Below are 72,089 nucleotides of genomic sequence, written 5' to 3'. Positions count from 1 at the left end.
TTCTTGCACTGAGTTATTTTCTGTTTCTAGTTATGTAAAACAAAATTGTGGTATTTTTTGTTATATCATTTGATAACTTACATTACTAATCCTTTGATAACTTAGTAATATTCTACTAAAAAAAGTTATACCCGAAGTATGTGAAAACCTTTTGTGTTGGTAACATGTGGTAAATTAAGTTTAACAACATGCGTAATCTAACAACTCCTCTTTTTTGTACCCATATTGCAGTCGTTCAAAAGATAAAATCGCTATGAAAAAGGTGCGATTCGCCAAGACCAGATCTTCTCCACGACTAAGGGCAGCATCATCGCAGACAACATAAGTTATCCATCTTGATGAATCGCCCACGACGACGTCTCCGTCTGCGGTCGAAGAACTTGATGCGACGGGTGGTTCGTTAGCTTCTGATGAAGCAGCAACAGCTAGCTTGGGCGCATCTGATGGCGTTGCGGCGACATCCACTGATGTTTCGATCAGCTTGCTGCAGCGGCTACTATTACTGATGTTGTTGAAGATATCGCCAGCGCGGCTGTTGATGTTGAAGATGAAGTCGTTGCCAATGCAGGGCATGATGAAGGTGAATATATAGGTTATTTCTGTCTCCCATCACATTTTGTTTCTTGTATGTAGTGATGATTTATGTTGACGATGTGTTCACTCTTTCCCGCTGCAGCCGTTCGTGTCATTGAAGATGTTGTGGGTGGTACCCGAGTCAATGTGCCTAGTGATACGGCAATAGCTGAAGGTCAAGAGCATGATGGCCAGGATCCTGCGGTGATAAAAGATGTCAATGAAGATAAATCAGTCCCAGGTTGGTAACTTGTATATTTTTTCGTTGATAACTTGCCTGTTTGAAGCCATGGTAACTTGTGTTCTTGTTCTGATGTTAACAAATACAATGTCCATTTCATGTTTTTCTGATGCCTTTTTTCCATTTCTTGTGTTACTCCTGTTGTTTACTGCAGGAGTTGATCCTGTCGTAGTGTCGAGCACCCCTGGAGCTGGAGAAGACACCGTTGTCTATATAGCCTATGGTGATTTTACGCCACGCAGCTGCTCTCTTGGGCTTGATGCCATTTTTGGTGCAACGCTAGAAGTACCACCATCGACTGAAGCATCTCCGACGGTTCAAGCTACACCAGCATCAGCTCCTATGGTTCAAGCTGCACCTCCATCACCAGAAGCATCAGCAGTGGCGGCATCGTATCAAGTACAACATGCAGCAGGAAAAGCATTAGCGGTGGTGGCAAAGGATCAAGTACCACCTGCAGTACCAGAAGCATCGGTGGCGGCGACATCTGATCAAGTACCCATCTGCATCAGGAGAAGCATCAGCAGCAGCGGCATCGGCATCGGCTCAAGTACCTCCTGCAGCACCAGAAGCATCAGTGATGGCGGCATCTGATCAAGTACTATCTGCATTAGGAGAAGCATTAGCGGCAGCGGCTCAAGTACCACCTACAGCGCCAGCTACTGGCCCTGTCGCGGTTCTAGGGCTTCCATCTCCTAGTGCCGCTGACTTCAAGGGCAAGAAAGGAGTGAAAGTTTCCGACGCGCAAGAGGTTGCTTGGGCTCCGCCACACAACTCTGGTAAGTGAAGACCTTGCGTCTTCGCTTTCTGCAGTGAGAGTGATGGATTGAAATATGTCAGTGTAGACCTTTTGTCTTTGGTTGGGTGTGCTTCTGTTATTTATGTGTTTGGAAATTTTTATGCTTTCGTGTCTATGGATGAATGTAAGACGACTTTTATGCTTTGTGTGATGAAAATGTACATCTGTGCTTTCAGTACCTAGAATACATTTTCTGTTGTGTTCCCTAAAATATCTTGTTCGACGCTAGCCTAGATGATAACATACAATATGTTCCTTTTTCTGGTAACCTCTATCCCTCCTGGTGATAACTCCAACATCCATCCCCCTGGTAACTCAGTCATTTTTGAAAGTTGTTGTTATCACACCAACCATGGGCATGGTAACTAAACCACTTTTATCTGCTACTAACTTTATTAAGCGCGTGATACATACATCTCCTGTGTAGTTATTTTCCTTAATTTTTGTCGTGCTTAACTAACATGACTGCACTAGTAGTAGCAGGTGTGTACTCCTTTTTATCTTAAACTTGTTATTATTTCCTTCATTTTTTAATTATCCTGATAAGTCTTTTAGCCACTATCTTCGTAACTCAAGTGTTAAAATCCTGATAATTTCTGTACCATGGACATGATAACTCCACCCAGATATGTTCATTAGCAATTCTGGGCTATAAAGTTCTTTTGGTCTTCTTTCTGAATACATGTTTTTGATGTTATCACACCTGCTCCTCATTATGCACCAATGTTATCTAATATGATTTTTTAAATCCCATACCAGTGTGCTGGTAATTCACATTCACATTACCTGGTATTTCTTGTAATGTTGCCTGATAACTTCATGTACATTGACTCATTTTTTATACTTATTTCTTTCAATATATTATTTTGCTTATCACTACTGTTCATGTTCTCATCCCTCTTTTTTTATTTATGTAACCCCGGAAGGTCGTCATATGCAAGTGTATGATGTCGAGATTGAAGATGATGAGGTTCTCATGTGGTGGGAAGAGTTTGAACATGACAATCCAGCAGTAAAAGGGAAATCCAATGTTCAAATAGGTGATTTTTTTCTGCTCCCTGAACATTGCATCCCCTGGATAAATCATTTTCTTCTGTTTTTTCAACCATGCAAAACACGTGACAGTTGATAAGTTATGACCCACCACTTGGTAAGTCCTTCACCCTTTGCTGATAACTTATGTTTCATTTCTTTTTTTGACTTTGCTTACTCATGTCCTTATTACATTATACATCTTTGTTACATTATACATCTTAGTTTTGTTTTTGTTTTTGTTTTTACCAGACCACCCTCAAAGTCCAACATTTGTTACACTAGAATTAACACCTCGCACAAAGCAATTAGTACGCAGTGCAACCCCTAAATCCTTTATTTGGAAAGTTAGGGTCACACACCCTTCCAAATAGCTGCTCCCGCCATTTGCCACCCTCACACCGACCGACGAGGAAGAGTTTGTTTACAATGAAGTTATCAAGCATACTACTTATTCCAACTCCAAGATTAAAGAGTTTGTTTCCCTCTTTTCCTCATTTTTTAACATAAATCTTTTTTTGTGTGCCATTTTTTGAAATGTATTTTTTAAATCTTTTTGTATTGTAGTGTTAGGGTTATTGACATTGATGGTAGGTGGGTCACCCTCGGTGAGCTTGCCAACTGTGTGAAGGGAATTGGGCAACTATCAACTAGCATTGCTGAGTTACATGTTCGCATTCTTCAGTATAAGGAAACCCCAAGAAGGCTCATATTCCCTTGGATGTTGTCTATGTATCTGTTGATAGAAGACTTCAAATGCAAGTGTGTATTGAAGTATTTTCGATGGGACCAGTTTTACATTCTTAGTCACCAGGATCAGGTATGTTATGTTTTGCTGGATTTTTTTCATATTCTGTTGCCTCTTTTCTGTTATTGTTAAACTGTTTTTTTTCGTGTGTTGTTTTGCTTCAATATATTGTAGCTCTAGTATAACTTCCTTGGTTACTTTGTAATTAGTTTCTTGGTATCTTCATGTCAATATTAGTACTCTTTTTTTACCTCTTTCATGATAACCTATTTTCGTGCACACTGGTAACTTTACGGTTAGTGTCTTGGTAACGTCCTGTTAATATCAGTACTCTTTTTTTACCCTGGTTTTTGTTTGTTTCTGTGATGATAACCTCTTTCATGCACACTGGCAACTTTGACCTTTATGCCCTGATAATTTTTTTAGTTGCCTCCCATGTGAATTTTCAGTACCATCTTTTATCTTGGTAATTTCATTTTTTCTGCCCTGCCAAGCTTACTGCCTTTTATTTTTTGCAGTTGCTATTCCCTACTTTGCAAAAGTTGGGTCTCGGTACAAATGACGGGCATTGGTATGTGTTGTCACTAAATCTCAGGGCGAAGCGGTTCGAAGTTCTAGATTTATCGCGTGAACAAGATAGTCCCTCTCCTCTCAAGCATGCAACAAGATACATGAACGCTGCAAAGAAGCCTTGGTTGATAAATTACAAGGACTCGCATAAGTAAATTCAGGACTATGAACTTGTGTACATTGATGTGATGAAACAGGATAATGGGTTAGTTGTGGATTATTCACTCTCTTTTAACAGCCCACTATATGTTCTGATCACCATTTTTTGACCCGTTCGCAAACTCTATAAACTGATTGTGGCTTTTTGTCCATGACAAATGTTTCAGCATTGATTGTGGATTTTTCGCCTGCACGTATCTTGAGGTGTGAGATGGGAAAAATATCCAGGCCTTAACTCAAGAACAAATTCCAGCTCTCCGGAAAATTATGACATTGAGGTGGTTAGATCATGATCAAAACGAATGCACGCAGTGGCGTTATCATCTGTTTGGCAGCGGATGATGAGGTGAGATTTTCGATACAAATGTGTTGTTATATTTTGTTTAGTTGCATCAGAGGCACATCATAACAGGCATATATTCATGTGAGGGTTGGTAACTGATGTTGTCAGAGTGTGATAACTTGTACCCAACTATCCTGAAAACTTTTTTACATGAATCTGTCATGACAATGTCATGGAGCAAAGTGTTGACATGTTGTTTTACTGTACTATACAATTTCCAAATTCACTGTCCAGATGATAAATTCATTGTTGTCACTACAATTTGGATCACATTTTATTTGATAAGTGGGAGCATTTTTGGTCGAAGACTGGGATTACTTGCTTCTAATTTATTAGGAAGTCCAAGCAGGCGTAATTTTTGGTTCATAAATAATACAATGCAGTGCCGGTAGCTTACAAAAAATGTAGATATAAATTTTTTGGATTTACAAATCCATGACAACTTCATCATACAGTGCTGGTAACTCGCATAGTAGGGTGTTGATAGCTTGCATAAAATATAGATATAATTTTTTTGCATTACAAATCCATGATAACTCCATCATACAATACTCGTAACTGGAATAGTATGTTGCTGATAGCTTGCACATTATGGTCCATAAAAAGAATGTAGCCACCATCTTCCCTTTTCATAGCACCTTCTTCATTTATCTTGCGAGGGGATATTTGCATTTGCGTTTGTCATGTTCCACACTCCCGCACACACCACACTTCCTTGTTGGCTTGGGCTTCACAATTTCAAAACCTGACTACTTCCTTTTTGACTTAGGTCGGCCCTTCGTTGTAGTCTTGGGAGGGTCTAGTATCATCTTTGGGTTTGAGGACGGAGCTGCATCACGATGTGGGGGGTGGATGACAAAAGCATGATTGTTTTTGCTAGCATGTATCATCGCACACACACTTTCTTGCTGTGTGGCGGGGTTCTCCTGTCGTTGCACATTAGTGGCACTTTTTTTCTGTGCGGGGTGGTTCTCCTGTTGTTTTGCATCGGGGGCGATTTGGTGCTGTGTGGCGGAGTTGTCTTCATTCACCCGCCCCACAGGTATCGAGCAGGGATCCGGATGTCCTTGAAACGATCCTTTTGCTTCTTCCTTTTCCTTTCTTGCTTTTTAAGTTGATTATTCTTCAGGGTTTCAAGCTCCTCCTTGAAATTATACAAGTGTTTTCTTGCTAATCTGGTTCCATCATCTGTTAGGCAAGCGTCTTTGGCTTATGCCTTAAATTCTTCTAGAATTGACATATATCGCATGACGCTTTTGCCCTCCTCTGGCATCGACTTCTTAACTGTTGGTTGTTAGAAATCAGGTTGAATAAGATCCTCCTCTTGATCCCAAGTCCACCTCTTTAGAATGTACTTTTCAGGTATCGCATAAACCCCAATCTGGTCCATCACTCGTAGTACGTGTGCGCATAGTAGTTCGTCACGATCAAACTTGCAGCAAGAACACGAGTATGTCTCTTCATCAATGTTTGCTTGCACATGGTAGTCCCTGTCTCCATATTTCGGTATTATCCCCCGTACCGAGCTGACCTTGAAGGTACCACCATCCAATGTGTCGCATCTGTAGGCTGATTTCACCTTCATCTCCACCTGGAATTTGCAAAACAGGTTATGTGTGTACAGCCCCCGCACCTGCATCTCCAACGGGTTCATCGAGTACATTTCGGTTTCTTTGTACATTGTTTCCAACTGCTCTTTTGACACGCTAGCCATCACCTTATCCTGTATCGCAGTGTATTGTTGTGCGAATTCGACCAGTGAGTTGTTTGGGTTGACATACTTCTTGAGCACAGAGTTAAAACCCTCGCTTCTTGCCGTGGTTTGCAAGAACGGGAAAAAATCATTCATATAGTATGTCGGGACCCAACACTTCCTATTTTCCCATAGCCAATGGAAATGCTTGTTGTCGGTTTGGCCATACGCTTCCATCAACTGCATTCATAACAGAAACATGGTAACATCAGGTATTGAAGGGTGGTAACCTTATTTAAGACAAATTGGTAACTAGAACACCATAGTTGTTGATAATCCTATCACACACACCTGATTATTTTTAGTTCAAGCATCATGGTAAGTACATTGCACATAGGACGATTTTTTGTCCACGGTGAATACCACTCGGTGTGTGTGTAGTACAAGCATCATTTTTAACTAGCAAAAAAACAAGATTCCTATCAATCCCCACTAGTTGGTGATTGAAAAGTTATTTTGTAACTAGTGGGGCATACAACCGAAACGCGTGCAACAAACATGATAGGTTTAGTACAGAAAATAATGAAATGGAGGTAATTTTGTTATAATCATCTGGTAACCTGTCACCTTCTTACATGGTAATTGTTAATCTCATGCATGGAAACCCATTTTCTTGTGTTTAAGGTAGTGAGGGTGGGAAGGAAGTAAAATACCAGTCATGCTGTTGTCAACACAATCCTTGAATGCCTTGTTTAGTGGCTCATTGTCAGCCATCAGCTTCCCAAGCTTCTCCTGTGCTTTTTTCATTGTATGCCAGCAGCAATTCCTGTGTACTATCCCGATGAACACCTCATCAATAGCACTCCTCATTGCAAAATCTTGATCTATTATTATGTTCTTTGGTGCAATTCCACCCATTGCATGCAAGAATGCATTAAACAACCACACAAAGTTACGAGATACTCCCTCCATTTTTATATACAAGGCCACAAACTCAAATTACAAGTACCAATGTAACATTTAATGTCTGTTTTGCAAGTCAGTTATTCTTTTCGTTTATTGGGATCATTAATACGCCGCATGCATGCAAGCAAACTGAGTGGAGAAAATAACTGAATGTCATTATGACTGTACGCATGCAAGTATTAAAAATATTGCTAGTATGAGAAAATATCATTAAGTTTGCCTTGATTACTGTTGGTGGCCTTGTATAAATGCAAAATGTATATTTCATAGTGGCCTTTTATAAGTAAATGGAGGGAGTAGTTCATTTCGAACAAATCCACAACCAAACTGGATTGACTGCCCATGGTTATTAATGCCAATGAAGGGTGCACGGGGCATCTTGTACATGTTTGTCATGTATGTTGTGTCGAAGGAGATGACATCATTGTACCTAGCGTACTGCGCGACACACCATCTATCCAGAACAAATTTTCCACTCTGTCCTCATCCTCAAGCTTTATTCTCCAATAGAAATCTGGATCTTGTGCATTCATATCTTGGAAGTATGAGACTGTGCTCCCCATATCAGCGTGACAGTACTCCATGCGGAATTTAGCTCGCTGGTTTGCGATGTCCTTTGTCGTGTATGGTACATCTTTAGGAGACACGTAGAACCATGACATTAGTTGCATCTGTCTTGCTGTCTCTATGTTGCATCCGTGCAATATCTTCAAGAAGTCCTGCTCATCCTTGGGAATGTTCCTATGTGATGATAGGAACTTTGTCAAGGACGGCTTTCTGATTAGAGGGTGGTTGTGGTCGTCGTTGAAGCGTTTGACTCTCCACCACGCATCCGTATGGGTAATGTAAAAGGTGGGCCGGACATCCCAACCTCACAACCTTCCCTATTTTCCCCTTCTTCACGATGCCTTTTGGGTTCTGCACATCCTGTGTTTCCTCCTTGTTTTTTTGGCTTTCCAGCTTTCCCATAAACCAAGAGGACTCTGCTTACAGTATCATCTTTAATTATTTTTCTGTATTCCAGCCTTATCCCAAACCCATGTCTGAGCGCATATTGCTTGTAGAGATCATAAGCTTCCTCATAAGTATCAAACTTCATCGTTTCATCAGGAGGCTTCGGTGTGGAGTATGCCTCGGTGTTTTTGTCTCCCTGATCAGCATTTTCTCCTCCTGTTTCTGGACTTGCTGGCTCGCTGACTGACTGATCAAAGAAGCTTACTCTCCCCCCTATGCTGCTAGTAGTCGGTTCTTTGCTTGTCTCTCGGACCATTGGGTTGCTTCTAGATGTAGCACATGTAATGTTTTTGAAGTTGTTAGTTTGTGTTATTTTTCTACACACCAAAACGTGTGGTAACTTGCACTCCACTTGCCTGGTAAAGTTGGCATGCAGTAAGTTGTTTTGTAGTTGTAAACTGAAAGCATGTAATTGTAATACAGATTGCACGATAATTCGTATGCAGTAAGTGTAGTAATTGTAACAAATTTCATGGTAACTCTTGTGCATTAAGCTTGATGATTGTCAACTGATGCATGGTGAATGTGGTAGTTGTAAACAACATAGTTGATAATTGCAATTCAAGTATGATGGTAACATGTCTGTGTATAAAAATGTGGTAGCATGGTAAATGTTTACCTTCATCTCTTTTGTTGACGTTGGTAGAACCAAAGCTTGCCGTGTGTGCATACTCACACTGTTGGTTTGTCCCCACACCACTCATCATGGTATGCACATTACCCCCGTTGTCCTGCGCCATTTTTTTGTGTTGCAGCACCTGCTAGCACATTTAATTGCTTCCATCAATTCCACACTTACAAGCAATTTCGATTATTTTTTCACAACAACTATATTTTTTTCTTTTTTGCACTGATTACTTCATTTTTTATAGCAGGTATCATTTTAGGAGTAACCAGCGTATGGGAGTATGACAACGGTAGTTCCTACAACCTCATTTCATCAACATCATTTCTTATCAAACAATTCTAGTTGCAACAATGTAAATCAACACATGGTATCCTTGTAGTGGTTTAGCACCTTTGGTTCCGAGTTTTTCTGGTAAATTATCTACGAATTAGCATGATAACTTGTTCTGTCATGCATTTATTCAATAAAAAAGGATCTCTTTTACGGTGAATAAGTGTTAAATGATGCTGATTACTCACTGCATACACTTTGGTAATCTATATTGATTCGAAATGGTAACTCAATTATTAATGATAAAATTCACACATGTAGTCCTAACATGCTTCAAAAAAGATAGCTTAATAGAATGATGATGATAACCTATATGGATCTATGATGGTAACTCAATGATGAGGGATGAAACAACTAATGTATAATCTGTAGGTAGGAAAATGGATCAATTTTACCAACTTTTTAGATTTACAAAGGAAAATTAATACAATCTTGTTGGTAACCTATCGGAATTTGAATGGTAACTCAATTACAATGGAGGAATTCCACACATGCATTAAAAGGGCTATCTTTTTCTGCATCTTTTTGGCTTTGTTCTTTAGTTCTCGTTGTTCTTATCCCATGTATTTTTTGCCTTGATTTTATTGGTATGAAATGAAAATGCAGCATGTGTATAGAGGTTGAATCACTTACCTCATTGATTTTTTGCCTGATTATGGCGAAATTCAGACGAACTGGGGTAATTGTCCCCGTAGCATGTGGTAACCCTTGTGATGATGATGTGGTAAATTAGGCCCTCTCTCAAATCCTTGTGTTTGGTAGTGTTTTTGGTGGGGTTTTTTGGTGGATCAGATCTGGGGCGCAGGTCGTCGGTGATGGAGGCGCGTCGGGGAGAGAGGAGAACAGATCGGGGGCAGGTGGTTGTTTCTTGCGATGGAGGTAAGAAACTAGGGTTTTGGGGTGGTATGTCACGTGCGGGGGAAGGTGGGCCAGCGGGGCTGTCTTTTGTCTCGGGCCTCATGTGCTGCACGTGCTGGGCCTTGCGAAAGAAGGCTGGGCCATCGTGGGTGGCTCTGGCGAAGCGGGTCGGGCGTGAGGGATGTGGGTTTACGATCGTGCCGATCTGATGCTTAGCGTCCAGTCGACTGGACATTAGTCCCGTCCTTTCAAAAAAATGATGTTTTTTAGAAAGTGTTTTCTCTGATTAGAAATACATGATGTTTCGAACAAGTTCAACAAATACTTGTTGGTTTCAGTACTTTTTTTAAAAGAGAATCTATATTTCACATGGATATGTAAATGCTTGAGAATTTTGAAAGTTGGTTAACATTTGCATGGTTTTTATAGACGTTTCAAAATGGTCATAGATTTCTAATACAAATTTCACATAGGTCTTGTTCATGTTTCTCAGGGTCATCCCAGTGAAACTCGAACCACTATGAAACTCCATTGTAACTCATGAAAGCATGATGAAACCATTAAACAATACATAGTTCCTTGTTTTATAAAACCTATTATAATATAGGAAAAACAATCGTGATCATTAAACATATTATAAAAAGATATAAAGCTAATTATGAAAGATATAAACAAGACTTCCATGAAACAACACATAGTTCATTGTTTTATAAAAACCATTAAACGACACATAATTAAGCCTATTATAAAACCTACATGAATAAAACATGGAAAAGGATATAAACCCAAAGACTGATCATGTGTAACATTCAGTGATCCGTGTAGTCGTTGGGTCAGACTTGATTCAAGGGTCCCCGGGCACGTTTGGGGGGGGGGGGCTTTAGTCCCCACCCTTTAGTGCCGGTTCCAGAACCGGCACTAAAGGGCCTTACGAACCGGGACAATAGCCCGATTCTGCACTAGTGTTTGCCACTTCCAGTGCTAACCAAGTGCCCCAACACCTTATCTCATAAAATTATGTTGTTAACTTCCCCATCCCTTCTCCTTCCTCTCCGAATTATGTCGATGCCTCTCTCCCTTCCATCAAAATTGCCTAACCCGCCGCGAACCCATTGGTGCACTGCTATGAGACCGGCGAGGCGGTGCTACATTCCACCCTCCTTCACCACTTTTAGATCTCGTTGGCGAGTGCTTCCCCCCTAACTTGTAGTGGGCTGCCATGGAAGCGCCTCCCCCAAGCAGTTGTTGTCCAATTGGCAACATGCATCTCCCGAGCAAACATCAGGAGAGAGGCCGGTGGTCACCGTGGGGAGACTTGCCGGTGATGCTTGGACCGCAGCTGCGAGCAGCACCACACCGCTTTTGAGACAGGGTTGCAACATTACTGCGAGCTATGATGCGATGACATTCGGCGATGCCGCAAGGGCTGCGGTGCTGCGAACATGCATCCATTTCTGCGAGCCCGTGTAGTGATGATATAACCATTGTTGCGAGCCCGTCATGTTCCAAATAGTATTGCGTTAGACATAGTCAGTGCTCCAAGGGCACGATACTGCTTCAAGGTACCGTTGGTGCCGCAAGCCACTGCTACGATGATGCCGGCGTGCTACAAGACGACCAATGGCCGTTGCTCGCCGGATTTGCTGGGACGATGAGGTCTATTGTGAGCGGGTCCATATATTTATGCAGCGAGAAGACATGGCTGCTGCAAAACTAGCATTTGTTGCAAGGAGTGTACAACTGACAATATTCCGAGGGCATGTTTCGTTGCCGGTGATGCGGCGAGGCAGCTAGGAGCGGGCATAGTCAACAATCTTAGGATGTTGTGATGACTCATGCGACTTGTTTCAACCGGAGTTGCGGGCGATGATGCCATGGTCGACACGATTGCTGCGAACAGCGTTGTTGGTAATGTTGAGACGACCGGCACGGCGTTGCGGTATAGAAAACATGGTGCTACGAGCGGTGTTGTTGTGTTGGTGCGAGGAGACTGCATAGGCATGAGGTGAGGGTGGACAACGAGACGAGGTGCTGCAATTGGGATCCAACGGCCATAGGAAGTAGATCTAACAGCTGACGACCCGGTTGATCATATGCAAGGATGAGTCGGCTGAAGCCTAGCGGGTTCCTGATTCTAGAAAGTTAAATAACTATTTGATTCAAGTTCCATAAATCCAAACATCCGCTGGGAATCGGCGCGACTTCCTCACTTGGTTCCCGAAGAAGAACAGGCTCTTTACTGTAAGAAATGCATATCGGCTGGGTGCGACCAAGCATGACAAGTCTTTCGCTGGTGGTGCCTCGAGCTGCCAGCCCGACGGTGAGCGTTCTATCTGGATCTGTATTTAGCGTGCACAAGTGCCACTGAAGAAAGTGACGGCCGGTGGGCTAGCTACGAACAAGTGCAAGGTATACAAACATTGAAACATATATCCAAACGACTTGCATGGTCAGTGTGTGCGCGTGGAGGTGGAAGGAAGCTTCCATGCACTAGTTTCATGCAGCCATGCACGGGCCCTTCTTCTGAGGCGATCTTCATCTTAACGAATGATAACTTGTTGCGCTCCGCTTATGTGCTCCTCGCTGCTGAGATTAAGGCCGCGTTCGGCAGTCCGCCAACTCTTTCAAATTTTAGAATCTGCGGAGCAGCTGTTTGCTGGCTCCAAGGATTTTAACACCGCTCCGGGAGCGGAGCCATGGAGCCGAGGGAAACCGAACGTGGCCTAAGTCTCAGTTGGAGGAGGGAGTTTATTCCTCATAAACTTACTAGGATCAGAATGGGGTAGGAGATCGTCCATTTTTTCCATGCAAAGAAAAATCAAGAAATGAAAAAGAAATAAATATTCAAAGCATGGTCAACATTGATTTGATGTCATCGAGACGAGTAGCATGGAAGACATGGATCCCGAATCAGGCACCCTGTTTAAAAAAAATATGTATCATCTTCTTAGTTTGGACAATGTTAAATGCTCGAATTAAATTATTGGAAAGAGGGCTGAAGTGCAAAATTAAGCAAACGTTTGAATCCGGGCTGGTAATCGAAAAAAAAAACCGACGGTTCACAGAACCTGTACCGCCCCTATCAACGTGCTGATGAGCACGACAGAGCACGGCCAGCTAGCTCGAGTACACCATCGAAGAAAAATGGGTCGAGTTTTTCCACAACCCTCGGAGTTTTCCGTGGAAGAAAGGCGGAAGGAGACGACGGGTTAGGCCGCACCGGAGAGTGACGTCCGTGTCATGCACGATACGTACATACGCCATGTCGCCATGCCGTGCACCTTCGGTTTTGCCGGAGTCAAAGTAGCTGCGCTGATTAAAGTAGGCAGGGCGCAACTCGACCACGTACGCAGGCGGGCTGAGAACCTCTATAAAAGGGGGTCGTGGTACAGCTGCATAGGCACACACATCGCCTACCGTAGCACTGAAGAGCAGCAGATACAGAGAGCTAGAAACAATGGCTAGGAAGGATGTTGCTTCCATGTTTGCTGTTGCTCTCTTCATTGGAGCGTTCGCTTCTGTTCCTACGAGTACGTGCATTCTCTCATGTTCTTATTTTCTATCTCCTTTGCATGCATGCACGGATGCACATACTGTAAAGTGTGTTTACGAGACAAAGCAAATTGAGGAGACACTAAATAATTCATCTTGTTTTTTCGAAGAGTTCATCTCGTCCGATGGTTTTTAAGAAATATGAGTGGACGCTAACGTTTTCGTTCAAAAGATTGTAGTGCAGAGAAATTCTTGTAAAATACTCCCTCCGTTTATTATTATAAGATGTTCTATTTTCTTAAAATTGGACGTATATAGATATATTTGTTCACACATTCCAATCTGTATGTGTAGTTCATACTAAAATATCCAAAACAAATCTTATAGTGAATGGAGAGAGTAATTCTTATGAGATTTCACAATACAAATCAAACATGTGATTAAATTAAGGCGACGCATGTACCACTTGGCTTTTCTTTTCTTTTTTTTCCTTTTTTTTTTTTGCGGAGGATGTACCACTTGGAGTTAACTGTAACATGCCTACTCCACCATTCACATGCATAGTCATTCACGTCAACGCCTACGACAGCTAAACGGCCAGATGCCACTCTTATCCGCATGCATGCAGGTGTGCAATCCATCGGCGTGTGCTACGGCGTGATCGGCAACAACCTCCCGTCCCGGAGCGACGTGGTGCAGCTATACAGGTCCAAGGGCATCAACGGCATGCGCATCTACTTCGCCGACGGGCAGGCCCTCTCGGCGCTCCGCAACTCCGGCATCGGCCTCATCCTGGACATCGGCAACGACCAGCTCGCCAATATCGCATCCAGCACCTCCAACGCGGCGTCCTGGGTCCAGAACAACGTGCGGCCCTACTACCCGGCTGTGAACATCAAGTACATCGCCGCCGGCAACGAGGTACAGGGCGGCGCCACGCAGAGCATCGTCCCGGCCATGCGGAACCTCAACGCGGCCCTCTCCGCCGCGGGCCTGGGCGCGATCAAGGTGTCCACCTCGATCCGGTTCGACGCGGTGGCCAACTCCTTCCCGCCCTCCGCCGGCGTGTTCGCGCAGTCGTACATGACGGACGTGGCCCGGCTCCTGGCGAGCACCGGCGCGCCGCTGCTGGCCAACGTGTACCCCTACTTCGCGTACCGCGACAACCCGCGGGACATCAGCCTCAACTACGCGACGTTCCAGCCGGGCACCAGCGTGCGTGACCAGAACAACGGGCTGACCTACACATCCCTGTTCGACGCGATGGTGGACGCCGTGTACGCGGCGCTGGAGAAGGCCGGCGCGCCGGGCGTGAAGGTGGTGATTTCCGAGAGCGGGTGGCCGTCGGCGGGCGGGTTCGCGGCGTCGGCGGACAACGCGCGGACGTACAACCAGGGGCTGATCAACCACGTCGGCGGCGGCACGCCCAAGAAGCGGGAGGCGCTGGAGACGTACATCTTCGCCATGTTCAACGAGAACCAGAAGACCGGGGATCCCACGGAGAGGAGCTTCGGGCTCTTCAACCCGGACAAGTCGCCGGCCTACAACATCCAGTTCTAACTAGCTATCTTATACTCCTACTACTATATACCTACATCTTCATCCTAAATAAGCTGCAAAATGCGGCATGCAAGTGTAACGACACGTACATGTACTCCATGGAAGAGTGCAACCATGCACGCTTTAACTTCCTGGCGATGATACATCATCATATGATAATAAAGAGATGGAAACAGTTATGAATTTGTGATCCATATGCCTCCAGCCATGCATCATCCATCTGCTCACGCGGCAACCTCGCGAGTAACGTGCGCCGGCGTCGACGACGATGAGTCCACTACGCCGGCGACTCGATCGCCAGATCTCCGGGTCGAGCCGTTACAATCCGGCGGGTCAAAGGGTTTGCGAGCATACGTCAATTGGTGCACCCATGCTTCTTCTTTTTTTTCTTTTTTTTTGAGCAACACCCATGCTTCTTCTGACTTACGTTGCGTGCCCGGCCACGCATGTACTCCTACGTGTCATGGGTAACCGACAGCAATCGCGACGAGACAGGAACGCCGCTTCTTAATTTGCCGTATGTGGCCACCCGGGCCGGGATCAAGTGCATCCTAGGTCCCCTATTTCAGAGCTGTCACGTATCAAGATGGCAACGGCCCTCGAAAACCGCGTCCCCATGGGTTTGAGGACCTATGTTATAGGATGAGGATGGGCGTCTTTCTAACCCCCACAGGGCTAATGATGGGTATATTATAAAACCCGGCACGTTTCGCGGGTTCAAACCCGTTTGAGTAGTACCCGAACCCGAAACCCGATAGACTCGCCTCAGAATACGTCCATCTATTGATCCAGCCTCGAGGCCCATCTTGTTGAACAATGCATGGCTGAAATAAGCTCATGTTTGTCGCTGAAATATGCTCATCTTTGTTACTGAAATGGGTTGTTATATGGTGCTGAAGTATGCTCCTTTTAGCTACTGTTATTGCTGAAATATTGATGAAACATACAATTGTATGGTGCTGAAATTTATACTATGTTTGCTGCTGAAAATGCTATTCTTTGTTGCTGCTATTTATCTTATGTTGTTGTTGCTGGAATATACTATGTTGCTTAATATGCTTATTTTTGCTGCTGCTATTGTTGTAGCTCATTTTTTCTATCAAAAGTTGTTGTTTTCACTGACTACTCGCGGGGACGGGTTCCCCGCAGGTTTAGGGGACGGGCAAAAAAATGTCCCCGTGCACGGGGATGGGGATGGGGACGGGCTTGCGGTTTTCTCATGGGGACGGGTTTGGGCAAGCAAAATCCGGTGGGTTTCGTCTCCGTTGCCATCTTGGGTCACGTAGGTCCTCGAACATGTCTCAAAAAAACGTAGGCCCTTGAATTATGAAAACATTCATATCGGTCCTCAATGTGCAATATGTGTGACATTCAGATGCTCAAACTATTTCAGAAGTGTCACATAGGTCCTCGAACTATTTCAGAGGTGTCACATAAGTACACACTTATTGCACTTGAAAGAATCTTCGAAGACCTAGATGACATTTTTCATAGTTCGAGGACCTACGCGACACCTCTGAAATAGTTGAAGGACCTAGGATGCACTTCACTCTAACGACACATGGTTGCCGGACAGGAACACGTCGTCTTAATTTGTGTCAGGGCTATTTGTCGCATGTACTGATTCTTAATTTGCGACGGTAGCAGTCCGGCCCATTTCTGCGCGCGTAGGTTCGCTCAGCTTGTAGGTGTCGTTGTAGGTCCGCTTTACTTTGGGTTTTTTTTTCTTTTCATTTTCTTTTGTTTTTTCCTTCGTTTTCTTTGTTTTTAACCAACTTTCTTTGGTTTTCCTTTTTTCCATTTTACTTTAGCTTTCTTTGTTTTCTCATTGGTTTTTCTTTATTTGTTATTATTTGTTTTCTTTTGTTTCTTTCCTGATTTTCATTGTTTTTCTTAGGTTTTTTTTGCTTTTTTGTTGTTTCTGTGTCGTTTTTATTGTTTTTCTTATCGGTTTTCCTTTTCCTTTTTCAACCGATGCCTACATTTTTCATACGTATTGGAACATTTTTTTGCAAACTTTTTTTTTCAAATACATCATTTACATTGTTCGGTTGACATTTTTCATATATATATATCTATAACACTTTTCTTATAATGTTTAACATTTTCCAAATAGATTATTACAAATAGATGCTTTTTTCAAATGCATGTTGAAAAAATACATATTGGAACATTTTTTTATCAGAAAAACATTTTCTGACTATAAAAAAAAATTACACTGTACCAACATTTTGTTTTTCAATGTCCCAAACACATTTTCTGAAATTTTTGAACATTTTTTTTAAATGTAACTTACATTATTTTGAATTACATGAACATTAATTTACAATTTATAAACAATTTGCGTACACATGATTAATATTTTATACCTTTTTATTCACATGTACATTTTCATATATATACAAAATATTTTCTATACATGTTTCATATTTTTCAAATGCAAGATTAATATGTTAAAAATTTATGTAAAATTATTTTTCTAATATGTAATGAGAATAAAAAATATGGACAGAAAACAAACAAAAAAAGTAACATCACCTCAGCAGGCGAGCCATGACTAATGGGCCGGCCTAATACGTGTTGCCCTCAGGCGAGCCGTGGTAGGGCTCGCTGCGGGCGGCACATTGCCGCGCCCCTTAATTTGCCATATGTGACCCGAAGAGGCATAATACATGGATCTTGCCACGGTCCAGTCCACTATTTTTAGAGCAACGGAGAAATAAAACTATTTCTATGACAATGCTACTACTAATATTGAGCTGGAGATTGGTGCAAGGATGGAAAGAAGATGGGATCTTGCTTCCATGTCTATCAGTGTCATCTTCTAAGAAATGACTATTTCTAACTTGAACAAGGTACAATTACTTCTCCAATAAAAAAAGAATGATTCATAGAATGTAAACCCTATCTTTTCATTTGTTGAATCAGTTAGCAATTTCTTAACCTGGGCCGACAACCGATCGACGTCTTCCTTGGAGAGACCGTGAGATACTTCTCTATTCTTCATTCACTCTGGCAACGGGAAGGGTGCAGGGATCCTACGGGTTTAGTCCAGTGGGGGTAGGGTAGAAAAAAATTAGATTTTGGCTTCGATCAACAGTCGTGTGGCGATGGCATTGCCATGAACATGGTATATGTTCTCTCCGCCCCGCCTCGTTCCGTTGATGATTATTCGTATCTTCGCGAGGCGCATGAAAGATGGTGTGTCTCCAGTTCTGGTTCTCCGGGTCTATCTTTTACTTTTGCATGTTTACCTCGGCGGTGCTATCTTGTTGCGGGTTATCGTGGTTGTGCGTCTTAATTCTCGGGCTCCAGTTATGGGTGAGGATGGTTGCCAACCTCTGCCTTGTCGGAGAGCGTGTGAGATTTCTATTCTTTGACTCCGTTTGGATAGACATGGGGCCTTATACATGTCCTCTCTTGTGTTATATTCTCCAGGATGGCGATTTCCTACGCGCATTAAAGCCATCAGGATCTTCTAATCTACATTGACAACTTCCTAAAAACTTCTTCTACATGCTCCTGGGTTTCAACAAGTTTGCTCTGCACAGATGGAGGCCAAGAGGGGGCAATGAGCTTTGCTCATGGCGCGCCGCCGGTGAATGCGGTAGGAAAAAGACCTCGGCACTCAAAGACTTGTATGTGGTTTTCAATTCCTGTAAGGATGTTTTTGTAAGGGTCTTCAGGATTTTCACAAAAAAAGAGAATCTATTGATTTTTTTTAATTATTAGTTTTAGATTAATATCAGGATGACAACACTAGCATTATTAATTACATACAAGAATCTAAACATGCGATTGAGGGAGTAAATTAATGATATATTTTTTTGTTGCATGAAAATTAAGAGAAAAAAGTCAACAACAAGGCGATCGGAACATAAGTGTTGGTCAGGATGACCGCATTGTCCAGTGCTGACATGCTGAGATTTATCAGCTTGATGATTAATAATATTGTAGCAACTATCAACAAAGGTTGAAGCTGAAAGTTTTTTCCTAAATTAGAAACACAACGTTATGTGTATGACAATCCAACCTGGACCTATCTTTTATTGAGCCAATTCCATATATTTCTATCTCTTTTTGTCCCACTTTCAAGATTCTTAGACTTAGTTGTTAATTGGCAGTTTAATGGTACATGAGATTTACTTAGTGACCTAAAGTGTCTTATATTACATAGGGGGTATTTCTTATCCTGGAAACTATAGGGAAACATCCCTGCAAGATTTTTTTAAAACTCGGGAACGAAGCTATGTGCATATATTTGCCAAAAGAAAGAGGGAAATATATTACAACAAGTAACAATCTATTTTTGACACATTTTTCTTTGACAGTACTTCACCGTCAACTGTTGGGGTCATTGATGCCATCCAAGAAGAATGGAATGCTAGGCCACTAGCGAGCAAATTTCACGGTGACATGTGTATGTTATGCCTTCAATTGTATAGGTGGAGTAGTGGGGAGTAGTTAGCTAAGGCTTGTGTTCCATATCCTAGCTCCTGGAATGTAATCTCATGGACGGGTATCTATACTCTTTTCTCCAATCAATATAAAATACACATGCCTATATGTATTCTAGAAAAAGATAGCCAACATGCTTATTCTTTACCCCTATGCATATGCATGGTGTGATCTCATGTATGAAGGCCCAATGACATGTCCTAAATGAGGCCCGAAACAAAGGTTGAACATCCAAAAAATAGCTTCATATATTCCTTTGCTTTCAAAATGCTAGCAGGCTAGTATCTTCACCTTGGTGAAAGAACCAATGAGTAGCTCAACTATGATTTACCTTTTGGCATTTTGAAAGGCAGGCAACTATTCTCTAATGAACGTTTGAAACTATTACCATGAAAGATTCGAACTTCCATCTATCTTGTGAACTCGATTAATTTGGTATAGCCATGTTAGGGCAAGACCAATCAAAGTTGGACCATGTGGAAAGTCAAATAAAAATAAATATAAATACGTAACTCCTATACGAATTTATAACTCACTGATTTCTCAAACCGTTATAATGGTTAATATGTTTTTGATAACTTAATTATGACAACTAGTTGTTAACCCGTGCACTTGAACGGGCTAGCACTATTTAATATGAATATTTTGGGGATTAATATACTTATTAAAAATAAAACATCATAATAGATAAGTACATTTAAGCAAAGGAATGGGCAAAATAAGCAATTTAGTTATTTCCTCTAAAAAGGTTTGTAGCTACACAGATGAATAGGCAATATAAGAAACTGAGCATCCAAAAGCTTATAGTGTAGTTCGGTAGAAACTTACTGATAGACTCCAAGGGGATCTAGGCTAAAGAAATTAGATTAAGAAATGCAATAATGGTCAGGTTTAAAGTCACATATGCTTTTACAATGGAATTTTTAAGATTCAAAATTCTAATGTGCATTTTTTCTTAATTTGATCTAGTTCTCAGCTTGACACGTGGCAATGTTTTACTGCTAAGAAGGTAAATTTCGGTCATGTACATTGACTTGGGAATTAAGGCCAGTTTGACATGAAAAAATAGAGTGTTGCAAGTTACATAGAAATATTGACCCATTCTTAAATTTCAATCATATGCTTGCATTTCTTTGGATGCGAGTAATTTTTTTGCAACATTTCACTAACATAGCAGGCATACAAAACAACCATGCATATATGAATATCCATTTCTGAGCCAAGGATCATCTACACCCGCGCTGAAGAAAGAAATCAAAACAAATACTAGAAAATTTCAAAAAATTCCAATTTTTTGTATGATAGATAATTTGGTGCGTGAGGTTCGCTCCAATTTTCAGATTATTTGGATATCTAAGTAGCTCTCGGTGAAAAAACAAATTTGGGGTTTGTAAAAAAGTTTACTATTCATGCACTATTCTGACCCAAAATTGTCTTTTTTGCTGAGAGCTACTCAGATGTCCGAATGATCTGCAAATTGGAGCGGACCTCAGGAAATAAATTATCTACCATGCAAAAAAAATGGAATTTTTTGAATTTTTGGTCAATTGTTTTATGACCGGGTGCAGATGAGCCTGGGTGCCGAATCGCTGCAGTCCATGCATCGTCCACTATTCAACGGGCCGCCCCATCAGTACAAATCAAAATTTGGAACTTGTTAATAATTTACTAACATAGTAGGCAATAAGTATCTCGATTGTCTATATTTAAATCATCTACTACCTGGAAAACGGAAGGACCGATATACTTCTTATCTTATAATTCATATGCAAAAAGTAATCAATGATGGCAGCATCCGATGCTGGTTTAAATAAATATGAGAATAAAACATGTCAAAGAATTAATCCAGCTATTTACTCCAATGGCCTTATGTTCTTATATATCTATATATTTAGTTATATATTAAGGAGATGTACCGAGTATTACATAGGTTGTTTTACGTGAGTGCATAAACCTCACAAAGCCAGAAAGAAAATAATCTAGCTAGTAAATAGTAATACACAAGACAAATACAATTGATCAGTTTGTCATTTCGAAAAAAAATTGGTGAACATGCTATTGAGCTATTGGAAAGGTAATAGCCAATGGAACATGCAGAAACTAATACATCTAGAAGAATGTATCATCCAATGGTATCATGTAAGGGAATTGAAGCTCAGACCAAGATAAGCATCATGGCCACACATAGTCTTTCACAATCAGCAGAGTCAATCTATGATGCTCATACCTATAGATTGTTCTAAAGGAAGACCGGGTATGGTAACATCGAGATGGATGGTGCACGAAGAGTGACAACATTTTTACATGCAAAAATTAGCAATTACACATAGAAAGTACTCTAAAGTGATTACTTATCAGAAGTAGTAACTCACAATATTTTACTCGATTTGCAGGGCATAAGTTGTACATACTTTTCAATTTTAGTTATTGTTTCGACTAGAAACATATTTGCAAAATTCTGATGAGAGAAGATGTCGCCGTCACACAAATGAACGAGTACAAAAATATGGTATGAAACAACTATATAGGAATATTCAGCATGGGAGATGAGAGATTATATGGAGATTAACAACATGGAGGAGTATATGTAGACAGTCCCACCAGATAAACGACTCCTAATTACTGATTAATGTGGGAATTTCTAGGAAGTATCTAATTAGTATGGAAAGGTATAGATTAATTAGATGATTATATTGCTAAACGTCCATAATAAATTGTTTTGATAGAATGAGCTACTCATAACCTTCTTCCTGATGTGACATCATTAGGACAAGTGGACTTCCGTCAATCTTCCTGCCTCCATTTGTGGAGACAAACGAGCGAGGGGATTTGTGTCACGCAGGTCCGAGGGCACGCATGACCTATGTCGTTGATTTGCGCCAAGATTCGCGAATTGGGTTGTGTATAGACAGAGTTTGATTTTCGTTTTTGTGTATAATGCATTCATATATCATGCTGATATACATGTTCTCAGCAGAGTAAAGAGATCCGCCAGTTGATCCTTAGGCTGAGGTGCCAGAGAATGGACCTTGGCTGAGAAGGACAACCACTTCTACATCAAACAGGAAGAGCCGAGAAACTAATCACCTGACTCCTCAGTTGTGTTCAGCCTCTAAAAATAAGGAGAAGATATGTAAGTGTACCATGTTTGGGGGGGGGGAGGGGGTTCACCCAGATTTTTCAGTGGAATATGCAAGCTTTGTTGTCGGAGTTTCGTCTACTTCCTCTACACCCGAGTCGGTGAGCTAAAAGTCCACCTCCCCCTTCTCTTCTCCTCGGACATGTGTATGATGATATTTGGACATGTGGCCTTTGTTTGCAGGGAACACCTCCGAGTGGCCTATGTTTTGCCGGAATGTTGATTAATTTCCGTTCCGACACATTTCAAGCGCTCGATATGTCCTGTTTTAGCAAAGGTCATGCCGAAATTTTCTGTAGATTTCAGCATGACTTGTGCTATAAAGTAGGAAATATCGAGTGCCCGCGATTTGCTAGAACAGGAATTAAATGACATTGGAAAGCAACGTGTGGAAGTAATGTAGCCAATCTGAGCAGCAAAATACCTACACGCTCAGCATCCTTTCATCCCTTGTAGATCCTGAGAAATTGGAAAACATAATCTTGTGATGATATAAATACTCAGAGAGGGCTGGAAAGAGGGATTGTGCACCTAACAGGGGAGAAGTCAGTTCCCAAACGTGGATGTGAGCACGCGTTCGTTGTCGATGAGTATGGCAGTACAGAGGGGGTATAAACACATCTTTGGCCGCATTTACAGGTTAATGAAGCAGAAGATAATGAGGGCCAGAAATTGAGTGTTGCGAGGCCGTTTCATGTGTATTTGTGGCATGAAGGTGGAAGAGATTGCGACATAAAAGCGGGTTATATGAATGAATTCTGTGGAGCAGCGGAAAGGTTGGCAGCGGTCACTGGTAGGGGCATTGGGTGTGGCAGCTTAAGTCACCTATGGTGGCTGGCCATGAGGAGCATAGACTGTGGCGACAGGGCTAGTAGAGCGGGGAAGTGGCGGCGGCTAGATCCTGCATCTGTGGTGAGGTTGCTCTCCAGGGGACCGCCAGCGGTCAGGGCGGCTGGCTGGACCCAGACAAGGGTGGTGGCGGTCGCTGGGAGAGCATGAGGGGTCGCAGGGGTTGACCGGGGAAGGGTAGGTGGTGGCACAGCCACCGGAAGGGGATTTTGCGGCGGCGGCTTGACGAAAGGTTTTGTTTTTGAGCAATGCTTGGCGTCTTGAACGATAGTTGCCTATGGGCTTTGAATGAGCTTCTTAGTGGCCAAATCTTATGCCCACCCCCAAAAGATGGTGTCGGGGGCTAGCAGCGAGCGGTAAGAACGAAACGGTATGTTCACTCGGCGGTGGCTACCTATCTGATGCTGCATCAACGACTAGAACAGTTCGGGTGACGAGGCTTCATGAGAAGGCAGGAAATCACCTAGTGGGTGCCTTTATTTAGATATAGAAGATTTGACCAACACTTAATCAGACGGCTGTAGACTCCCGATCTATGCTGCATCAACGGCTAAAACAATTCGGGTGACGTGGCTTCATGAGAAGGCAGAAAAATCACCTAGTGGGGTGCCCCTATTTAGATATAGAATATAGGTCGCCTTGCATGATTCAAAAGGTATTGCTGGCCAAGATAAATAATAATGGCCATTAGGACCTTTGAGAAGAACATGGTGAATGTTATTAAAGTAGAAAATTAATTTCTGCTAAAATAAGATACACCTACCGTCCTAAATATAAATCTTTTTAGAGATTACAATATAAACTACATACGGAGAAAAATGAGTGAATCTACACTCTAAAATGTGTCTATATACATCTTTATGTAGTCTATATTGAAATCTCTATAAAGAATTATATTTAGGAATGGTGGGAGTACATATTAAATTCCACCTCAATGAATGTAAAGATTTTTTTTGAGGGAATTAAATGTTTATTTTGTTGCTATGATTTGAAAAATTAATGAGCATATATATTTTTTATTTATCTAACATATATTACAATATTTTTAGTATATTTCCCATTAACTTTGGTGAGTACTGAATACACATTTATTGTACACCAAATATTTATAGATTTATCTCTATATATAGCTTGCATCTTTCGATGCTCTCACACAAATATATCTGCAAAGCTTTAGTTTGTCAGCCTGAGCTAGAGCACCAACAATGGCGAAGCATACTACCCTCCTCCTCGTGGCAATAGTAGCCGTCCTTCTCACTGCCACCGCCGCCACCCTGGCCAAGGCCCCCTCCCCCACAACCAACAAGCCGACAGCGTACGAAATGCTAGGGTGATATGGCTTCCCACCGGGGATCCTCCCGGAGGGAGTTCATGACTACGAGCTCCACCTAGACGGCTCCTTTGAGGTACACTTCTCCGATGAATGCAAACTTCGTGTTGACGGCCAGTACGACATCCACTACAGCACTCGGGTCGCCGGGAACATAAAAAATGAAACGATCAGCGGCCTCGAAGGCATTAAGGTGAAGGCCTTTATTGCGTGGATCAGCATACGGGAGGTCGGCCGCGATGGCGATGAGCTTAGGCTGCACGCCGGGATGATATCCAAGTCATTCCCCGTCGGCGATATCTCCTCTAGCCCTAAGTGTAACTGAGGCTCGACTCCAAGATAGACACATGTCTTCGATCACGTCGCTTGAGGTTTCCTTCTTTCTTCGTAGGATTGATGATGCACGTTGCCGATTGTTTTGCAATCCCGTGCCATCTTACCAATTCATGTACTCCCATTGTAGTATGGGCTGAGACTGAATGATATAAAAAGTGCCTTTTGTTCGTGATTGCAAAATTTATTTGTGAGATTTCAGTTATGAGGTTTTGGATGGTGAACGCTTTATCTGATTAGAGAAAGCATAATGGTATTGTGGCACAAAAATAAACTTTTACTTAATTAGCTCTCAACATCATCTTAGATATAACTTGATTTTTTGGATCTTGAATTCGATCTATTAATCATGTCATATCAGCATTGGAGTGAACCGAAGACACGCTGCCGTCATCGTCCCTCCCTCACCAGAGTCATGCTAAATTTGTTGTATTACATGGTCAAGAAGTCATCATGCTAAGACCCCACAGATACAACGCGCCAGAACAACAACTGTTGCCGGTGAAGAGAACTATATATCGAAAGGATCCCACCTGAAGACACGTAAACGAAGATGAACAAAGGCCGGGTCCAAACAGATCCACGAAACACTAGCACCAACTGAATCTCGCGAGATCTACCGGAGACACACCTCCACACGCCCTTCGATGACGGTAGATGCATCACCATAATGGGGGCTAGGCGGGGAGAACCTTATTCAATCTTTAGGGTGCCGTTGCCCCAACGTATTCCTCAGTAAGACACAAACCTAAACAAACTCACAAAGACACCTAAAAGCGGAACAAGATCCGTCCCACCGGCAAGGGCCAAGGTCGACATTGCCTTCATATAGATACTGATAGATACTTACATATAGATAATGATAAACGCATGTTGGTGTGTTACCTTGAAAAAATAAACATAACACAGTAATGTTCTACACACTCCCTCTATTTTAAATTAATTTAAAATTTAAATTCGGCCTAATTGAAAAAACTGACCAAAAAGTATATTGACATCTACAACATCAATTAGTTTCACTAGATTATTTCTAAACTATATGTCTGTACTGCATATATTGGGTAGTGTATATTTTAGCCCATGATTCTGTAGACTCTGTCAGAAGTTTAACATGGAATATATTGATAATCTCCAAGTCCAGGGAATCATCGTAGCAATTTCCAAAGGTGGAGGTGATAAGTATGGAGTGTCGAACCCACAAGGAGCTAAAGGTAAGATCAATATTCTCTCAAGCCCTATCTGCCACTGATACGACTCTACGTACACCGAACGTTTGCTTCCAACTAGAAACGAGAAATAAAACTACGTTGTGGGTATGAAGAGGATAACTTTGCATGGTATCGGAGAGCTAAAATATAAAAGTAGGTGCTGTTATCATAAAGTTAGAATATGTTACTAAATAATATAAATAGCGAGTGTGGAATAATGATGGACCGGTGTGCGGAATTGTCCTAGGCTAATGTTAACAAGACCTGTAGTCGTCATTGCAATTTCATATGAGGGAGAGGCATAAGCTAACATACTTTCTCTACTTGGATCATATGCACTTATGATTGGAACTCTAGCAAGCATCCGCAACTACTAAAGATCATTAAGGCAAAACCCAACCATAGCATTAAAGCATCAAGTCCTCTTTATTCCCATACGCAACAACCCCCTTACTCGGGTTTGTGTTTCAGTCACTCACCAACCCACTATAAGCGAATCATGAACTTATTGCAACACCCTACAGCGGGAATCCCTCATGCTTGCACGACACGGAGGGCACAATAGGACAGCACCAAAATAAAACATACAACTCATACCAATCTAGATCATCAATCAACCCAAAGACAAAGGATATCTACTCAAAACATCATAGGATGGAAACACATCATTGGATCATAATATGTGGCATAAAGCACCATGTTCAAGTAGGGATTACAATGGGGTGCGGGAGAGTGGACCGCGTAAAATAGATGAGGATGGTGATGATGATGGTGATGTTGATGAAGACGATCACCGCGGCGATGATTCCCCTCCTGATGGCACTCCGGCACCACCGAGAGAGAGGAGGAGAGGTTCTCCCCTTGTGCTTCCTCCCCCATGGCCTCCCCCCTAGATGGGGAGAGGTTCTCCCTCTGGTCCTTGGCCTTTATGGCAATGATGGCCTCTCCGGGATCCTCCTCCATGGCCACCGGTGACGATGGCCCCCTCCAGCACGGTGCCAGAGAGGGCCTAGATTGATTTCTCGTGGCTACAGAGGCTTGCGGCAGGGGAACTTCCGATCTAGGTTTCTTTCTGGAAGTTTGGGTATATATGAGAGGTGTTGGTGTCGTGAACAAGTCAGGGGGGTCTCCGGGCTGTCCACGAGGCAGGGAGGCGCGCCCAGGGGGGTGGGCGCGCCCCCCACCCTCGTGGGCAGCCCGGGACTCTTCTGGCCCAACTCTTTGACTCCTTGGCCTTCTTCTGGTCCAAAAATAAGCTCCGTCAAGTTTCAGGTCGACTGGACTCCGTTTGGTTTTCCTTTTTTGCGATACTCTAAAACAAGGAGAAAACAGAAACTGGCACTGGGCTCTAGGTTAATAGGTTAGTCCCAAAAATCATATAAAATAGCATATAAATGCATATAAAACGTCCAAGGTTGATAATATAATAGCATGAAGACTTCATAAAATACAGATACGTTGGAGACGTATCAGCATCCCCAAGCTTAATTCCTGCTCGTCCTCGAGTAGGTAAATGATAAAAGAAATAATTTATGAAGTGTGAATGCTAGCAAGTGCACAAGTTTCATCAATGATAATTTCAATCACTTTTTATAGCATCAATACATGTCATAACAGTAGCTCATCTCGTAAAACTTTTCATGATTAAGTAACAAGCTATTCACATGTTAAAGTATAGACCATAAACTTTCTTGAAAACTAACAGACAGTGCTCTTAGTCATCAAACAATTGCAATTCATCTTATTTTCAGGAATGGTCTATGCCAGAGCTTTGATTCAGCAAACTCCACATACTCAACTATCATTTAATCTTTCACAATTGCTAACACTCATGTGATATTTATGGCTTCAAAGTTTTAATCGGACACAGAGAAAGATAGGGCCTTATAGTTTCGCCTCCCAACCTTTTACCTCAAGGGTAATGTCAACAATAATAGTTCATGATAACTTATATCCAATTGGATATATATATCGGGATCTTTCCAACACAATGTTCTTGCCAAAGGATAAAATGTAAAAAGGAAAGGTGAAGAACACCATGACTCTTGCATAAGGTAGAAGATAAAAGTAAAAGATAGGCCCTTCGCAGAGGGAAGCAGAGGTTGTCATGCACTTTTAAGGTTGGATGCACAAAATCTTAATGCAAAAGAACGTCACTTTATATTGCCACTTGTCATATGGACCTTTATTATGCAGTCTGTCGCTTTTATTTCTTCCACATCACAAGATCGTATAAAGCTTATTTTCTCCACATTAATAGATCATACATATTTAGAGGGCAATTTTTATTGCATGCTGATACGTCTCCAACGTATCTATAAATTTTGCTTGTTCCATGCTATATTATATTCTGTTTTGGATGTTTAATGGGATTTATTATACACTTTTATATTATTTTTGGGACTAACCTATTAGCCGAAGGCCCAACCCGAATTTCTTTTTTTGCCTATTTGAGTGTTTCGCAGAAAAAGAATATCAAACGGAGTCCAAACGGAATGAAACCTTCGGGAACGTGATTTTCGAAACAAACGTGATCCAGAGGACTTGGAGTCTACGTAAAGAAATCAACGAGGAGAGCACGAGGCAGGGGGGCGCGCCTACCCCCCCTCCCCCCAAGCGCGCCCTCCACCCTCGTGGGGCCCATGTTGCTCCACCGACGTACTTCTTCTTCCTATATATATCCGTGTACCCTGGAAACATCATATACGGAGCCAAAACCCTATTTCCACCGCCGCAACCTTCTGTACCCGTGAGATCCCATCTTGGGGCCTTTTCCGGCGCTCCGCCGGAGGGGGCATTAATCACGGAGGGCTTCTACATCAACACCATGGCCTCTCCGATGATGTGTGAGTAGTTTACCTCAGACCTTCGGGTCCATAGTTATTAGCTAGATGGCTTCTTCTCTCTCTTTGGATCTCAATACAAAGTTCGCCTCGATTCTCTTGGAGATCTATTTGATGTAATCTTATTTTGCGGTGTGTTTGTCGAGGTCCGATGAACTATGGGTTTATGATCAAGTTTATCTATGAACAATATTTGAATCTCCTCTGAATTCTTTTATGTATGATTGGTTATCTTTGCAAGTCTCTTCGAATTATCAGTTTGGTTTGGCCTACTAGATTGATATTTCTTGCAATGGGAGAAGTGCTTAGCTTTGGGTTCAATCTTGCGGTGCTCGATCCCAGTGACAGAAAGGGAAAAGACACGTATTGTATTGTTGCCATCGAGGATAAAAAGATGGGGTTTATATCATATTGCATGAGTTTATCCCTTTACATCATGTCATCTTACTTAAAGCATTACTCTGTTCTTATGAACTTAATACTCTAGATGCATGCTGGATAGCGGTCGATGTGTGGAGCAATAGTAGTAGATGCAGGCAGGAGTCGGTCTACTTGTCACGGACGTGATGCCTATATACATGATCATACCTAGATATTCTCATAACTATGCTCAATTCTATCAATTGCTCGACAGTAATTTGTTCACCCACCGTAATACTTATGCTATCTTGAGAGAAGCCACTAGTGAAACCTATGGCCCCCGGGTCTATTTTCCATCATATTAATCTTCTAACACTTAGCTATTTCTATTGCCATTTATTTTACTTTGCATCTTTATTTCTCTTTATTATAGAAATACCAAAAATATTATCTTATCATATCTATCAGATCTCACTCTCGTAAGTTACCGTGAAGGGATTGACAACCCCTTTATCGAGTTGGTTGCGAGGTTCTTATTTGTTTGTGTAGGTGCGTGGGACTCGAGCGTGATCTCCTACTGGATTGATACCTTGGTTCTCAAAAACCGAGGGAAATACTTACGCTACTTTACTGCATCACCCTTTCCTCTTCAAGGGAAAACCAACGCAGTGCTCAAGAGGTAGCAAGAAGGATTTCTGGCGCCGTTGCCGGGGAGATTCGCGCCAAGTCAAGTCAAGATCTGACTCCCACAACAAGCCATTCTTGGTGCCGTTGCCGAGTCTACAAAAGTCAAGACATACCAAGTAACCATCACAAACTCTTATCCCCCGCATTACATTATTTACCATTTGCCTCTCGTTTTCCTCTCCCTCACTTCACCTTTGCCATTTTATTCGCCCTTCTTCCGTTCGATCTTTTGTTCGCTTCTTTTACCATGTGCCTTCTTTTTGCTTGCATCTTTACTTGCTAAAAGTTTATGGATCCTCATCCACTTGCTAATCTCTTTCAGAGATCCAATTATGATGAACCTATTGCTACTGAGTTGAGCGCACTAGATTATCTTTATGAGGTTTTGCTTGAAATTCGTGAATCTGAAAATTGTGATGAAGTACTTTATGAAGCGATTCACGATAGCTCCTTGAATAAAAAGCATGATCGCAATGATTTTACCATAAATTCTCTTGATGTCAATTGTGCTAATGATATGCAAAACCCTAAGCTTGGGGATGCTAGTTTTGCTATGTCTACTACTTGTTGCAATGATCATGATTGGGGTGATTCTTCTTATGATCTTGAAAATTTATTTAAGCCCCATGATGAATATGAGATTGATAATAGTGTTTGCAATAATATTGAAAGTGGGTTTGGAAGAGTGTCAACTTTAGATCCCACATATTTGGAGAATGTTCAATCTTATGGTATTTTTGATAAAAGTGGGTTTGGAGAGGTCATGACTTTAGTTAATGTTATTAATCCCACTATTTCGAAAGAGTGTCAACTTTGCATGCATGAGGATCATGTTGAGAATATGTTAAGTGATAGCTATATTGTTTAATTTGCTTATGATCCTACAAGTAATTATTATGAGAGAGGAAAATATGGTTGTAGAAATTTTCATGTTACAAAATTACCTCTCGTTATGTTGAGATTGCATTGTTTCTTTCTTCTTCCTTGCATATGGTAGTTTTTGCTTGCCTTGATAATTTGTTTTCCTATAAGATGCCTATGCATAGGAAGTATGTCAGACTTATATGTGTTTGTCACATGTTTTGTGATGCTCTCTTTGTGTTTCAATTATTATCATCCTTGTGAGCATCAATAAAAATTATGCCTAGCTAGGGGCGTTAAACGATAACGCTTGTTGGGAGGCAACCCAATTTTATTTTGGTTTTTTGATTTTCGCTTCTGTTTAGGAATAAATATTTGATCTAGCCTCTGGTTAGATTGGTTTTTATGTTTTAGTTAGTGTTTGTGCCAAGTTAAACCTATAGGATCTTCTTGGATGATAGTTATTTGATCTTGCTGAAAATTCCAGAAACTTTCTGTTCACGAAAACAATTGTTACAAATAACCAGAACGTGATAAAATACTTGCTCCAATTGCAGTAGATCAATAAACAAATTTTCTAGGTCTTCCTATTTTGGTATAATTATTTGAGTTCCAGAAGTTTGCGTTAGTTACAGATTACTACAGACTGTTCTGTTTTTGACAGATTCTGTTTTTCGTGTGTTGTTTGCTTATTTTGATGAATCTATGGCTTGTAAAAGAGTTTATAAACCATAGAGAAGTTGGAATACAGTAGGTTTAACACCAATATAAATAAATAATGAGTTCATTACAGTAACTTGAAGTGGTGTTTTGTTTTCTTTCGCTAACGGAGCTCATGAGATTTTCTGCTAAGTTTTGTGTTGTGAAGTTTTCAAGTTTTGGGTAAAAGATTTGATGGATTATGGAACAAGGAGTGGCAAGAGCCTAAGCTTGGGTATTCCCATGGCACCCCAAGATAATCTAAGGACACCAAAAAGGCAAAGCTTGGGGATGCCCCGGAAGGCATCCCCTCTTTCGTCCTCGTCCATCGGTAACTTTACTTGGAGCTATATTTTTATTCACCACATGATATGTGTTTTGCTTGGAGCATCTTGTATAATTTGAGTCTTTGCTTTTTAGTTTACCAGAATAATCCTTGCTGTACACACCTTTTGAGAGAGAGACACATGATTCAGAATTTATTAGAATACTCTATGTGCTTCACTTATATCTTTTGAGCTATATAGTTTTTGCTCTAGTGCTTCACTTATATCTTTTAGAGCATGGTGGTGGATTTGTTTTACAGAAACCATTGTTCTCTCACGCTTCACTTATATTATTTTGAGAGTCCTACAAAACAGCATGGTAATTTGCTTTAATTATGATAGGCATCCAAGATTAGTAAAAAAAATCTTATGAGTGTGTTGAATACTATGAAAAGTTTGATGCTTGATTATTGTTTTGAGATATGAAGATGGTGATATTAGAGTCATGCTAGTTGAGTAGTTGTGAATTTGAGAAATACTTGTGTTAAATTTTGTGATTCCCGTGCATGCACGTGTGGTGAACCATTATGTGATGAAGTCGGAGCATGATTTATTTATTGATTGTCTTCCTTATGAGTGGCGGTCGGGGACGAGCGATGGTCTTTTTCTACCAATCTATCCCCCTAGGAGCATGCGCGTAATACTTTGCTTTGATAACTTGTAGATTTTTGCAACAAGTATATGAGTTCTTTATGACTAATGTTGAGTCCATGGATTATACGCACTCTCATCCTTCCACCATTGCTAGCCTCTCTAATACCGCGCACTTTTCGCCGGTATCATACACCCACCATATACCTTCCTCAAAACAGCCACCATACCTACCTATCATGGCATTTCCATAGCCATTCCGAGATATATTTCCATGCAACTTACCACCGTTCCGTTTACTATGACACGCTTCATCATTGTCATATTGCTTTGCATGATAATGTAGTTGACACCGTATTTGTGGCAAAGCCACCATTCATAATTCTTTCATACATGTCACTCTTGATTCATTGCATATCCCGGTACACCGCCGGAGGCATCCACATAGAGTCATATTTTGTTCTAAGTTTTGAGTTGTAATTCTTGAGTTGTAAAGAAATAAAAGTGTGATGATCATCATTATTAGAGCATTGTCCCAGTGAGGAAAGGATGATGGAGACTATGATTCCCCCACAAGTCGGGATGAGACTCCAGACGAAAAATAGAAAAAAACGAAAAAAAGAAAAGAAAAAGAGGCCATAAAAAAAGAGAAAAGGCCCAAATAAAAAAAGAGAGAAAAAGAGAGAAGGAACAATGTTAGTATCCTTTTACCACACTTGTGCTTCAAAAGTAGCACCATGATCTTCATGATAGAGAGTCTCCTATGTTATCACTTTCATATACTAGTGGGAATTTTACATTATAGAACTTGGCTTGTATATTCCAATGATGGTCTTCCTCAAAATGCCCTAGGTCTTCATGAGCAAGCGAGTTGGATGCACACCCACTTAGTTTCTTTTGTTGAGCTTTCATATACTTATAGCTCTAGTGCATCCGTTGCATGGCAATCCCTACTCACTCATATTGATATCTATTAATGGGCATCTCCATGGCCCGTTGATACTCCTAGTTGATGTGAGACTATCTTCTCCTTTTTGTCTTCTCCACAACCACCATTCTATTCCACATATAGTGCTATGTCCATGGCTCACGCTCATGTATTGCGTGAAGATTGAAAAGTTTGAGAACACCAAAAGTATGAAACAATTGCCTGGCTTGTCATCGGGGTTGTGCATGATTAAATACTTTGTGTGATGAAGATAGAGCATAGCCAGACTATATGATTTTGTAGGGATAACTTTCTTTGGCCATGTTATTTTGAGAAGACATAATTGCTTAGTTAGTATGCTTGAAGTATTATTATTTTTATGTCAATATTAGACTTTTATCTTGAATCATTTGGATCTGAACATTCATACCACAATTAAGAGAATTACATTGAAAATTATGCCAAGTAGCATTCCACATCAAAAATTCTGTTTTTATCATTTACCTACTCGAGGACGAGCAGGAATTAAGCTTGGGGATGCTTGAGACATCTCCAACGTATCTATAATTTTTATTGTTCCATGCTATATTATATTCTGTTTTGGATGTTTAATGGGCTTTATTATACACTTTTATATTATTTTTGGGACTAACCTATTAACCGGAGGCCCAGCTCGAATTGCTGTTTTTTTGCCTATTTCAGTGTTTCGCAGAAAAAGAATATCAAACGGAGTCCAAATGGAATGAAACCTTCGGGAACATGATTTTCCGAACAAACGTGATCCAGAGGACTTGGAGTCTACGTAAAGAAATCAATGAGGAGAGCACGAGCCAGGGGGGGCACGCCTACCGGGCCCCCCAGGCGCGCCCTCCACCCTCATGGGGCCCACGTTGCTCCACCGACGTACTTCTTCCTCCTATATATACCCATGTACCCTGGAAACATTAGATACGGAGCCAAAACCCTATTTCCACCGCCGCAACCTTCTGTACCCGTGAGATCCCATCTTGGGGCCTTTTCCGGCACTCCGCCGGAGGGGGCATTGATCATGGAGGGCTTCTACATCAACACCATAGCCTCTCCGATGATGTGTGAGTAGTTTACCTCAGACCTTCGGGTCCATAGTTATTAGATAGATGGCTTCTGCTCTCTCTTTGGATCTCAATACAAAGTTCTCCTCGATTCTCTTGGAGATCTATTCGATGTAATCTTCTTTTGCGGTGTGTTTGTCGAGATCCGATGAATTGTGGGTTTATGGTCAAGTTTATCTATGAACAATATTTGAATCTCCTCTGAATTCTTTTATGTATGATTGGTTATATTTGCAAGTTCCTTCGAATTATCAGTTTGGTTTGTCCTACTAGATTGATCTTTCTTGCAATGGGAGAAGTGCTTAGCTTTGGGTTCAATCTTGCGGTGCTCGATCCCAGTGACAGAAAGGGAAACGACACGTATTGTATTGTTGCCATCGAGGATAAAAAGATGGGGTTTATATCATATGTCTTGAGTTTATCCCTCTACATCATGTCATTTTATTTAAAGCATTACTCTGTTCTTATGAACTTAATACTCTAGATGCATGCTGGATAGCGGTCGATGTGTGGAGTAACAGTAGTAGATGCAGGCAGGAGTCGGTCTACTTGTCACGGACGTGATGCCTATATACATGATCATACCTAGATATTCTCATAACTATGCTCAATTCTATCAATTGCTCGACAGTAATTTGTTCACCCACCGTAATACTTATGCTATCTTGAGAGAAGCCACTAGTGAAACCTATGGCCCTCGGGTCTATTTTCCATCATATTAATCTTCCAACACTTAGCTATTTCTATTGTCGTTTATTTTACTTTGCATCTTTAATTCTCTTTATTATAAAAATACCAAAAGTATTATCTTATCATATCTATCAGATCTCACTCTCGTAAGTGATCGTGAAGGGATTGACAACCCCTTTATTGTGTTGGTTGCGAGGTTCTTATTTGTTTGTGTAGGTGCGTGGGACTCGAGCGTGATCTCCTACTAGATTGATACCTTGGTTCTCAAAAACTGAGGGAAATACTTACGCTACTTTACTGCATCACCCTTTCCTCTTCAAGGGAAAACCAACGCAGTGCTCAAGAGGTAGCACATGCACCGATGACAACTTACTTGAAGGATCTTACTCAATCCATAGGTAGCTATGGTGGACTCTCATGGCAAAACTTGTTTTAAGGGATGTTTGGAAGCACAAGTAGTATCTCTACTTGGTGCAAAGAATTTGACTAGCATGAGAGGGAAAGGCAAGCTCAGCATGTTGGATGATCCATGACAATATACTTTATTTCGGATATAAGAAAACATAACCCATTAAGTTGTCTTCCTTGTCCAACATTTTAATGAGTGCTCACAATTGCAAAAGATGTCCAAGATAGTATATTTATATGTGAAATCTCTCTTCCTTCAATATTCTTTCATGAATTGTTCAAGTGACCAATTCTACGTTTGCTAACTTTCAATGAGTTTACTACCTATACTTATTTTGTGTGAAGTCATTACTCCCCATGTTAGAAGCATATGAAACATATATAAATTCAGATTTATGACATTCAATTCATTCAACCATTTACTCATAGGATATACGTGAAGCACGTGAGTCATTGACAAACTACTCCAAAAAGATACAAGTGAAGAACACTGAGTAGTCCAATAATTAACTAGCCATGGGAGGATTCTTTTTCATTAAAGATATCAGATCCAATGATTTTATTCAAACAGCAAGTAAAATTGAAAATACGCTGCAAGCAAAACACATATCATGTGACGAATAAAAATTTAGCTCCGAGTAAGGTATACCGATAGTTTTGAAGACGAAAGAGGGGATGCCTTCCGGGGCATCCCCAAGCTTCGGCACTTGAGTCTTCCTTGAATATTACCTTGGGGTGCCCGGGTAATCCCCAAGATTAGGGTCTTTCCACTCCTTATTCTCCGATATCTCACCCAAAGCTTGAAAACTTCAATCACACAAAACTTAACGGAACTTCGTGAGATAGGTTAGTATGATAAAGAGCAAACCATACACTTTGGTACTGTCAAAGACAAGGTTCATATTTGTTCTCACACAATTCCTACTGTACCATATCATTTCTACAATTTATATTGAGAAATATAAGCCATAGAAACTAGAAAACAAGCAAACTATGCAATGAAAAACAGAATCTGTCAGAAACAGAACAATCTGTAATGATCTGAAAAGCAACCATACTTCTGCTACTCCAAAAATTATGAAATAAATTGGTGGACGTGAGGAATTTGTCTGTTAATCTTCTGCAAAAATAATCAACTCAAAAGCACTCTTCTATAAAAAATGGCAGCTAATCAAGTGAGCGCAAAGTTTCTGTTTTTTACAGCAGATCACATTAACTTTCACCCAAGTCTTCCCAAAGGTCTTACTTGGCACTTTATTGAAACAAAAGCTATAGAAATGATTACTACAGTAGCTTAATCATGTAGACACACAAAAACAGTAAGGGTAAATATTGGGTTGTCTCCCAACAAGCGCTTTTCTTTAATGCCTTTTAGCTAGGCATGATGATTTCAATGATGCCCACATAAAAGATAGGAATTGAAACATAAAGAGAGCATCATGAAGAATATGACTAGCACATTTGAATCTAACCAACTTACTATGCCTAGTGATTTTGTGAACACATAATTTATGGGAACAGGAATCAACTAGCATAGGAAGGCAAAACAAGTATAACTTCAAAACTTTAAGCACATAGAGAGGAAACTTGATATTATTGCAACTCCTACAAGCATATATTCCTCCCTCATAATATTTTTCAGTAGCATCATGAATGAATTAAACAATGTAGCAATCACATAAAGCATTATTTTCATGATCTATAAGCATAGAAATTTTTCTACTCTCCACATAAGCAAAATTCTTCTTATTCGGAATAGTGGGATCACTAATTCCTAAAGTTGACACTCTTCCAAACCCACTTTAGATGATAGTATTATTCATACTCCAAAATATATAAGTGAACTTCATGGAGCATTCTACAAATATAGACTAACTAATATCCAAGCTCAAAATGTATAAGTGAAGCACACGAAGCATTCTATAAAACCATACTCAAAAGATTTAAGTGAAGCGCAAAGAGCATTCTATAAGGTCATACTCAAAAGATATAAGTGAAGCACATGGATCATTCTATAAATCGATGAAGACATATCTCATACTAGCATGGTTCTTAAAGAAAAAGGAAAACACAAGGGGCACAAATCATGTGAACAAAACAAAAACCGAGGTATACCGATATTTGTTGAAGAAGAAAGATGGGATGCCAACCAGGGCATCCCCAAGCTTAGATGCTTGAGTATCCTTTGAAATATTTACTTGGGGTGCCTTGGGCATCCCCAAGCTTGAACTCTTGCCTCTCTTTATTCTTCTCATATTGATAGCTCCTCGATCTTCGAACACTTCATCCACACAAAACTTTAACAAAACTTTGTGAGATCCGTTAGTGTAATAAAGCAAACTACCACTTTAAGGTACTGTAATGAACTCATTATTTATTTATATTGGTGTTAAACCTACTGTATTCCAACTTCTCTATGGTTCATAAACTCCATTACTAGCCATAGATTCATCAAAATAAGTGAACAACACACGAAAAACAGAATCTGTCAAAAACAGGACAGTCTGTAGTAATCTGGATGTTTAGTAAACCTCTGTAACTCCAAATATTATGAAATAAATTTGAAAAATTGAACAATTTGTACAGAACTAATGTGCAAAAAGTTTCAGACCCATTTGAATTTCCAGTAAAAAAAATGTAAATTCATGCACTACAGCCAAAGTTTCTGTTTTTGTACTGCACATAGTAAACAAGCAATCTAATCATCCTAAAACCAAAGCTTGGCACATTATTTTTATAATACAATGGATATATACAAGGGGATAATTATTTACAGAGAAACTTCCATGAAAAATTCTACATTGTTTCCGTGAGCATGAAGACAAGTGCTCAAGGTCGACCCTCACTTCTTCAACGCATAACTTTCCAATCAGTTCTCTTTTTGAAAAACTTTTTAGGCATGAGAGGCAAGTAATTTTTTTTGTATTTTCATTCTTTAATTTTTTTTTTGTATGTTTCACCCACAACTAAACAGAAACAAAAAGGAAAAACAAAATCTACTTAGTGGAGAAAGCAAACAAGCACACACGAGAATATCAACCCCACGCTATTGCTCCCTGGCAACGGCGTCAGAAAAGAGCTTGATAATCCCCAAGTGCAGGGAATCATCGTAGCAATTTCCAAAGGTGGAGGTGATAAGTATGGAGTGTCGAACCCACAAGGAGCTAAAGGTAAGATCAATATTCTCTCAAGCTCTATCTGCCACTGATACGACTCTACGTACACCGAACGTTTGCTTCCAACTAGAAACGAGAAATAAAACTACGTTGTGGGTATGAAGAGGATAACTTTGCATGGTATCGGAGAGCTAAAATATAAAAGTAGGTGATGTTATCATAAAGTTAGAATATATTACTAAATATTATAAATAGCGAGTGTGGAATAATGATGGATCGGTGTGCGGAATTGTCCTAGGCTAATGTTAACAAGACCGGTAGTCGTCATTGCAATTTCATATGAGGGAGAGGCATAAGCTAACATACTTTCTCTACTTGGATCATATGCACTTATGATTGTAACTCTAGCAAGCATCCGCAACTACTAAAGATCATTAAGGCAAAACCCAATCATAGCATTAAAGCATCAAGTCCTCTTTATTCCCATACGCAACAACCCCCTTACTCGGGTTTGTGTTTCAGTCACTCACCAACCCACTATAAGCGAATCATGAACGTATTGCAACACCCTACAGCGGGAATCCCTCACGCTTGCGCGACACGGAGGGCACAATAGGACAGCACCAAAATAAAAGATACAACTCATACCAATCTAGATCATCAATCAACCCAAAGACAAAGGATATCTACTCAAAACATCATAGGATGGCAACACATCATTGGATCATAATATGTGGCATAAAGCACCATGTTCAAGTAGGGATTACAGCGGGGTGCGGGAGAGTGGACCGCGTAAAATAGATGAGGATGGTGATGATGATGGTGATGTTGATGAAGACGATCACCGCGGCGATGATTCCCCTCCCGATGGCACTCTGGCACCACCGAGAGAGAGGAGGAGAGGTTCTCCCCCTTGTGCTTCCTCCTCCATGGCCTCCCCCTAGATGGGGAGAGGTTCCGCCTCTGGTCCTTGGCCTTCATGGTGATGATGGCCTCTCCGGGATCCTCCTCCATGGCCATCGGTGACGATGGCCCCCTCCGGCAGGGTGCCAGAGAGGGCCTAGATTGATTTCTCATGGCTACAGAGGCTTGCGGCGGCGGAACTTCCGATCTAGGTTTCTTTCTGGAAGTTTGGGTATATATGAGAGGTGTTGGCGTCGAGAACAAGTCAGGGGGGGGGTCTCCGGGCTGTCCACCAGGCAGGGAGGCGCGCCCAGGGGGGGTGGGCGTGCCCCCCACCCTCGTGGGCAGCCCGGGACTCTTCTGGCCCAACTCTTTGACTCCTTGGCCTTCTTCTGGTCCAAAAATAAGCTCCGTCAAGTTTCAGATGAACTGGACTCCGTTTGGTTTTCCTTTTCTGCGATACTCTAAAACAAAGAGAAAACAGAAACTAGCACTGGGCTCTAGGTTAATAGGTTAGCCTCAAAAATCATATAAAATAGCATATAAATGCATATAAAACGTCCAAGGTTGATAATATAATAGCATGAAGACTTCATAAATTATAGATACGTTGGAGTCGTATCATATATCTAGATCTTAAAATTAATTTGACATTGGGTAATTAATATTTAATGCTTTCATATAGTGGCGGAGCTTGGGGATTAATTTTTTCTTTAAAAAATGGTGTGGTAATGGGCTGATTCAATTTCATTCCTAAATATGTTGTCCAACTGGCAAGCGGTACATTTGACCTCATGGGCTGGTGGGGCAGCCAAGATTGTTCTAGAATGTCCGCCACAGCTTGCATGCCTCAAAGAAATGAGTTGATTAAATTTAATTCCTCTTAAAACAAATTAAATGCAATAGAGAGCCGTGTGAAGAGGGGTAAATCATATTCCGCTTGTAAGGCTGGGCATGTCAACCTGAACACGCATTTCCCGTGATTATATGGGCCGACGCACTCGAGACAATGTGTTCTTTCCTGCTTCGGGTGTTACGAATGTCCCGGTTTATTTTGGCTGTTCTATTCTTCTTCTTTGTTTTTCTCTCCCCGTTTTCTTTTCAATTTTTTTCTTTTTATTTTAATTTTTTCTTATCTACTTTCCATTTTCTATTTTTGATTCGAACACTTTTTAAATAATTGATTTTACTACATTATAAAATATTTTAAAACACTTCAACTAAAATTAAAGACTTTTTTTAGTCCTTGAGAAGTAATTAGTTTTTAAAATTTATTTAAAATTTATAAATAAATTTAAAATTGCTGAATATTTTCAAATTTTCTAATACTTTATATATTGGCGATCAATCTTCAAATTCCTTTATTTAAAAAAAATGTGAACAACTTTCGGAATTCATTAACAGTTCTTAAAATTCTTGAACATTTTAAATTTATGAAATATTTCATAATTACTGAACATTTTTGTGTATTGTTTTTAAAAGTCAGGAACATTTTATAAAAAATCGTCACCAGTTGTAAAAATATTAAATTAACGCAGTTGCAAGAAGAAAATAAAACTGAAAAAACACTCAGCCCATCGCTAGCATAGTATAAAACTGACCAAACAAACAACCCAAACTCGGTAGAATGGTTTATTTCTGGCTCACAACGCCAACATGAGTTTGTGTTTGGTCAAAAGCCTGATCCCTATGTGCGGGACAGGATGTCTCGTGAAGAGTTTGACATCTGGCACAAGTAAGGATCTATGGCAGTGTAATACTATTTAGCACGTGTACGTGACTACATGTACGATTTCGTGATCATTTTCATCATCTTAGTTTCAAGGTTCTGCTTCCCCTTTGAACTCCTTTACTAGCGGGGACAACTATAATGCAAGATGTTTCCTAACAAAATAAAATATAATGCTTTTAGATATTAGTTTTAAAAAAGGGTGCCTACTTAGAAAAGGGGGACATGAGAAGAAACAATGGCAAATATCTGGTAGGTGAGATCATCTCATGCCTCTACCAAAGTCAGGTCATATATACCCCGATCGCCATAATAACCGCTTGTTTTGTCTTTGAGGACAAAGTTTAGGTTTTGTTGCCTTGGCCTCCATATTTCTTGAAGGCTGCATCAAATCAATCCGGCGAACCTATACAATTGTTGGCCGGGGTGCTGATATGGAGCGGCACCGAACCCAACCACTCATGCAGGAGGAAAGTTTGATGTTTCGTCCTCCGCATCGAAACCTACCAACAACGCGGTCGTTCGTACGCCTGCCTCTTTGACTTCCGCCAATAGCGCAACCACTTTTGCACTGGTTAGAGCATCCATTAATAACCAATGACGTGTGTCACACCCATTTTCCACCCACCGCCCTCAATTTTGACCCAGTTTCCCGCCAGAGCATGCCCTTTCGCTGGTAGATAAACTAATGCGCCCCCTCAGGGTGCCACTAGTCACCCATTTTGGTCGTCACCGCCACATCTCTTTTACTCACATGTCCACCTTTTACTCAATTTTCAACCTTACATGTCTTCTACCAACATGATTCGATGTTGGAAACAAGATCGATGGTGGGTGCGCCAGAAAAAAAACGGACGTCCTCTTCCGGTAGCTCCAAGATCTTACTTGATATCGAGATCTGGAGATGTGGCATCTGCTATTCTTGGATCTGGCAAGGTGCCCAACCTGAGAAGATCATCTCTCATTGGCAGTCTCGGTGTACTCCATGTTGCTGAATCTTGTGATCCGGCCTAGAGAGAAGGCCTCGACCTGGCCGAGGTGACTAGTCGAGTTGGCGACAAGGGTGACGCCGCCGAAGATGAACAATTGGCCTTGCACGAAGATCGCACCGGAACGATCTGACCATTGATCTGCACTCCCCACGCATCACGACATTCACCTAGCAAGACCTGCATGGGCCACCAGTATCGGAGCTAAATCCGGCAGATTCCTCAGTAGGGTATCGTTAATATGGTATTTTTCAAGATGGTAACATAAGTAAGGGTTTTTACCCAAGTCCAGGCTCTCACGACGGATATAATGACCTACTCCTTCCTTTGTTTTATTGCGTTGGGGTGTATACAAAGTATGAAGTACTAAGAGATTTTAAGTTGATCTACGACAAACCTAGCCCTCAGCTTATATAGCATACCTGGAGTCCTCAGGTTTCCACAACTAGGTCGCGGCTACGTATAAGGAGATAGAACTCCCCAAGACTCTGTCTTCTTGTCTTGTATGTCAAGCCTTTGCGGAATCGCCAAGTATATCGTCGAGGCCTGCCCAAAGTGACCCGGGATGGAACCGACAAAGCGGTCCTCAGACAGGCCCAACAGGCCGGGAACCGATGCCATGAGGGGCCCCTTAGACAGGACACCATCCCTAAGTGGTGCTTGTTACTAGATTGATATGGAATTACTCTATCAACTTGGATATATTTTTCAAGTATTTACGAGCATCCTTGATATGATGTTTATTAACTAATAATGCATGGGTGAATATACATAATTATTATGAAGGTAGGGTTCTCCATCCCTCGAGGCATGGGTGGTCGTCCGATTTGGACTACCTACAGAATGGTGTTGAGTGTTGATTATAGAATATGCTATCAAAAGCTACATCAATTATTATAGGTTGATACGATCTCTATTACTTTGTTCCTCCAATTATTTTGTAGTTGAAATCGTTTGTGTGCCCTCTTTTTTCCTTGTAACTAGCAAAATGCCCGTGCATTGCACGAAACATCAAGATGTATTTTTTATAAAACATTTGTTGTAATTGACCCGTGCGGGAGTAGTCCCATGTGTAAAAACTAATGATATCTCGAGAAAGAGGAGAGATAAGGTGAGGAGGAGTGGGGCGTGGTGATGGAACGCCGGCAGCGGCCACAATGCCAGATTGTTCCAGAGGCTTCCTTTGTTAATTGCTCAACGATGAGGTTGTGGCAGATAAGGATGAATGAGGGAATGCCTTATCTACAAATGCAGACAGAGGTGCGGGTATCTTTTTGCAAAATTGCCATGATTTGCTTTCTAACCGTCAGATATAGATCGGACGGTTTACATTGCAAGATGGCAGGCATACTATCGTCACCAACTCGGTTTTTTATAAGAGTAGAGAAATCACTTAAGCAGACTTTACTAAGCTAAAACTATATGTGTTCTGTTCAAAGCAATTTGAGCGAGTTTTATTTTTGAATTGTGGTAGTTCACTGATGGATATTTTTTAATTTAGAATTTAGGTGTTGATCTTTCTGGACCGGTGTACACGTTAGGTGTCATGGCCTATATCACTACTGGAAACAGAGAATTTGCCATCAGCCAGATCTTTTCCGTCTGCTAGCGGACGGCAAAGAAGGCCTTTGCCCTCCGCTTCTAATAAACAGACGCAAAGAAATGGCTGACGGCAGAGATCTTGTTTGCCATCAGCCAGTTCTTTGCCATCGGCTGGCTGACGGCAAAGAATCTTTGCCGTCCGCTGGCGGACGACAAAGAGGTGGGTGGGGTCCAGTGGAGGCCCAAACCCTAATGGCCCACCAGCCCCCCCCCTATTTAGCGTCCAATAGCGGACGTCAAAGTTTTTTTGCCGTCCGATAGCGGACAGCAAAAAATGTGCCCACTAACGGCCTCTAACGGCCACCCCTCTCTCTTCCCCTCTCACTTCACCCGCGCGCCCCCGCGCCCGCACCGCCGCCGCCCCGCACTGCCGCCGCCCCACTACCCTTCCTGCCCTGGATCCCCCCGCCCCCACTGTCCCGTCGCCCCTGCCGCCCGCCGCCCAGCACCACCGCCGCCCCACGATCCTCCTTGCCCCGGATCCCCCCGCACCCGTCGCCCCTGCCGCCCCACCGCCCGGCGCCCCAGCTGGCCCGTCACCCACGTCGCCCAGCCGCCCCGTAACCCCCGATCCCCGTCGCCCCCGGCGCAGCCGCGCGTGCTACCTCTTGAGCACTGCGTTGGTTTTCTCTTGAAGAGAAAAGGGTGATGGAGCAAAGTAGCGTAAGTATTTTCCTCAGTTTTTGAGAACCAAGGTATCAATCCAGTAGGAGGCCACACGCAAGTCCCTCGTACCTACACAAACAAATAAAAACCTTGCAACCAACGCGATAAAGGGGTTGTCAATCCCTTCACGGCCACTTGCAAAAGTGAGATCTGATAGAGATGATAAGGTAATATTTTTGGTATTTTTATGATAAAGATTGAAAAGTAAAGATTGCAAAATAAACGGTGCCATAAATTGCTAGTTGTCGGGAGATTAATATGATGGAAAATAGACCCGGGGGACCTAGGTTTCACTAGTGGCTTCTCTCAAGATAGCATAAGTATTACGGTGGGTGAACAAATTACTGTCGAGCAATTGATAGAAAAGTGCATAGTTATGAGAATATCTAGGCATGATCATGTATATAGGCATCACGTCCGTGACAAGTAGACCGAAACAATTCTGCATCTACTACTATTACTCCACACATCGACCGCTATCCAGCATGCATCTAGAGTATTAAGTTTATAAGAACAGAGTAACGCATTAGGCAAGATGACATGATGTAGAGGGATAAACTCAAGCAATATGATATAACCCCATCTTTTTATCCTCGATGGCAACAATACAATACGTTCCCCTTCTGTCACTGGGATCGAGCACTGCATGATTGAACCCAAAGCTAAGCACTTCTCCTATTGCAAGAAAGAACAATCTAGTAGCCAAACCAAACTGATAATTCGAAGAGACTTGCAAAGATAACCAATCATACATAAAAGAATTCAGAGGAGATTCAAATATTGTTCCTAGATAATCTTGATCATAAACCCACAATTCATCGGATCTCGACAAACACACCGCAAAAAGAGTTACATCGAATAGATCTCCAAGAAGATCGAGCAGAACTTTGTATTGAGATCCAAAGAGAGACAAGAAGCCATCTAGCTAATAACTATGGACCCGAAGGTCTGTGGTAAACTACTCACACATCATCGGAGAGGCTATGGTGTTGATGTAGAAACCCTTCGTGATCGATGCCCCCTCCGGCGGAGCGCCGGAAAAGGCCCCAAGATGGGATCTCATGGGTACAGAAGGTTGTGGCAGTGGAAATAGGGTTTCGTGGTGCTCCTGGATGTTTTCGGGGTATATGGATATATATAGGAGGACGAAGTAGGTCGGTGGAGCTGCGAGAGGCCCACGAGGGTGGGGGGCGCGCCCGGGGGGCAGGCGCGCCTCCCTGCCTTGTGGCCTCCTCGCTTTTTTCTTGACATCCACTCCAAGTTCCCTGGAGCACGTTTGTTCCAAAAATTAACTCTCCCAAAGGTTTCATTTCGTTTGGATTCCGTTTGATATTCCTTTTCTGCGAAACACTGAAATAGGCAAAAAAACAGCAATTTGGACTGGGCCTCCGGTTAGTAGGTTAGTCCCAAAAATAATATAGAAGTGTATAATAAAGCCCATTAAACATCCAAAACAGATAATATAATAGCATGGAACAATCAAAAATTATAGATACGTTGGAGATGTATCAGGCAACGGGGGCGGGGCTCCGGGGCAGGGAGGTTGGGGGCGGGTGGCGCCGCGCTGATACGTCTCCAACGTATCTAAAATCCTCCGTGCTCTTAAGATGCCCTATGAGAAGATACATGCCTGTGAGAAAGGATGTGCCTTATTTAGGCTTGAGTATGCGGACTTGAACTATTGTCCCATTTGCAAGTCTTCCAGGTATATTGTGGTAGACAACAGTATGGGTGAGAAGACGCAGACCAAAATCTCGGTTAATGTTCTTCGGTATATGCCAATCGTACCAAGACTTCAACGTCTTTTGATGGTTGAAGAGACGGCCTGAGAGATGACATGGCACAAAGAGGTCAAAAGAACCGAACTAGATGCAGATGGGAATCTGATGATGGTACACACATCGGATGGTGAAGCGTGGAAGCGCTTCGATGCATTATATGCGGAAAAAGTGGCAGATTCAAGGCATCCTCGAGTTAGCATCAGCACGGTGGGTTCATTGTGTTTGGTTTGACAGCAACCCAATACAGTTGTTGGCCCATATTTGTCTTTCCACTCAATCTCCCCCCCCCCCCGAACAGATTATACAAAGAAAGAACATTTTTCTGACGTTGATAATTCTAGGGCCGAACTATCCGGGGAAGAATATCAATGTGTACATGCAGCCTCTTAAGGACGAACTGCAAGAAGCTTGCGATAATGGGTTCAAGACCTACGACGTCTTTAACAAACAGAACTTCATAATGTGTGTCTGGTACATGTACTCGACGTATGACTTGCCGGCGTATGCGCTATATTCGTTGGATGGTGTGTGCATGGAAGGTTCCTGTGCCCCACATGCAAGGCAGCTCTTGAGTTTCGTTGGCTGCAGGCGGGTCGCAAGTTTTCTTGCTTGGACTTGCATAGACAGTACCTGGATCCTCGCCATAAGTTCAGGAAAGACAAGAAGAACTTCATGAAAGGTAGAGTTGTCAAAAACTCTGCACCACCTCCGTTGACAGGCCAAGAGACCCTAGATCAGTTAAACGCTCTCGAGCCAGATCCAGAACGTCTAGGGTATTTCAAGGGGTATAATTCGAAATACGCCTGGACTCACAAGACATGCTTATGGGATCTGCCTTACTTCAAAGACCTCCTTTTCCCACACAACATCGACGTGATGCACACTGAAAAGAATATCGCTGAGGCACTTTTTGGTACATTGTTCGGCATAGACGGGAAGTCAAAGGATAATACTAAGGCTAGAGTCGATCAGGAGGCGCTATGTCATAGACCGTTACAAAACATGCAAGAACTGAAAGGAAAGTAGAATTGGACGAAGCCAAAGGCATGGTTCAATCTTGGAAGGCCAGCTATGAGGGAAACTATCTTGTGGGTAAAAATGCAGTTGATGTTCCCTGATGGTTATGAAGTGAATCTAAAGAGGGGAGCGAGTCATGACAAATTGAAAATATTTGGTCTCAAGAGTCATAATTGGCACATATGGATTGAGCAGGTAATGCCGGTGATGTTGCATGGCTTCATCCCTGCAGATGAATGGCTAGTACTGGCAAAGCTGAGCTATTTCTTCCGTGTTCTTTGTGCGAAAGATCTATCGCCTGCCGTGATAGAAGAAATGGAAGAGTTAGCGCCGGAGTTGATCTGCAAGTTAGAGAAGATCTTTCCGCCGGGCTTCTTTAATCCAATGCAACACTTGATTTTGTATCTCCCGACCGAGGCAAGATTGCGGGGGGGGGGGGGGGGTCCGTGCAAAATCGTTGGTGCTACGCAACTGAGAGGATGCAGAAGACGCTCCGAGCAAAATGTAAAAATAAACGTTGAATTGAAGCATCGATGGCCAAGGCATTCATTACTGAGGCGGCGGCAAACTTCGTGACAGCAGACTACGAAGCCAAAAATCGTCGTTTGCATAATCCGAAGCCTCGGTACAATGCTGGCGACCATAAATCCAACCTTAGCCTATTCAAAGGGAATCTCGCACCAGCCGGTGCTTCGAAACCAATATCGTTGGATGTCGAAGAATGGCGGACCATTTCGTTGTATATCTTCACCAACCTAACAGAAGTGCGGCCGTACATCGAGTAAGTTCTCACGTACATTGTTTCGCAACTTCTAATTCCTTTGAACTGCTCTTATTCTCGGATATTTTTTGATACAGTCAATATGTCGCCAAATTCTCAGATGGAGCGGTGATCCAAAAGGAATCCATCAAAGAGTATGAGCTTCTGGCAATGCAAGGAGCTGCCTTTCCCGGTTTCATCTCTTGGTTCAAACAAACGGTAATTTCCATTAGACCATTCTCATTTCTTCGTCTAATTTGTGGTTAATGCGACAATCCTTTCGTATTAAACTTGTAGGCTAATTCAGAGTCTATGGACGCCGAATTGAGACAAGTCGCTAATGGTTTTGACTTGGGTCCGTTCATGTGACAAATATGACATCAACGGGTATCGCTTTCGTACCTACAGCAAAGATCTATCTATGACCGACCGAAAGTCTACGAATTGTTGTGTCTCTGCTATCGGCGATTGAGGTATCGAGTATTATGGGAGAGTTGAAGCAATTTATGAACTTCTATTCTATGGTCAAAATGCACCGAATGTCGTAGTCTTCAAATGTTACTGGTTCCAGCCGAAGGAGACTAGTAGGACTCATGAACATATAGGGCTAGTCGCAATCAAACAAAGCACCCATTTAGATGTTCCCGGTGTTTATTATTACGGCTCAACAGGCGACCCAAATTTTCTATCTACCGTGGGCCTGCCAAACTGATCCAAATCTAAATGGTTGGGATGTCATTTATGAAGTGTCACCACGTGTTAGACCACCTCCCCCCAATGAAGAGGATTATGAACCTCAGACTAACCCAGACACATATGAAGGTGAATTCTTCCAAGAATCACGTCTTTGCAAAACAACGCTTCAAGAAACGCTCTACTTCACACCAGAACATTGAAGTGAACCCGACTTCACCCCTGAGCCGAAACAAGAAGAGCCTGAACAAGAAGAGGTTACTGTTGCGGATGACTTGTCAATGCTTGACCGATTACGTAAAGGTGGCCTTCCACATGTTGATGCCGCTGAACCCGATGAGCACTTCATTCATGATAGTGATGATGATGATGATGCATTTATTGATCCCGGAGCATTTATTGAACCCGACGATTCAGATTATTATTAGGTATTCAATTTTTTATGTTGTACTTGATTTATATAGTTATTTGTATGATTGTATGATTTATATAGTTACTTGTATAATTTTCTTACTTTGTATATTGTTTTTTATACATAGTGCCATGGTCTTGATATCCGTCCGCGTCGGCACAAAAATGACCTATACTTACCTTATTTTTCTCTAAATTGACATAATAAGCTTAGTTGGCCAAAAAATGGCATAATTACCTATGTTAGCTCTAAAATGACACAAATAAGGAATAACAAGAAGAAAAACAAGAAAGAGAAGAAAAAGAAAGAATAGAAGAAGAAAGAGAAGAAAAAGAAAGAATAAAAGAAGAAGAATGAGAATGAGGAGAAAAGGGATAAAAAGATAGAAGAGAAGAAGAAAGAAGAGAAAAGAAGAAGAAGAAGAAGAAGAAGAAGAAGACTAGAAGAAGAAGACTAGAAGAAGATTCTTCTTCTTCTTCTTCTTCTTCTTCTAGTCTTCTTCTTGTAGTCTTATTTTTCTTCTTCTTCTTCTAACTTTCTTACTCCCATTTTTGCAGGTTGATTCACTTCATGGAAGCGGCATTGATGGACTGCCAGTGTTTAGTTCTTGTTTTCATTTGTATTGATGAACAATGTGAAACTATGTATGTATATATGGATGAACTCCGTGAAACTATGTATGTACTGGATCTTTTAATACCCTATGTGTTCTGTTGCATTGATGGACTACTAGATGTTTGATACATGGGCTAGTTTGATGTTGAAACTATATATATATCTTTTGAAAATGCAGGGATATAACAGAAAACAGAAAAAACAGCAACAATACAGGCACTTTGCCGTCTGCCGCCGAGGGCAAAGGAGTCTTTGCCGTCCGCCGTAGACGGCAAATAGACCATGTGTCAGCAACCTGTGCAACCTGGGAGTAGACCCATTTGGTCAATTTGTCGTCGGTGGCAGACGGCAAAGAGTTGGGTCTGCTGACGCATCTGCTGACATCACGGCTGGGCAGCTTTGCCGTCTGGCAAAAGCTGCCGTTAGCCACCTAACGTGACTAATGCATGTTTTTGCCGTCCATGTTCTTTGCCGTCCGCCGCCGACAGCAAATAGCCTTTGCCGTCCGCTTTGAGGAAACAGACGGCAAAGAACATGTTTACCGTTGCTCTCTTTGCCGGGCAGGTTTGCCGTCGTTGGCGGACGGCAAAGAGCTTTACCGTCCACTTTTGGTGCCTTTGCCGTCCGGCATGGCGGACGGCAAATAAGCTGATTCCTGTAGTGTATATTCCCGGTAGAGGCCACATGCCAAGATTCCTAGGGAATAGCTCGCCTTGCATGATTCAAAAGGTATTGCGGGCCAAGATAAATAATGATGGCCCTCGGGGCCTTTGAGAAGAAGAATGTTACTAAAGTAGAAAATTAATTTCTGCTAAAATAAGAGAATATTTTATTCCACCTCAATGAATGTAAAGATTTTTTTGGAGGCATTTAAATGTTTATTTTGTTACTATGATTTGTAAAATTAATGAGCATATATATCTTATATTTATCTAATTTATATGACAATGTTTTTAGTATATTTCCTATTAACTTTGGTGAGTACTCAATACACATTTATTGTACACCAAATATTTATAGATTTATCTCTATATATAGCCTGCATCTTTCTGTGCTTACACACAAATATATCTGCAAAGCTTTAGTTGTCAGCCTGAGCTAGAGCACTAGCAATGGCGAAGCATACTACCCTCCTCCTCATGGCAATAGTAAACATCCTTCTCACTGCCACCGCCGCCACCCTGGCCAAGGCCCCCGCCCCCGCAGCCAACAAGCCGACGGCGTACGAAATGCTAGGGAGATATGGCTTCCCGCCGGGCATCCTCCCGGAGGGAGTGCTTGACTACGAGCTCCGACCAGACGGCTCCTTTGAGGTACACTTCTCCGATGAATGCAAACTTCGTGTTGACGGCCAGTACGACATCCACTACAACACTCGGGTCGCTGGGAACATAAAAAATGACACGCTCGGCGGCCTCGAAGGCATTAAGGTGAAGGTCTTTATTGCGTGGGTCAGTATAAAGGAGGTTGACCGCGATGGGGATGAGCTTAGGCTGCACGCCGGGATGATATCCAAGTCATTCCCGGTCGGCGATTTCTCCTCTAGCCCTAAGTGTAACTGAGGCTCGTCTCCAAGATGGACACAAGTCTTCGATCACGTCGCTTGAGGTTTCCTTCTTTCTTCGTAGGATTGATGATGCACGTTACCTATTGTTTTGCAATCCCGTGCCATCTTACCAATTCATGTACTCCCATTGTAGTATGGGCTGAGACTGAATGATATAAAAAGTGCCTTTTGTTCGTGATTGCAAAATTTATTTGTGAGATTTTAGTTACGAGGTTTTGGACGGTCAATGCTTTATCTGATTAGAGAAAGCATAATGGTATTGTGGCACAAAAAGAAACTTTTACTTGATTAGCTCTCAACATCATCTTAGATATAACTGGATTTTTTGGATCTTGAATTCGATCTATTAATCATGTCATATCAGCATTGGAGTGAACCGAAGACACGCTGCCATCATCGCCCCTCCCTCACTAGAGTCATGCTAAATTTGTTGCATTAGATAGTCAGGAAGTCATCATGCTAAGACCCCACAGATACAACACGCTAGAACAACAACCGTTGCCGGTGAAGAGAATTATATATTGAAAGGATCCCACCTGAAAACACGTAAACGAAGATGAACAAAGGTTGGGTCCAAACAGATCCACGAAACACTAGCACCAACTGAATCTCGGGAGATCTACCGGAGACACACCTCCACACCCCTTCGATGACGGTAGATGCATCACCGTAATGGGGCTAGGCGGGGAGAACCTTATCCCATCTTTAGAGTGCCGTCGCCCCAACGTATTCCTCAGTAAGACACAAACCTAAAACAAACTCACAAAAACACCTAAAAGCGGAGCAAGATCCGTCCCACCGGCAAGGGCCAAGGTCCACATCGCCTTCATATAGATACTGATAGATACTTACATATAGACTAGTAGAATGCCCGTGCGTTGCCACGAGCTTATGAAATATTTCGCTGGAGTTATATATAAACATAATGCATGTTAAAATTTACATGTATAGAAAAGATAGCACGGGCACAATTGTGTGATTATTGAAACCCACTTCACATGCAATGTATAGTTGATATAAAATGGCAGTTTCACGGTGTACACATAAAGAGTGATGATCCAACGAATAATCTGTTACAAATTAAGATCCACTTGATGCGATTAAGATAGTCTCGCACAATATCAGAAATGTTGTCTGTACCTTCATTCACACGATATTTAAGCAAGTACAATAGAGACTACTTCCTCAACTCGTAACCATCGTGCACAGACAATATATGTAGTTAACACGAATATTTTCTGTGGAAGATCTAAAAATGTGCAACGGAGCTTACCGTGCTAACCGGACAAACCAATTTTAAACCGTTCCACGAGGGCATAAAATCTAAAACACAATTTTATATTTGCTTTTTTTGTTTGTTTGTTATGAGATATCGCCGCTTGTGCTTCATTATGTTGTAACATACTCTGTAAAATGCCGTCACCAAGCCACATCTTGTACTGGAAGCAACATGATGAGCCTGAATTTTTTGTACTGGGAACAATATGTTGAACCCCAAACCAGAGCCGTTCTTGTTCATGGGGCTGAGGTGCAACTTGGTGGTAGGGTATTTGAAGCAGACGCAGTGGAACTTGATCTTGTCTTTGTTAGGCTTATAGGGGATCGAAATCACACCAGACTTATCAAGATGATTTAGCACAAAAACAAATATGTTAAGAGCTATTTGAACAAAGCTTTGACAATATGGGTTGGTTAGCCTGCACTACTCCACTTATCTTTGAAAATTGAAATGAATAAATGTTAGCAATTATGTCAACACCACTACAACACTACTGGTCTCTCCATGTAATAAATCAATAAACTCTACTCTCTAACAATCTAGAACTGCATAATGAACACTACTGAAGAAAATGTAAAACTTGGTCAATGATAATAAATACACAGGTTGATGACCCTTAAACGAATAGTAAACATGAGAGAACGAACACTTATTTAAGGTAGAGAAACTTGTCCCATAATGCTTCGCATGGTTTTGATCACCCCTATATAGTCTGTCAAGCATGTTTGTAACTGTTTCAAATATATACATAGCGGCGTTCATCTTAACACCAGCTTTAGCTTCACAAAAATTCTTAGCTCGGCTAATCTGCATAAACCATGAAATCTATAGGAAGTTAAATGTGTTAAGCTGAAAATAATAGTATATCAGCACTCTAGAAAGAATGGGAGGTTTGATGTTAACTAATACATTAAAAAATGGAGTGCATTCAAATGGAAAAAAGAAACACATAAGAGACTATTACCTTCTCTGGTAGTAGAGAAGCACTATCAATAATCACAATAAACTACATAATATTCAGTTCCGAAAGGCCGAAGCGACGCTTGCAGCCTTTTTTTACTGGGACTATGGCGGCTTAAGCCAGCCTGAACCACTTCATAAAACTGAGAACTATACAAAGTCCAATGAGTACAGAGGGATTAAGAGAAATAAAAGAAAGAATTTTTTTTAAATCTCATAGATAGGCGATACAGCGGAGTACTCCAATCCATAAGGTGCCATTTATTAATTTCATGTGAATACCTGTTGGACCACGGTATCGATCGTCAGCAATCTTGCTAGCAGTCATGTGCAATTCCTCAAAAACATCCCGGAAGACCTTGGAGTTTCTGCGCTTCCATAAATTCCAGAGGACCGTGATAACAACATTATAGAGTGAATCTTGTCGAAATAATTATGATTTCGATTTTAGTGGTATTCCCACATTCACTTGATCCAAATACCTCTAATTACTCGAGAACATTCATTCTACTGGACTAAGATACTATAAACACAGAGAAACAATTATATTTAGGCACACTGATAGGAGGGCCTACTATCTAACAAAGTTCAATGAGTATAAATAAAGCTTTGCATAATCAGATAGGAAGAGTATAAGTGGTATAACTGTACTTGGTAGCCTACAATAAAATCTTGTGCGAAGTGGAGAAGAGAAACTAAAAGATGAGCTAAAAGACACAGCCGCAATATAAATAGATTATTTAAGGTTAAATAAAATCTAATCAGCACCATGATTCGACAACCAAGAAATCAAAGTTTGGGATTATCATTCCTAAAAATGTTTTCCTTGCCCCATAAAAAAGACAAACATCACAGCGAATGAGGTCGGAACCTGGATAATATAAATGTGTTCAAAAATTAGTGAAGGGTGCATCTGATGCACTACAGGATTTCATAATCTATTAACTCTATGCTCCTTTATGTTGTCAAGATTTTAGACGATGTTCTTCCTAATGTAACAACTGACCTTGTAGGAAAAAAACAATAACCCTAGCACCTTGTCCACATTGCTGATGACGAAGGCATCCAGGTGGTGCTGACAAGCCTGTTCTTCTCGAGCAACCCTGCAGCCACCTCACCTCAAGCGCCCCGCTACCTGCACCTCCTTCTCCGCGTCAGCATGGTGCCCACAGACCCGCCCCATCCATATCCCGGGATAAGAAAATCACCACCAACATCACACCTCTAGGAGAACTTTGCTGCATTTACAGGCCAATGCTCAGCTCTGGTTGCTACTCTATTATTCTCCTCCTTGTAATTCTTCATAGACTAAAGAGCAAAAAAACATTCAGAGCAAACTATATCCAGGCAATGAATTATATATATCAAAGATTAATCTTAGCAAGAGTGTACTATATATATCACTGATACTGCTTATGAGCAGCTAAAGATGGGCTAATGCTTGCACTGGAGACATTATATTGCCTAGTACGAGCACAAATATAAAAGAATAAAGGCCTTAATATGTGTAATCTCCATTAGAGTAAATAATTTTCTATGCTGAGTTTCCAAATCATCTCCGTAATTGACAACCTGGATGGCTTCAATGTTAAAAGGAATAGCCTACGACTATGAGATGCTAAGCATGCTTTGCATCTGACCGAACTTCTCTGAACCATATACTCATACTATAGCCAAAAAACCATTTGCACACGTGCGTGATAAATTATGACATTTGTTGGCGAGGAAACGACATGAAAAGCTGCTGCTACAGACTGGGTTAAGTGGACAGAACAACAATACCAAATCTAAACAAAAATAAACTGTACTATCATTAAAAAGAATCCATTGCAAGAGCTGCTACAGACCTTGAAGTACGGCAGCAGTATTCAAACACCAACATCGAGCACCTTCAGCGAGGGATCCGGATTAAAACACCAACATCGAGCACAAATATATTTGATAGCTCCACTCCAAAAGTATGAAACTCCTCCCGTTGAATACGTATAAACAAAAGGTGAAATAAGGATCTCTTTTGGACATATCAACGAAAAGAGGAAAGGTTATGTCAGAGACCAATCGAAATCATCGAAAGTTCAGCACATCAGTCTTTCAGCAAATGTACATGCAAAGCAATTCTTTCTCGGAGTGAACTCCGAACTCTTCTGTCGCACCGAGACGGTCTATGCATGTGCCGCCGCCGGCGGCGACGCCCTACCACAAGAGATCATCTTCGAGTCGCGAGTTGCCGCACCCAACCCCAAGGACCTGCAGCACAACAACACGCAACATACATGGCGGCGAGGTGCCGTGCTTCGATGGCAGCGAGTCCCCGGCCGCGGTAGGGTGCCCCTTTGGTAGCAACGCAGCGCCGTCGTCGGTGGGCATCACCATGCCATCATGGGGGCACGACCAGATCGACCTCTCACGCAGCCGGCCGCCGCCCTCGTTGCCGCACACAAAGGTTGCCTCCTCACCGGATCAGGTCGGAGCGGCATCCCGAAAGAGAAGACCCACACGGTACCCGCCCCCTCGATCTACCTCTCCCAGCGCCATCCATCTGGACGAGATGTGGCCGTGGCGGATCTGGCCACCGCCCCGCTGACTTGCGTGACTCGATCTGGGGCGTCCCCGCTCGAGGGCGGGGAAGAGGGCGGCGCCGGCGGGGAAGAGAGCGGCTATGGGCGGGAGACGGAAGAGGGCGGCTGTGCGCGGGCGTTCGAGGGATGGAGGTGCGTACGACGACGGCGGCGTCTCCAGGGGATCGAGGGGATCGATAGGAGAGGTCTTTCTGTGGGATGGTTTTTTTTGGCGAGGGGGGCGTGCATGGGTGGGATGGGAGGACGAAAAAAAATACCCGTTGAAAAAAAAAACCGGATGAAAGTGGTGAGACAAAAAAAATTATGGACGCAATCCTACCAACTGAGACATTAAGAATAGAGAAGATATTGATAAACACATGTTGCTGTGTTACCTTGAAAAAATAAATGTAACAAAGTAATGTTCTACACACTCCCACCTTTGACAATGACTGCAGATTCTCGATTGATCTCTTTGACTTTCTGGAAGAAAATCGTGTTCTCTCCGCAGATGAGGCTGCGCTCCGACGTGACGCGCGGCTCGCCCTGGCCGCGTCGATCAGGCGACAGTGCGCGCACTGGCGCCAGCGAGGGAAGCGTCGGGCGGTGTGCGAGGGTGACGAGAACACTCGGTTCTTTCACGCCTCGGCTTCGCAGCGGCGCCGCCGCAACTCCATCAGCACGCTGGAAGTCGAAGGGGTCCAGGTGATGGACCATGCTGGAAAGGCCGTGGCGCTGCTGGCCTACTACTCGGCGCTACTGGGCCGGCCCAGGACGGCCGTATGGCGGTTCGATCTGGCGGGCCTCTACGCCCAGGCGCCTCGGGGCGCGAAACTGGTGGCTCAGTTCGATCTCGCCGAGATCAAAACGGCGGCCGACAAACTCGATCGCTCGAGCGCGCCAGGCCCCGATGGGCTCGGCCCCGCCTTCTACCAGGCGGATCTCCAACGGCTCTTCGACGAGTTCCACGCCGGCACAGCTCGGTTAGACGGGATCAACCGCGCCTACGTCGCTCTGGTCCCCAAAAGGGGGGGGGGGTGCCGACACCCGCTTCCTTTCGCCCGGTCTCGCTGCAAAATGGCGATGTGAAGATCCTGTGCAGAGGGCTCACGTCGAGGCTGTAACAACAAATCCCCCTCTTGATCGACGAAGACCAGTCAGGGTTCGTGCGGGGGCGAAGCATTTCCGAGAATTTCGTCTACGCCACCGAGCTCGTGCAGTGTTGTCATCGGCGGGCAGCGTCCGCGGTGGTTCTTAAGCTCGACTTTGCCAAAGCTTTCGATTCCATCTGCTGGGAGAGCCTGCGCGCGATCATGGAGGTGCGGGGGTTCCCGTCCAAGTGGTGCGACTGGATTGATGCTCTCTTTCACTCATCGCGCTCGGCCGTTCTGCTCGATGGCGTGCCGGGGCGATGGTTCCAGGTGAAGTGTGGGCTCCGGCAGGGGGACCCCGTCTCCCCCTACCTCTTCCTCATCGTCGCTGACGTCCACCAGCAGCTCATTCGTCAAGATGATGTGATGCGCCACCCTCTGCTGCCTGAGGCGCCCGCGGTCGTGCTCCAGTACGCCGACGACACGCAGATAATCATGCGTGCATGCGCGGATGGTGCTGCTCGCCTGCGGCGAATCCTCGACCAGTTCGCCGACGCTACGGGACTGGTTATCAACTTCTCCAAAAGCACCTTGGTACCGCTGCATACGGAGGGTGAGCTGCTGGGACAAGTGGTGACCGCGCTCGGCTGCGCCACGGGCGTGTTCCCGCAGACTTACCTCGGACTTCCTGCCCATGCTCGCGAAGGTGGACATGTACCTAGCTGGGTGGGCGGCGCACCTACTCTCGCCGGCCGGCCGTTTGGTCCTCATCAACACGGTCTTGGATGCGCTGCCAACGTACGCAATGGCGGCGCTGCTGCTTCCTCCCTCGGTGGTTCACGCTCTGGACGCCCTGCGCCGCTCCTTCCTCTGGAACGTGGCTGAGCGGGCCACGGGGGCACAATGCTTGGTCGCGTGGGAACGAGTGTGCCGGGCCAAAAGCGAAGGAGGCATCGGCGTTCGCGACCTCGCCACCCAGAACACATGCCTTCTCCTGAAGATGCTTCATCGCCTCCACGCGACGCCCCGGTCGCGCTGGGCGGCCTGGATTTGGAGCAGTGCGAGCGGCCGCTCCATCCTCAACAGCGGCGAGCTCGCGCGCGGAGAACACCGCGCCTCGGTGGCGAAACTGCTTCCGCTCTACCGCACGATCACTAGGGTGGCGGTCGGGGACGGCCGGGCCTGCTCTTTCTGGTGGGATTCCTGGCTTCCCTGCGGGCCTGTGGCGGTGGCGTACCCCGCCCTCTTCTCCCACGCCACGGACGCCGAGGCGACCGTTTGGCAGGTGCGCCGACGTGGCCTGACCGGTTGTCTGGTCCCCAGACTGACCAGGGCGGGCGAGCGTGAACTGCATGCCGTGTCGGCTCTCCTGGTGGCGGCCACCCCACCCGGTGAGGGGGAGGACACGAGGCAACTACGGCATGCTGCTGCGCCCCGCAATGCTCTGTCGTCGAGTGCCGCGTACCGGCTGTTGCGATTTGGCGAAGCGCGGGCTAGCTTCGCGGATATGATCTGGGGCGCGCGGATCCCCTCGCGTGTGCAGTTCTTCAGCTGGCTGCTGGTCCAGAGACGTATACACACTAGAGACGTCCTGCTACGCAAGTGCATCGTTGCCGCGACGGAAGCCGACTGCCCACTGTGCGTTGCGCCCTTGGAAACGGCCGATCACATGCTCTTCGCCTACCCGTTCGCGGGTGCCTTCTGGAACAAGCTGGGCGTCGACACTGATGGAGTCAGGGTGTGCGGGCTGCCTCGCCTTGCCACCGCGGTGGGCGCGGTGACCGAATCGGCAGTGGAGTTCGCTCTACTGTGCTGCTGGAAACTCTGGAAGCACAGAAACGCTGTGGTCTTCCAGCGACAGCAGCCGTCTCTGCAGCGTGTGGTTGGATGCTGCCGTGAGGACACCACACTTTGGCGTGGTCGGCTCCCCGAGAGTCGGAGGGGTCATGTAGAAACTTGGCTCCATGCCCTCTCTGTCTAGCTAGTGTGTGCCTGTAAAAACCCTCCATCCCTCCTCCCTTTCTCCATGTGTACACGGTCATCTATAAACACACTTCCCTGGGGTTCTCCCCTGATCATCAAATATATTCAGGTGGGGGAAACTCTGCCCCCCCCCCCCCCCCCCCCCCCCCGAACATTCAAAAATAATAATTAAATTTGGTCTGGTTGAAAAAAACTAACCAAAAAGACATCTACAACATCAATTAGTTTCACTAGATTATTTCTAAACTATATGTTTGTACTGCATATATTGGATAGTGTATATTTTAGCCCATGTTTCTGTAGACTCTGTCAAAAGTTTAACTTGGAATATATCTAGATCTTAAAATTAATTTGAGATTGGGTAATTAATATTTAATGCTTTCATGTAGTGGCGGAGCTTGGGGATTAATTTTTTCTTTTAAAAACGGTGTGCTAATGGGCTGATTCAATTTCATTCCTAAATATGTTGGCCAACTGGCAAGCGGTACATTTGTCCTCATGGCCTGGTGGGGCAGCCAAGATTGTTCTAGAATGTCCGCCACAGCTTGCATGCCTCAAAGAAATGAGTTGATTAAATTTAATTCCTCTTAAAACAAATTAAATGCAATAGAGAGCCGTGTGAAGAGGGGTAAATCATATTCCGCTCGTAAGAGCCGTGTGAAGAGGGGTATGTCAACCTGAACACGCATTTCCCGTGATTACATGGGCCGACCCACTCGAGACAATGTGTTCTTTCCTGCTTCGGGTGTTACAAATGTACGGGTTTATTTTGGCTGTTCTGTTCTTCTTCTATGTTTTTCTCTGCCAGTTTTCTTTTCAATTTTTTTCTTTTTATTTTAAATTTTCTTATCTACTTTCCATTTTCTATTTTTGATTTGGAAACTTTTTAAATAATTGATTTTTCTACATTATAAAATATTTTAAAACGCTTCAACTAAAATTAAAGACTTTTTTTAGTCCTTGAGAAGTTATTAGTTTTTATAATTTATTCAAAATTAATAAATAAATTTAAATTGCTGAATTTTTTCAAATTTTCTAATACTTTATATATTGGCAATCAATCTTAAAATTCCTTTATTTTGAAAAAATGAGAACATCTTTCGGAATTCATGAACAGTTCTTAAATTTTTTGAATATTTTAAATTTCTGAAATATTTCACAATTACTGAACATTTTTGTGTATTGTTTTTAAAACTCAGGAACATTTTATAAAATATCGTCACCAGTTGTAAAATATTAACGCAGTTGCAAGAAGAAAATAAAACTGAAAAAACACTCAGCCCATCGCTAGCATCGAATAAAACTGACCGAACAAACGATCCAAACTCGGTAGAATGGTTTATGTCCGGCTCACAACGCCAACATGAGTTTGTGTTTGGTCAAAAGCCTGATCCCTACGTGCGGGACAGGATGTCTCGTGAAGTGTTTGACATCTGGCACAAGGATCTATGGCAGTGCAATACTATTTAGCACGTGTACGTGACTACATGTAAGATTTCGTGACCATTTTCATCGTCTTAGTTTCAAGGTTTTGCTTCCCTTTGAACTCCTTTACTAGCGGGGACAACTATAATGCAAGATGTTTCCTAACAAAATAAAATATAATGCTTTTAGATATTAGTTTCAAAAAAAGGTGCCTACATAGAAAAGGGGGACATGAGAAGAAACAATGGCAAAGATCTGGCAGGTGAGATCATCTCATGCCTCTACCAAAGTCAGGTCATATGTACCCCGATCGCCACAATAACCGCTTGTTTTGTCTTTGAGGACAAAATTTAGGTTCCGTTGCCTTGGCCTCCATATTTCTTGAAGGCCGCATCAAATCAATCCCGCGAGCCTATACAATTGTTGGCCGGGCGCTGATATGGAGCGGGTACCAAACCCAACCACTCATGCAGGAGGAAGTTTGATGTTTCGTCCTCCGCATCGAAACCTACCAACAACGCGGTCGTTCGTACGTCTGCCTCTTTGGCTCCTGCCAACAGCGCAACCACTTTTGCACTGGTTAGAGCATCCATTAATAACCAATGACGCGTGTCACACCCATTTTCCACCCACCGCCCTCAATTTGACCCAGTTTCCCGCCAGAGCATGCCCTTTCGCTGGTAGATAAACCAATGCGCGCCCTTAGGGGTGCCACTAGTCCCCCATTTTGGTCGTCACCGCCACATCTTTTACTCACATGTCCACCTTTTACTCAATTTTCGACCTTACATGTCTTCTACCAACATGATTCGATGTTGGAAACAAGATCGATGGTGGGTGCGCCAGAAAAAACGGACGTCCTCTTCCGGTAGCTCCAACATCTTACTTCATATCGTGATCTGGAGATCTGACATCTGCTACTCCTGGATCTGGCAAGGTGCCCAACCTGAGAAGATCATCTCTCATTGGCACTCTCGGTGTACTCCATGTTGCTGAATCTTGTGATCCGACCTAGAGAGAAGGCCTAGACCTGGCCGAGGTGACCAGTCGAGTTGGCGACAAGGGTGACGCCGACGAAGATGAACAATTGGCCTTGCACGAAGATCGCACTGGAACGATCTGACCATTGATCTGCACTCCCCACGCGCCACGACATTCACCTAGCAAGACCTGCATGGGCCACCAGTATCGGAGCTAAATCCGGCAGATCCCTCAGTAGGGTATCGTTAATATGGTATTTGTCAAGATGGTAACATAAGTAAGGGTTTTTACCCAAGTCCAGGCTCTCACGGCGGATATAATAACCTACTCCTTTTTTTTATTGCATTGGGGTGTATACAAAGTACCAAGTACTGAGAGATTTTAAGTTGATCTATGACAAACCCAACCCTCAGCTTATGTAGCATACCTGGAGTCCTCAGGTTTCCACAACTAGGTCGGCTACTTATAAGGAGGTAGAACTCCCCAAGACTCTCTCTTCTTGTCTTGTATGTCAAGCCTTTGTGGAATCACCAAGTATATCGTCAAGGCCTGCCCAAAGTGGCCCAGGATGGAACCGACAAAGCTGTCCTCAGACAGGCCCACCAGGTCGGGAACCGATGCCATGAGCGGCCCCTTAGACAGGACACCGTCCCTCAGTGGTGCATGTTACTAGTTTGATATGGAATTACTCTATCAACTTGGATATATTTTTCAAGTATTTACAAGCATCTTTGATATGATCTTTATTGACTAATAATGCATGGGTGAATATACATAATTATTATGAAGGTAGGGTTCTCCATCCCTCGAGGCATGGGTGGTCATCCGATTTGGACTACCTACAGAATGGTGTTGAGTGTTGATTATAGAATATGCTATCAAAAACTACATCAATTATTATAGGTTGATACGATCTCTATTACTTTGTTCCTCCAATCATTTTGTACTTGAAATCGTTTGTGTGCCCTCTTTTTTCCTTGTAACTAGCAAAATGCACGTGCATTGCACGGAACATCAAGATGTATTTTTTATAAAAAATTTGTTGTGAGTGACCCGTGCAGGAGTAATCACATGTGTAAAAACTAATGATATCTCGAGAAAGAGGAGAGATAAGGTGAGGAGGAGTGGGGCGTGGTGGCGATGGGTGGTCGGACTGAGCGGAGGCATGGGGATGGATGACGCCAGCAGCGGCCACCATGCCAGATTTTTCCAGAGGCTTCCTTTTTTAATTGCTCAACGATGAGGTTGTGGGAGATAAGGATGAATGAGGGAAGGCCTTATCTACAAATGCGGACAGAGGTGCGGGTATCTTTTTGCAAAATTGCCATGGTTTGCTTTCTAACCGTCAGATATAGATCGGATGGTCTATATTGCAAGATGGCAGGCACATCATCATCACCAACTTGGTTTTTTATAAGAGTAGAGAAATCACTTAGCAGACTTTACTAAGCTAAAACTATATGTGTTCTGTTCAAAGCAAATTGGGTGAGTTTTATTTTTGAATTGTGGTAGTTGAAGGAAATATGCCCTAGAGGCAATAATAAAGTTATTATTTATTTCCTTATTTCATGATAAATGTTTATTATTCATGCTAGAATTGTATTAACCGGAAACTTAGTACATGTGTGAATACATAGACAAAACATAAGTGTCCCTGGTATGCCTCTACTTGACTAGCTCGTTTATCAAAGATGGTTATGTTTCCTAACCATAGACATGTGTTGTCATTTGATGAACAGGGTCACATCATTAGGAGAATGATGTGATGGATAAGACCCATCCGTTAGCTTAGCATTATGATCGTTAAGTTTTATTGCTATTGCTTTCTTCAGGACTTATACATGTTCCTCTGACTATGAGATTATGCAACTCCCGAATACCGGAGGAACACCTTGTGTGCTATCAAACGTCACAACGTAACTGGGTGATTATAAAGATGCTCTACAGGTGTCTTCGAAGGTGTTTGTTGGGTTGGCATAGATCGAGATTAGGATTTGTCACTCCGTGTATCGGAGAGGTGTCTCTAGGCCCTCTCGGTAATGCACATCACTATAAGCCTTGCAAGCAATGTGACTAATGAGTTAGTTGCGGGATGATGCATTACAGAACGAGTAAAGAGACTTGCCGGTAATGAGATTGAACTAGGTATGAGGATACCGACGATCGAATCTCGGGCAAGTAACATACGAATGACAAAGGGAACAACGTATGTTGTTATGCGGTTTGATCGATAAAGATCTTCGTAGAATATGTAGGAACCAATATGAGCATCTAGGTTCCGCTATTGGTTATTGACCGGAGAGGTGTCTCGGTCATGTCTACATAGTTCTCGAACCCGTAGGGTCCGCACGCTTAGCGTTCGATGACGATTGGTATTATGAGTTTATGTGATTTGATGTACCGAAGGTTGTTAGGAGTCCCAGATGTGATCACGGACATGACGAGGAGTCTCGAATTGGTCGAGACATAAATATTGATATATTGGAAGGTTATATTCGGACACCGGAAGGGTTCTGAAGTGTATCTGGTATTTTTTGGAGTACCGGGAGGTTACCGAAACCCCCCGGGGAGTCTATGGGCCTTATTGGGTCCTAGTGGAGAAAGAGGGCAGCAAGCAAGGTGTGGGGCGCGCCCCCCTAGGCCCAAACCGAATTGGTTTAGGGTTTGGGGGGCCGGCCCCCCTTTCCTTCTTCCCTCCTCCTCTTTCCTCCTCCTCCTAATAGGAATAGGAAAGGGGGGGGGGGCAAACCTACTTGGAGTAGGATTGCCCGCCCTTGGGCGCGCCATAGAGAGGGTCGGCCCTCCCCTCCTCCACTCCTTTATATACCGGGGAGGGGGCACCCCATAGACACACAAGTTGATTGTTTAGCCGTGTGCGGTGCCCCCTCCACAGATTTCCACCTCGGTCATATCGTTGTAGTGCTTAGGCGAAGCCCTGCGTCGGTAAATTCATCATCACCGTCATCGCGCCATCGTGCTGACGAAACTCTCCCTCGACCTCAGCTGGATCTAGAGTTCGTGGGACGTCACCGAGCTGAACGTGCGCAGATCGCGGAGGTGCCGTATCTTCGGTGCTAGGATCGGTCAGATCGTGAAGACGTATGACTACATCAACCGCATTGTCATAGCACTTCTGCTTTCGGTCTACGAGGGTACGTAGACAACACTCTCCCCTCTCGTTGCTATGCATCACCTAGATAGATCTTGCGTGTTCGTAGGAAAATTTCGAAATTACTGCATTCCCCAACAGTGGCATCCGAGCCAGGTCTATGCGTAGATGTTATATGCTCGAGTAGAGCACAGAGAGTTGTGGGCGATAATAGTCATACTGCTTACCAGCATGTCATACTTTGATTCAGCGGTATTGTTGGATGAAGCGGCCCAGACCGACATTATGTGTACGCTTACGCGAGACTGGTTCTACTGACGTGCTTCGCACACAGGTGGCTAGTGGGTGTCTGTTTCTCCAACTTTAGTTGAATCGAGTGTGACTACGCCCGGTCCTTGTTGAAGGTTAAAACAGCAGACTTGACGAAAAATCGTTGTGGTTTTGATGCGTAGGTAAGAATGGTTCTTGCTAAGCCTGTAGCAGCCACGTAAAACTTGCAACAACAAAGTAGAGGACGTCTAACTTGTTTTTGCAGGGCATGTTGTGATGTGATATGGTCAAGATGTGATGATATATAAATTGTTGTATGAGATGATCATGTTTTGTAACAGAGTTATCGGCCACTGGCAGGTGCCATATGGTTGTCGCTTTATTGTATGCAATGCAATCGCCATGTAACTGTTTTTACTTTATCACTAAGCGGTAGCGATAGTCGTAGAAACAATAGTTGGCGAGACGACAACGATGCTACGATGGAGATCAAGGTGTCGCGCCGGTGACGATGGAGATCATGATGATGCTTCGGTGATGGAGATCATGAGCACAAGATGATGATGGGCATATCATGTCACATATTTTGATTGCATGTGATGTTTATGTTATTATGCATCTTATTTTGCTTAGTACGGCGGTAGCATTATAAGATGACCCCTCACTAAATTTCAAGGTATAAGTGTTCTCCCTGAGTATGCACCGTTGCGACAGTTCGTCGTGCCGAGACACCACGTGATGATCGGGTGTGATAAGCTCTACGTTCACATACAACGGGTGCAAGCCAGTTTTGCACACGCAGAATACTCGGGTTAAACTTGACGAGCCTAGCATCACTACAAAAAAAGACACATCCATGACATTTTGGGCCGAACGAATTTTTTTCTGTCATACATATGACACTTCTATGACGATAATTGTGACAAAACCCGGTATCATCATAGATGTGGTGGGCTCCTACTTCTATGACAAAAAATCATGACAGAAAATGGGCTTTTCGTCCTGGACGGGCCGGAGACGCAGCTGCATGACATTCTTTGGGCCATCCATGACGAAAAAAACCGTGGTACAAGCGAGGGCGAGGAAAATTTCGGCGAGTTCCCGGTTACGGTGGGAGGTCGGGGGCCGAGCGATGCGCGTTTATCTCGTACACGTACGCGCGTGTGTGCGAGGCGTTGGCTCTAACTGAACCCGAGTGAGGCGTTGGGCTCTAACTGAACCCGAGCGATTGCACTGCAGGCTACGCGTTACTGAACCCGAGCGATCGATCGATGGCTGTTAACTGAACCCGATCGAGCGATTCCTTCGCTACTGCTGCTAACTGAAGCCGATCGATGCTGCCTCTGGGATGAACAGTGAGTGTTGTGTGTGTGGGGGGGGGGGTTTGGATGAACAGTGAGCGGTGGCGTTGCCTCTAGATGAACAGGACCCCGTGGTGTGCTGGAGGGCTGGATGAACAGTAGACGGTGGAGGGGTGCCCGTGGAGGGGTGGTTGAACAGGACCCCGTGGTGTGGAGGGCTGGATGAACAGTAGACGGTGGAGGGGTGCCCGTGGAGGGGTGGTTGAACAGGACCCCGTGGTGTGGAGGGCTGGATGAACAGTAGATGGTGGAGGGGTGCCCGTGGAGGGGTGGTTGAACAGTAGCCGGTGGAGTAGCGCGCGGTGGAGGCTGGATGAACAGGAGCCCGTGGAGGCTGGAGGAGGTCGACGGTAGCCCGTGGAGGCTGGAGGAGGTCGACGGTGGAGATGAACAGTATCCCGTGGAGTCCCGTTTTGCGGTACGCCACACCCCTCCCGATGAACAGGACCCCCGTTTCGACCGTTTTGCGGTACGCCACACCCCTCCCGATCAACAGGACCCCCGTTTCGACCGTAGGAGGTCCGTTTCGTCCGTTTTGCGGTACGCCACACCCCTCCCGATAAACAGGACCCCCGTTTCGACCGTAGGAGGTCCGTTTCGTCCGTTTTGCGGTACGCCAGACCCCTCCCGATGAACAGGATCCCGTTTCGAACGTGGCCGGTCGAACACAAGGCCGTTTCCTCCGTTCTGCGGTACGCCAGGCCTCGTTTCCATCGCATGTTCCGTCCAAGCCCTCCCGATGAACACGACCACGCATTCTGTTCCGACCCAGCCGGTTGGCTCCCACGCGTTCCAATGCCTCCCGATGAACACGACGCATTCCGTTGCCTCCCCATGAACATGACGCATTCCGTTGCCTCCCCATGAACACGACGACGACGCTGTTTCTCCGTTCCGACCCAGCCATGTCAACGAGCCCTCGCCGTACGTATGCGCGAGTAGGCGTTCGAGACCCCGCCCGTATGTACACATACGTGGCCGTATTTTCTTTCTTGCACCCTCGCCGCTGTACGTACATGTACATGCTACGTGCGCGCCTCTACTACGACACGTGCGCGCCTCTACATCCACCAGTATATATGTACGTACACGTTCGCGACCAGAATGACAACGCTATGTACGCTTCGCCCAGGTGGGTCCCGACTGTCAGGCACTTCCTTGCATGCGAAGATGTAGCTGGTGGGTCCCAGCAGTCAGGGGGGCGAATCGTTTTTTTTGCCCGGACGCACTTCCTTGCGTGCGAAAATGTAGCTGGTGGGTCCCAGCAGTCAGGGGCAAACGTTTTTTTTCACGAAATACGGTGGCCCGTTCGGTGGGTCCCCGCTGTCAGGTGGAGGAATAATTCTTTTGCATGTAATAAGGAGGCACTTCCTTGCTGCGGCCGTGGACCCAGCTCTCAGCCTCTCCACGTACAGTCCACGTCCAATGGAAGCCGTTCCTTGACCACGTTGACCACGCCGCGCCGAGAGCACCAGGGCGGTGGACGACGGCGAGGCCTAGGAAGGGGACGACGCGGAGCCAGGGAAGACGCGGCAGTGGATGCCCACGCGTAGAGGAGTACGAGGGTTCACTGGTTCGCTGCGGTGTGAGGCTGCCGTCGCCGCAGAATAACAGGGGGTGTGGGTGAGTAGAGGGATGGCTTGGCCAGCGGTGGGAGTAGTAGGGGGCGGTGAGGCCTCCGCCGCATCGCAGCCGGCCACGGGAGGCAGGAGCACGAGGCACGACTGACGTTGGTTTGGGCGGCTGGAGCAAGAAGACCAGAGGTTGAAGAAGCACTACGGCCGTTGGATGGACATCGTACGATCACTGGAGGTAGAATCGTGCATATTGACTAAGTTGACAAAGCCCTCTGTCCCCGTCAACTTAGTAGGCCCACAAGTCAGCCTGCCACTATACTGGGTCCCAGCTAACAGGGGGAGTATTCATTTTTTGTGTGCGTAATAAGGAGGCACTTCCTTGCGTGCGAAGATATAGCTGGTGGGTCCGAGCTGTCAGCGGCGGTAACGTTTTTTCGCGAAATACAGAGGCCCTTTCGGTGGGTCCCTGATGTCAGGTGGAGGAATCATTATTTTGCGTGTAATAAGGAGGCATTTTCTTGCGTGCGGCCATGGACCCAGCTGTCGGCCTCTCCACGTACAGTCCACTTCAGATGCATGTCGGTCGTTGACCACGTTGACCAGGCCGCGCCGAGAGCACCAGGGCGGTGGACGATGGCGAGGCCTAGGAAGGGAACGACACGGAGGCAAGGAAGACTCGGCAGTTGTTTCCCACGCGGAGGGGAGTACGACTGTACGAGGGTTTACTGGTTCGTCTGCCGTCGCCGGAGAATAACAGCAGGTGTGGGTGAGTAGAGGGATGGCTAGGCCAGCGATGGGAGTACGGTGGGGCGGTGAGGCCTGCGCGGCAGCACAGCCGGCCGCGGGGAGGAGGGAGCAGGCAGTCCCGCCGGCGCTTGTTTGAGCGGCTGGAGCAGGAAGAGCAGAGATTGAAGAAGCATGACGGCCGTTCGATGGACATCCAACAGTCACTGCTTGTGCGTCAACCTTTTTTTAGGAAAGCCTCAAATCTGTGGAAAACAGTATACATCCCATCTGCCATTATTTCTAATAATTTACAGCCCATTTGCTAATTCTTAAGGTTTCTTTGGAGCCCATATTCTTTTTGTTAGCATTACAGCCCATATTGTGGCCACGGTTAAAAAATTATACGAAATTTTGCATATTTCGGTGCAGTCCGAACTGTTTTTAATCCCGAAATTTCAACTCACTTTCAAACTGATTTTAAAAATAAATGTATATCAATATAAAATCCAACAAATTCTCCACACATAAAAATTAATGTAATTTAAAATCTTGAAATGAAAAAAAGATATTTGAAACTAATTGCCGGTTTGATGTGTTTTAAAAATGTACAGCCCATTTCTCAATACTGATAGGCCATTTTCTCGGCCAGCCGAATGAAGCTCTCCTTGTCTTGAAAGATTTGCAGCCCAACAGGCCTGACAAAGCGACTTACTTGGCAAATCACAAAAAAACTGGGCTGTGGCCGTGGACCCAGCTGTCAGCCTCTCCACGTACAGTACTCTTCCGATGGAAGTCGGTCGTTGACCACATTGACCACGCCGCACCGAGAGCACCAAGGCGGTGGACGACGGCGAGGCCTAGGAAGGGGACGACGCGGAGCCGGGGAAGATGCGGCAGTGGATGCCCACGCGAAGAGGAGTACGAGGGTTCACTGGTTTGGCTGCGGTGTGAGGCTGCCGTCGCCGCAGAATAACAGAGGGTGTGGGTGAGTAGAGGGATACCCTAGGCCAGCGGTGGGAGTAGTAGGGGGCGGTGAGGCCTCCGCGGCATCACAGCCGGCCACGAGAGGCAGGAGCACGTGGCACGACCGGCGCTGCTTTGGGTGGCTGGAGCAAGAAGACCAGAGGTTGAAGACGCACTATGGCCGTTGGATGGACATCGTACGGTCATTGGAGCTAGAATCGTTCATATTGACTAAGTTGACAAAGCCCTCCATCCTCGTCAACTTAGTAGGCCCACAAGTCAGCCACCCACTATGGTGGGTCCCAGCTAGCAGGGGTATTCAGTTTTTGGTGTGTAATAAGGAGGCACTTCCTTGCGTGCGAAGATATAGCTGGTGGGTCTGACCTGTCAGCGGGGGGAACGTTTTTTTCGCGAAATACGGAAGCCCTTCCCACGTACAGTGCGTAATAAGGAGGAACTTTCCTTGCGTGCGACCATGGACCTCGTGGGTCCCAGCCGTCAGGCTCTCCACGTACAGTCCTCTTCCGATGACTCTCGTATGTTGACCACGCCGCGCCGAGCGCACCGAGGCGGTGGACGACGGCGAGGCCCCAGACTGGAATGACCCGGAGATGGGGAAGACGCGGTAGTGGAGTCGCAAATGAAGAGGAGTGGGAAACTTGACTGGTTCGGGTGCGGGGTGGGCCTACACTCGGCAGAGAATAACAGGAGGTGCAGAGTGGAGGGATGGCCTGGCCGTGGGCGGGGTAGCATTTCGCTGAGGAGCGCAAAACAACGCCGCTGGACGCCGAAGGCTGGAGCAGGCGGTTCCGGCAGCGCTGGGGGAAGAAGACGAGAGATTGAAGAAGAATGTCGGCCGTTGGATATAAATCCAACGCCTTCTTAGGCTTCGACCTACTGGCCCACATGTGCGCCTGTCCATTTGTTTTTTTAGTCCATTTGGTGGCCTGGGTGAAACAATGATGTAGCATATATGCAGCCCATTTAAATCCCATTTGCATTTTTCTTGAAATCCGCGGACTTGCTCGGCTGGGTGAAAATATCATGTTGGGCTAGACAGAGAAATGTTATAAAAACATAAACACATGATTGCACGTCAGTAAAATCTTTGCAAGCTTATGTACGCAATCACTAGGAGTTAACTTGCCAAGTTATATATAAACAATTATTTTTATTATTTTGTAAGAACTTTCAACTTACGAAATAAAATATCATTTTAATTTGATGAGTTAATAGTACGTGGGGTATTATTATTTTTTAGGCTAGACGTGGGACAGTTGAGTTGGTTCTAGGGGAAAGTACTGGGAGAAAACTCAGTTTACATCGAAAAAGAAAGTGGGAGAAAATTCAGAGACCTGCTGGGTCCACCTGAGGAGGGGAATATGTTGGGAGGAAGGAGATTCAAAGCACGGCAGCCGAGTGAACTAGTTTTTTTACGGACAAGTGAACTAGTTTACATACATAAGCAAATAGCCACTAAAAAGCAATCAGGTTAATTGGTTCTTAAAAGAAATATTTCGGACAAAACAGATAATTACGACACATAGGCTAATGCATGAAACACTCAGATGATAAAGGGGCTTATAAACAGATAATGTACAACATCTAGACCTTCATGACGCTGCGGCTGTCCGTGTACTCGTCGGTTACGGGAAGCAGACACGCCCTCATGTCCAAGATCTGCCTGTACATGTCGTAGCATGTGTATGCATCCTTGGCCGCGTAGGTTATGTAGGCTAGATTCAGAGGTACCTCCCACGTGTTCAGGTCGTCTTCTTTCATGTTGGCGTATCAGGGGTCGATGATGGTCTCAGCGAGGTCAACGACGGAGTCCTTCTCCTGCCCATTGCTGATGATCTTGTATTGCTTCTGGATGTCGACAAGCTTGTTGCATCAGATGGCCGAATCTCGCGTTCTTCCTTCTCTCCACCGTAGCGAAGGTGCAGTCTGCGCTGCCGATGAAACGGGCGAATGCTCCAGAACCTGGTCCAGCCATAGGACTGAGGCGAGGCAGAGCTTCACCGAGTCCGTATCGTTGGTGTACATCACATTCAACTTGGTGCAGCCATAGGACTGAACGGCGAACTCAAAGGGGAACTCCTTGCTGAAGTCCATATCCAGTAGGCTCACCCCTCGGATCGCCATTGGA

General features: G+C 43.8%; 2 protein-coding genes across 2 annotated transcripts; both read left to right on the top strand.

Annotated features, from left to right (window-relative positions):
* Window positions 1-13,360: 13,360 nt before the first annotated feature.
* On the top strand, window positions 13,361-15,191 carry LOC123080647 (glucan endo-1,3-beta-glucosidase GII). The gene is made up of 2 exons (XM_044503574.1): window positions 13,361-13,484; window positions 14,075-15,191. Exons 1-2 carry the CDS (start codon window positions 13,412-13,414, stop codon window positions 15,004-15,006), a joined length of 1,005 nt encoding a protein of 334 aa, XP_044359509.1. The 5' UTR covers window positions 13,361-13,411; the 3' UTR covers window positions 15,007-15,191.
* Window positions 15,192-51,170: 35,979 nt separating this feature from the next.
* On the top strand, window positions 51,171-51,887 carry LOC123075601 (uncharacterized). The gene has a single exon (XM_044498165.1). It carries the CDS (start codon window positions 51,203-51,205, stop codon window positions 51,650-51,652), a length of 450 nt encoding a protein of 149 aa, XP_044354100.1. The 5' UTR covers window positions 51,171-51,202; the 3' UTR covers window positions 51,653-51,887.
* Window positions 51,888-72,089: the final 20,202 nt, after the last annotated feature.

Source organism: Triticum aestivum, chromosome 3D, assembly GCF_018294505.1.
Source record: "Triticum aestivum cultivar Chinese Spring chromosome 3D, IWGSC CS RefSeq v2.1, whole genome shotgun sequence".
Classification (NCBI taxonomy): domain Eukaryota; kingdom Viridiplantae; phylum Streptophyta; class Magnoliopsida; order Poales; family Poaceae; genus Triticum; species Triticum aestivum.
Note: the sequence above shows the minus strand (reverse complement) of the source record. Positions and strands in the feature narration are given on the sequence as shown.

What these genes read in the sequence shown, in the direction of transcription:
- LOC123080647 (XM_044503574.1), top strand. Translation starts at nt 13,412, where the DNA reads ATGGCTAGGAAGGATGTTGCTTCCATGTTTGCTGTTGCTCTCTTCATT. An exon ending in GTTCGCTTCTGTTCCTACGA is followed by an intron (nt 13,485 to 14,074) that starts GTACGTGCATTC and finishes GCATGCATGCAG; the next exon opens with GTGTGCAATCCATCGGCGTG.
- LOC123075601 (XM_044498165.1), top strand. Translation starts at nt 51,203, where the DNA reads ATGGCGAAGCATACTACCCTCCTCCTCATGGCAATAGTAAACATCCTT.